The 72,089-nt window shown below is 41.3% G+C and overlaps 2 long non-coding RNA genes across 2 annotated transcripts; both read right to left on the reverse strand.

Moving 5' to 3' along the window:
* Positions 1-22,451: 22,451 nt before the first annotated feature.
* On the reverse strand, positions 22,452-26,640 carry LOC116790595. Its single transcript, XR_004358420.1, has 2 exons — positions 25,666-26,640; positions 22,452-24,193 (listed from the first exon to the last, which is right to left on the reverse strand). It is a non-coding gene; the product is annotated as an uncharacterized LOC116790595 (long non-coding RNA).
* A 796-nt stretch (positions 26,641-27,436) lies between these two features.
* On the reverse strand, positions 27,437-53,016 carry LOC116790600. Its single transcript, XR_004358421.1, has 3 exons — positions 52,669-53,016; positions 33,943-34,039; positions 27,437-27,544 (listed from the first exon to the last, which is right to left on the reverse strand). It is a non-coding gene; the product is annotated as an uncharacterized LOC116790600 (long non-coding RNA).
* Between the last annotated feature and the right edge of the window lie 19,073 nt (positions 53,017-72,089).

Consider the following 72,089-nt stretch of genomic DNA (forward strand, 5'->3'; position numbering starts at 1 on the left):
GACTGGGAGGGGTTGAAATCTGTAAACATTCAAGACAAGTCTCTCAAATGCATCTCATCGGGACAGACATACCAAGTGACAGGTTTCAGTATTATTGCCTTATACATACCCTGAGTTGCCCTGCAACAAGAGTAAGAATTGAACTTCATAGAGCCTATTCATCCTGTGATCTGACCTCCATATTTTCTTGAAAACCTGCTGGACTTGGCCAAATCCTCAGGTTTCTTGGAAATCTTCAGACTTTTTCAAGGGTGATTTGGGGTCATCACTTGAATCAGTTTGCAGTTACGTACCTAGAAATTGAATCTAGTCATAGATAATAATATATCCTTCAATTAGGAGTCAGAACACCTCAATAAAAACAAAACAGATGGAAGCCATATAAAATTAGATAAAAAGAAAATCTTATAAAGTCAGAATTCCTGTATCATAGATCATTTTAACATTAGGAGATAATTAAATTTCATTTTGAAATAATGAAGAGAAACCTTACAATACCTTGTCAGGAAACACACAAAACATCTCTACCATAAAGCTATCTTATTGGAACCCAACTCCATAGCTGGAGAAGAAAGGAGAACTCAATCCCATTCACTAGTTTATGTCAGAGAATTCCAACTTTGCATGTCACTGTATTTCCCCATCAAATCCATTCTTTTTGTACTTATGTGACATCACAGGGATTTTCCTGAGATCACAGAAAAATCAAGCATCATAAATACCAAAATGAAATGGCTACACTCGAGTTTATGAGAACCTAGACCCTTGCACCATTGAAAAACAGAGTATTACTATGTGTTGCTTTGTACCAAGGAAGTACATTGATTCAGTGCAGCCAAGATGACTTTAGAACATATTTATAAAGATTTTTCTTTGTTTTTTTTTAATTTTGGATTAACAAATACACTGACAGAGGGATTGTTACAGAGAGTTTTTGGAGAACACCAGCTTCAACGTGATGAGAATTATCACAGGCTGAAATGGAAGAGAAAGGTACTCAGTATCATGCTACTCCTAGTAATAGCAGTGGGTAGGTTGGGTTTCTCTTAGGACTCTCCCTAATCTGTGAGACAATGCAATTGATAGGTGACCTATATGTCCTGCCAAGGCTGACAGAGGCTAACACTGTGTCTTATTGGGACAGACTAGAGTTTCCAGTGCAAATTATAACTCCAGGTTTTGGAAAGACTAGCTTGAGATCTACTAAGAGGCTGTACTGAGGTGAGAAAGAGTCGAAGCCTCTTCTGATTCTGTAAATACAACAAAGGGCCATAAAACAGTATCACCAAGAAGGGATCTTTAACTGTCACAGAATGTCTCTCTCTTATCATTGTCCTTTTCTTTGACACTGGTCTCAGTTCGCAGTGAAAGTGATTTTCCTTTTAATGTCAATGTTCTAAGAAAATTTGTGATAACAATCCTAAATTCTCCTTCTAGGACTCATTCATAGATTCTTAGTAATATGCAGTATTCCTTATTTCTGTTCAACAAGGTGAGGCAGTGGTAGCAGGAGAGAAAATGGAATGAAAAAGAAAAAGAAAAATATATTTGTGGAAAATTCCTCAAATTGGAAGAAAGTTTGTCCATAAGCACACATATCTTCAATATATATATATATATTGTATAGGTTAGGCACCAAAATCCAGTCTTGTTATAAAATCCAACAGTGAAAGGCAGATGTGTCCTTAGCAAAGTTCAAGTTCTGCTGTTATTTTGCCAATTAAAAAACCAGTTGATAAATGACACAGTCAGTGATATTTTGGATATATAAGGGAAAAGAAAGAAAGAAATTAATTGTTACAAATTCTTGTCCACATTCACTGGAAATCTCTTGGAAGATAAGTAAATTACAAACACTATCAAGAGATCTGATAAAGCATTAAGCCTGACAGCTGTTACTGAAAATAGTTGGCTGTGGAGCAGGCATCAATACACCACTTTGTGGTTTTAACTTCTTATAAAAGTTTTATCGTGTAAAATATCAATGAGGAGGAGGCTTCCTGTTGTTATTTAAAGTGAAACCCTGGAAGGATTTTAAATGGAGTCAAACAGAATACACGTACTACAAAATTCTGGAGTTACACTGTGTCATTGTTGGTATATTTTAGGATTGCTTTTGACAGTTGTGATCAACACTCTCAAGACTAACAACATTTTTAAATACTCTACTTCTGCTTAAGACTTGCATCTGTGGGTTTGACAACACTGCAAAATCATTGCATTATTGGACAGAAAGGAAAGCCACTTCCATGGCCTGCAGATGCTTCAGCATGGTCAGTGTTCCTTTAAGTGACCACTTGTGTCTTGGTGTATCTTCACAAGCTTCATGCCACAGGAGATAGGTACCATGCACAACCCAGAACTTTACTGACACAAGAACTTAGTGGACTCCAGTGGATGATGGCTAATTGCAGTAGAAGTCTAAAGCACTTGGAGAGTAAATTGTCGCACACTGTCTGAAAGGATCTGTTGGCGGTCATAGTGGGCGGGTTGATCCCAACAGCCAAACATCACTATGTGGATGGAAAGATTGTTATGCCAGACCCTGGACCCCTAGAAGCATTCTGTGGATTAAGGAATTCCGAAGGGCAATTGGCTCAAAAACAAAACTGCAAAACCCACAGTATCACAATTTCACAGCTGAGCAAATCACAGTAACACTGATACTTCCTTCTCATAGTGTAGCTGGCAGGTTAGCTGCAAAATATATGATTGTTCATGTGGCTATATTAAGTCTGGAAGAGATGTCAAGAAATAATTCTTGTTTACCTGGTGCAATAATGAAAATAAAACTTTCCACAGAGAAAATAGTCCTTTCAGAATAGCTCACAACTAGAAATGACATTTGAAATCACTTTTGAATGCCCTTACTATCTATCATGACGAATCTTCACAATTGAAGCAACATCTCATGTATCATGTTGAGGGGAAAAAAGGTGGATATTGAGTATGGACATAAATTATACTGAGTCCACTGGTAAAAGATGTTTTGAGTTTATGGGATGACTTTAAATCTGCTAGTCATTCTATAATTTCAAAAGTTTTCAAGAATTTTAATATGGCCCCCAAAAAGTACAGTGTAAGAAGAATTTGAACTTTTTGAAGACTATGTGAGGTATGCTTTAGAGATAGATAAAAATAAAACTAGAAAATAAAACTTGAGAGGTCATGTAGCCCAAACCTTATGTCCCAAGGCAGCACCAGCTTTTTCTTAAGTCTTACTATAGAGACATTTTCTCATGAACGGACTCTTCCCATGTGCAATTATCTTCTTGCTAGAAATCTTTCCCTACTGTTACACTAACTTTCTCTTGCTGCAAGATCATGTATCACACACCCTGTTCACTGCAGACATCAGATTATTATTATTGTTATTGTTATTGTTATTGTTATCATCATCATCTTCACTGGAGTACTTAGTGTACTGGAAGAGTGTTATCACCAGCCCCTACAATTTACTTATTCCCTTAGGTTAAACAAACCCAGCCCTTTCATTTGTTCCCATAGATCATGAGTTATTATTATTATTCCTATTATTACAAAGAAGGCCTTGGTGAGCTTTTGGGACATGTCTCTCTCAAAGAAACCAAAATACAGCAGTGTCCTCATTCTGCAAACCAGAGCTTAGGACCCCAATCACATGCAGCCTGGCCCATAGAAGGTCATGCTGTCATAGGGGCTTTCTAGAGAGAGAAACCTAAAAGTGTTGAATACAAGCAAGGAAGCTAGAAGCAGAAAGCTGAAACAACTGATTTTGTGTTTTGGATAACAAGACTTCATTCTGTGCCCTATCTGCATAGCAAGAGTACATGGTAGAATTAGAAAATTCTACCTTGTGGTAGAAATAACCAACAGTGTGTAACAGCTGTTTAGATTGAGAGAAGGTAACAATAATAAATTATTTAACTAATATTTGTAACTAAAAAATTATATGCTTTTTATTCCTATGCTATTCTAGCCAAGGACATTTCTCCCAATCCTGGTTGCTCACTGCCAGGCTCTGTTCTCATGATGCTAAGTGATGTGAAAGATTTACCTTTCCTCAATATTAAACAAAATCATGAGGTAGCATTTCTTTAGTGTAATGTGTGGTGGCATCTCCCTCTGGTAATATGATTTATTACACCCACTCTACATTTCGCAGAATGATACATGTGGGCAAGTATCTTTAACGAAAAGTGATGGCTGGGAAAACGTTTCTCCAGAATAAAGAGCATAAGAAACAGCTGCTGACTACTCTACGTCCACAGTGATGCATGAGTTTCTCTAACACCCAGTGAGGAATAGAGTTATGTTTTCCTTATGTAAACTGAAATGAGATTTAGTGTTTTTCAAGATCCAGTGATACTTAATAACCATTTCTCACATACGAAATGAGAAATCTGAAGACAGAGTTCCTTGATATCAGATCATCAGTGGTGCTTCCATTTGTTTAAATATGTTTAGGCAAAAAGAGATCAACAAGCATTGTCATAACTCAAACTAGTTGGTGATGCCAAGTTTTGTTGCTGGTCCCTGCAATGCCTTGCTTAAAGGCTTTGAAGATGCCCTTTTTTATCTCAATACATGAGGACAGTTTTCTGTATAGGAGTGGAGATGTTATCTTTAATTTTTTTTCATATTTCTGATTTTTAAAAGAATTTTTCCTGCAAAATCTGTACTGAACTTCAGTGCAAAATTACCAGCTGATGGAGGGACGGGATCTGGAAAGTCCATCTCAATCCTTCACTTCATGTGCAGATGCCATGGGCCCAGCCCACCAACTGCATACTGATATATATGCATCCCTGCTAAACTTCCCACTAATACATGAAACCAGCTTCCCTCAGTGTAAAGTGAAATGTAGCCTGGTGTCCTGTGAGGGTGTAAGAGATGAATATCACAGCCTTTAAACCTACAGACCCCAATTACAACTATTGAATAAAGCAGTGAGACTCAAAGACCCAGCATCAAAACTCCCATAGACCAATAAGAAGTTTGTCCCTCTTTATAGAGATACATTTTTTTGATTGTATGCTGTTTTTCTGTTCCAAGTCTAGGAAATTCCTTCATTAGAGTCTCTTCTATTCAACTTAGTATATGGGCTCAATAAACATGCATTTAACTAAACAGAATGAAGAATGAGAGAAAAACACCTTTTTTACCCCAATAGAATATTCCTCCCATTTACAATATATTTCCCCATTTGTTTTTCTTGAGGACCATGTTGATCCATCTATTGCAGGCAATCATTTGAGCTCTGAAGTCCTATTGCTGACATGAGCAAGGTCTGCCGGATATTTGGACATCAGTTTCTACATGCTCTTGTTTTTCTCTAAAATGAGTGAAGTTGAATTTCTTCAATATAAATTTTAAACCTGAAATTCTTTATGGCATGTATTAAGCAAGGATGAGTTTCCTGCCTCTGTTCAAAACAGGAATGATGTAGTTAGAGAAATTTATTCTCAGAAGTCTTGTGCCAAGTGAAATGAATCTTGTTGGTGTAGTGCACATGGTGAAGCACCTTGTTTCTAGGTACAATATGTAAAAAAGTTTCTCCTTGCTAGGAGTAAGGAATTTTTTAACTCTTGCAAGATGAGATGGAAAACCCCTTGGCATACACTGAGAATCGGATATAGAATGTTTTTTTGATCTGAACAAATATCTGTATCTGAATTCCTCTAAATTAAGTGATCCAATTTGGTGCATTATTACTGAAATTATATGATACAACTAAGTGCAAGCTTCCTTCATTGACAGCATTGTATTAGGTAATGTTTACACTGTAATAAGACATAATTGTCTTGAGCCTCATCCACATTTTTATTAGAAGGAACAACAGTTGTATATTTTCTTTTTAAAAATCTTACGGATATTCTTCTTAGAATGCAAAGCCAAACATTAGGTAAGTAATAGATTGGGACTTTTTCCTGTACAAACATAAACATGAGGCAAATCTCTGCTGGATAATACTTGATTTTCTTTCTCTAGAATGGTTCCTAACCTCAATATCATTTATCATTGCATCATTGCACTGAACACATGGAGACAACATTAAGGTTATTTAAAACAGATTATATGTTTAGTATTTATGCATGCTTGTTACAGCAACTTTTGTTTATGTAGGGCTGTTAGCTGCACATTCCATTACATTTACTTTGCAGTGCCACAAAGTAGATTTTTCCTTTCCCCCAGTGTTTTTCTGGTCTCCAATCAGAATTCCCACAATGAAGGTAATGTAGCAGGTTTATCCTGATCATTAAGTGAATATATAGAGGGTGATTTCTGTTGTATGGAGACTTTATTCATCTTATGGGAAAGGTAATGCATATAATACTAATACATGAATGCAATGCAGTATCTAAAGATATATACCCCCAGGAGGCAATTTATGTGAAGGGCCGTTTTTCTGGTGTTCATTCATTTGTGTGAAGATGGTATTCCCAGACTGAAAATGAAGCAAATGAAGAGACCTCCCTGGTGCAAAGTGATGGATGATGATTTTGTTGCTACTGTCAAGAGATGCATTAGACTAGGTTTCTTATTCTGAAAATGCTAGATGAAAAGGGATTAATTTCATGACCATTTGGGAGACCGAATTTCCATTCTTAATTATAAAATAATGCCCTATTATAATTTTCTCTGAGGTACTGTGATGATTGAAGCTAAGTTACTTGACTCAGGGACACAAAGAGGTTCCTGAAGGCCCAAAGGTAAAACTTGAGGCACATGATTTACATAGCAGGACGTAACACACTATGAAATTCCAAGCTCCTTTCACAACAGGAACCAAAGTCAGACTGTATCCCTGGCCACTTCCCTGCCTGTCCTGGTAAGAATGGATTTTTGAAAAAGAGCTGCATGTTGGGAATTAAAAAGTGAGTGCCATGATCCAAAAATATAATTCACCAGAGAAACTATGGAATGAAACTTCTCATGTTTTTCTTTGATGTGTGACCCTGTATTTTTGCACAACTGACATGTTTTTATATGGAATATTTTGTATACAGCATCACTACTGTTTCTCTACTCAAGACAACCAGTATGTGTTGTTAATCTGTTAACCCTTTGCTCAGAAAAGAGCAGGTCAAAATTCTCTGAAATCAGGCAAGGCATCAATTATGGGATTTAACTGACTAATTACAGTATCATTTTAGAGACATGAAGCCATCTTCTATGTCCTCCTGTTGCAGCCCTAGCAGGTTGCAGACCCATGAGCCTGGTGCTATCCCTGCCAGGACTCTGAGGATTTAAAATGGAATAAGACATGCCCATCTGAACACTGAGTCCAGCTCTCATAGAGATAGTGAGGAGTTTGAGCCAGGGGGTGTGTTTAAGGAGGGAAAGTTCAGCTCTTCGGCATTGTCATTCCATGTCACTGCATTGGCATCATCAAAAACACACACAGCCTGTGTGATATTCCCTGGTGAGAAGCACTGGTGAGATCTAAGGCTGTGCCTCATAAACATGTCCTGACAGCTATTTTGTGGTTTTGAGGTTTGGGGTTTTTTCATTGGCATTAGTTTGAGTAACAAGAGTGTCTGAGTGGTAAGTGACAGTTATGTTGATTTTAGAAGGAGTAAATTATAATGACTACTCGTGCTGAGTTTCTGTCTAATGTATGGTGATGTGATGCAAGGATTACCCAGCAGTTAATAAAGGGATGCACAGCTCTGAATTTTCATGAAACTAATGGATATGGCTACACTTCCCTGAGAGTCCATGATGGATGAGGTCAGGTTTCACTAATGTTCTCTGATGCATGATGCTACATTTGTTTAATATAAACTAATCCATGTCAAGCAGTATCCTTGACTCTGTTTGATATATGAGATTGTGTTTTTCTTTTTTGGACATAATGGGAATACACAGACATCCTTTTTAGTTGTGCAGTCACAAATGATGCTGTATTTCTCTGTGCTCAGAGAAACTCATTCTCATGCCTCTCTATGTAATAAGGAGTTGTAGGGGTTTTGTACTACAATAAAACCCAGATACATAAATTAATATCTGTCAGCAAACAAAGGTGTTGCTCCATCATTTATATCAGTAACATCAACTCACAGGTAACATCTTCTATCAAGTATGATAGGCTTATGCTAGGCCTAAGTAATAGAAGGGGAAATCATTTTATTAACCATTTTGGTGCACATTAACAGTTTTTTTGGATATTCAAAAAAGTCATATTTCTTCTTAAGTTAGGAGGAGGCTGTACCACTACATAGCAGGTATTCTCTGTAATCGTCAGTCTTATTTAGCACCTTTGTAATTTAGGAAGTTTTACATTATTAAACAAATACTGATTCCATTTATATCAGATAAAAAGCATTGAACATTATTGATTTTAGACAAATAGCAATCTAATGGCGATAAGCTGCATTATTTTTTCCTGTCTCAGACTTAAATGGTTTCTTCAAAATTCAGTTTTCTTTGTTCAACTTCTATCAGGGAATTGAGGACTCAAACATCATTTGGTATCAGAGAAATGCAGTTCTATGTGTTTCTTTTCACATAAAGGAACAACTGGCACATTTTACACACACAAGGGCATTTTAACTTGGTTTCAGCTGCTGTGACCTACACTCTCTGGGTCTGCTAACAGTTCCAGAATAATGGAACTTTTGCCAGAAAACTGAGGAAAAGTGATTAAATGTTCAGTAATCTGAAACTGTTTCTGTGTCTGGGCAATATGCTGGATCTTACTGCTGTTAGAGTTTATTATGGATTTAGCCTAGAGTAAACGTTTTTGGATAAATTTTTGTGGTTAAAACTCTGGTTGACCTCTCTGTTCCTCAAGGCCTCAGTCTCTCCACCATTTGATGGTCTGACTCAGCCTTGTGACTAGGTAGCTGTGGAAACCCTGCTCCCATGAGACTTCAATTCAGACACCTCTCTGCAATGGATACTTGAGGACAGTCTTTACACACATCTTTACATTTCTGCTGCTAGATCTCTTTCCACTGAGTGTTCCAGGCTGACCAAAATTTAAAATAATAGTAGACAGTCTTTCATGTCAGTCAAAAAATCCTCTGAGCTCAAAAATGGTGCACAGAGTAGATCCCTATATCCATTTTGTAGCTGTCTCAGCCTTATAAGACATTATATTTCTTTGGATTCTGGCAACTTCTGTTCCTTGGGGACTCAAGTGAGGGAGATGCCCATTCTGTGCAATACAGTGGATACCAAAGTTATCTAAGCTTGTGTCATATAAGCTAGTTCTGGAAGCGCAAGCAATTTAGTTCTGTAGATATCACATCCCTAAATAATACTGCTGTGGGCTGGTTAACATCAAATGAGATGGAAAACACAGTTAAAACAGCTCTGCTGCTTCTAGGCCTGTGTCAGTACCTCTTTCCAGTGCTGCATCATGTCATGCTCATGTGGCAACAGGTACAAAGTTGTCCCAGGTGCCTTTGCACAGAATTCATGCCGGATATGTTTCTCTTTCATGCCTTTGCATGAGACATCACTGACGATACTCATCACTGTAAAGTCGCTCAATTATATCTTTTGGAATGACATATAATTTCAGTTGGTTGTTCTTACCAGTTCTTTGGAAAATCCAAACCTCATAGAACATACACTGCGAAAAATAACTGTGTCTCTCACTTTATCTCGGAGAGGCACAAATCGAGGTTAACATTGTAGTGTAAATATGGGACATTAGACAAACCCAGCCTCTTTGGATCTGGAAAAGAATTCACATGATTTTAAGCAAAGCAGTCAACCAGTTGCAGTTCTTTTCAGCCAGGAAATCACTGACATGATACCACTGGCATTACTTTAAGCTTTGCATCACTATAGTTATTAATTCATTTCATAACAACCTCAAGCTCACACAATTTTGCTACATACCGAAGTTCTTTTATCAGCACTGTTCTGCTTCAGAAGAATGTGGAGCAACTTCTGTGTATGTTGCTACACCTCATGTCCCTTTTTATCAGGCATTTTGGCATTTGCCATTTTTCGATATGGAAGGAACCCAAGTTCCAGCATTGTTCTCAGGAGAGACAGGTGTGATGTATCACCTTACATTAGGAAAATCCAGTTTCCTGCAGTAGCTTTAAATCAAGTAATCCAGGTATAAAGTGATTCATGAAACAGAGCTTTCCTAGAACAAACAGGTCCATGAAGGAGAGTTTTACTGATTAAGTCTGATGGATGATGTTCTGGCTTTTATGTCTACAGTGTTATGTGAAAACCAGTGTTGTGAAAGAAAAAGGTGCAGCAGGATGGGCTTCTTAACAGACAGCGATAAATGTGATTTCTTCCATATTATATGAATTGTAGAGGAAAATTTTATTGCTGTGAAAGAATTCAGGTGGGTTTTTTTCTCATACAAAGTGCTATGTCAAGCTAGATTTCTTCAATTTGAAAAGCACATAAGAGGTCAGAATAAAGAAACTACCAGTATCTGCTGCTGTTTTATCCCAGAACATATGATGGTGTGTGCTGTTGACGCACTTAGCAGGACATAATTCCAACTTCTCGGCGCAGCAGAGCAGCGCAGGAAGGGCCGCGCCGCCCACCCTGCCGCATCCCGGCAGCGGCTGCTTCATTCTCCCGGCTGTGCTGACCTCTGCTGGTACTTCCCCGAGGCGCGACGTTTTCCCATTGTCGCTCATTTTCAAGCCTGTTGCATCACATTAATGGAGTGTTGCTTTTCTTTCACGAATACGCTCAGTTTTTTCTAAAGCACTTGGTCCACCATGCAAAGAAGCGATGAACTCAATTCCTGTTGACGGCGTGCTCTGAACGGCAGAAGCACAGCCTGAAGTGCTTTTCATCATTGCTCTGCTCCTCAGTTGTGGACCAAAAGCAAACTTCCTGCTCTCCTTTTCCCAAAAAGCCATCATTCCACGTGACACCTCGAAGCAGGGAAGCAGGGCTTGGGTTCTCTTGTGAGCCAGGTCCTCCGTCCTGACACTCACCTCCATTCCTATTCAAAGTAAGCTATTTTACTAATTTTAAATTTTAATTACTAATTTAAGCTATTTTTAATTTTGAAAGATATGTTTGCGGTACAATGACTTGATCATCTCTGTAGGCTGCTGTGCTGTCACATTCTCTAGACTTTTTCAGTTATTCCATTAAAATAGTATAACTTTGGATAAGGGCATGTAATGATAGGACAAGGGGGAATTAATGGATTTAAACTGAAAGATGGTAGGTGTGGGTGGTGAGGCCCTGGAACAGGTTGCCACAGAAGCTGTGGGTGCTCCATCCCTGGAAGTATTCAAGGGCACGTTGGATGGGGTTTTGAGCAACCTTGTCTAGTGGAAGGTTTCCCTGCCTGTGGCCCGGAGGTTGGAACTGGATGATCTTTAAGGTCCCTTCCAACCCAAACCATTCTATGATTCTATGGTTCTGTGATAACCCTTCCTGTTCCTAATAGAGCAGCTTCAGTTGACCAGGCTTACTGTTTAAACTGACCTTCTCATTCATGCAATAGTTCAAATGTTCACATGTTCAAAATAACAAGATTTATCCCAGGTTCCTGTCTGGCAAAATAATACAAAGCTCTGCACAGACACATTCAGTATGTTAGGCATTTTCCAGGTTCTATTTTCAGTATGATTCATGCTATGTTTTATTCCAAATAAACAAAGAACTGCCTTTCAATGTCTGAAAAACATCTCCTGATGCTTCATTTCAAATTCTGGATGTGTAAGGCTCAGGTGAAGCCTGAGCAAGGACTGCAGCTTAAACACCAGAAAAACTTTGACACATCTACATGAACCCAGTTTATGAGTGCCTGTTGTCTCACACGTCTCTTCTGAGTAAGGCACACTGACTATCTTATGGGGTATGACTCAGTGTTTTGGATACAGCTCCTGTAGGTGCCTCCTGTGAAACCAAACTCCGTTCCTTCCTTTACTTGGGAAACTGGAATCATTGTCTTCCTCCAGAATTCGGTAAGGAGCTGGATGCCAGGTCTCTGAACCTCTTCTGCCAAGGTTGTCCAGAGGTGCAATGAAGAATTGAAGATTCACTGTGCGAAACAAAGCAGTCTCTTGTAATCCAGTGGTTATCCATTAGGCAATGCTAACACTTTTTAATGAATTTACTGCTTCAGGATTTGACCTCTAATTAACATCATTGTCCATTGCTGTTGCCTTTGAGTGTTCTGTTTTATTTTTGGATATTCTCTTTGGGCCCCTTGCTTCACAAGGAAACATGGAACATTATTAGGATGTGTTAGTTTCTCAAAAAAAAAAAAAAAAAGAAAATATCTTTATTTTTTTCATTTTGGTCATTAATGATAGGATAAAATTAAAATTGCAATCCAAACACTAACAATCATCAAAAAGCATTTGTATAACAACCTGTTCCTAATTTATAACCTTGTCTTTGGACTGTAAAATTGCTCTTTCATTTCAGTTTCTCTGAAAGAATAGTCTTACTCCTCATCCCTTTGTTTAAGTGGTCGTCCCTTCATTCATTTGTCATTTGAGTAAGGACAAGGCTGAATCAATTAATTAAAGGCTCACAGAGGAACACTGAGCAAGGTAATAGCTGGTTAAATGTTGCTTTCAATGTAGAATTGAGCCTTACAGATTCAAAAGTTGGTGTTTTCTTTTTACAAAAACAACATTGAGCCTGAAGACCAATTCTCTTTTGGCATTACCCTTACTCTGGATCGAACTGAAGAGCTGCAATAAAAGTCATGTCTGGAACCTTACTTTCGAGGCTTGCCTGTAAAAAATGATACTATGACAGGCTTCTGTTTTTTGTACTTGCAAATTAGTGGAAGGGTAAGAAAAAAGAAAACTTCTAAAGGGTTAATTAATGGCTATATAACAAATCTTTGTTACAGCTATGTACTAATGCTTTATTACAACAGCTTAGTGTGTACTGTAGCAAGATCCAGGCCTGGAAAATGGTAGCAAGCCAGCTCCTTCCCAGATTTCCAGTTAGAGACTTTACTAGATCTTAAGAAATTTTATCTACAAAGAATAATTTAAAGTAAGGAGGACATTGCTGTCAGAGAGTGCTGAACAACTGAGGACAATATTGACACTTGGGAGGATGGGGAATAGAAATGGGGTAGACCCTCCTTGAGTGTAGAGCTAGAGGAAAGAAATTTCAGACGAGAGATGAGATGGAAAACTTCTTCAAAAAATGGAACACAGCTTTGATCACTGTGCTCAATGGAATGCTTGAGGACTAGAATGTATACAGAAAAAGAGCAGAAAGCAACTGAGATGAATATCTTGAGCAGTTCTTTCCCAGAAGAGCTTCCAAAGGGATGAATCCTCCATATCTTCCTAAAGATTTAATTGGACTTAAATCTCTCCTATATTATGCACTTGATCTCAAGCAACAGCAGGTTACATTTAAAAGTAAAACATTCTCAATTTCTTTATAGTCTGAATGCAGAAAATTACTTCAGCTGCCACGGAAATGCAAAGTTATGTTCTTGAAATTTTGTTTTGAAGCTTGTGTTATTCTCCTTCAGTGTCATAGCTGGGCTTCGCGAAAGAAGATTTGGGAAACGTCTCTACCCACGTTTGTCACAAGTGCACTGGTGGCTAAAAAGGCCAATACGAGACAGGCATGTCCGATTGCAAAAGGGACAGCAGAAAGACTCCTTAGGTGGTAAATTCTGCAAAGCACAATTCTTTCTGCGTTGCCTTTTCTCCTCAAGGGTGATCCTGCATGCTTTCTCAAAAGCATCCTCAGTGTTATAGATGGTGTGTCTCCAGACCTCCCAATTGGAGGCCAGAGTAGACCAGTTATGGTGATCAATATGGCCAAGGCTGAGATGTTGTTTCAGGGAGTCCTTGTATCTCCTCTTTGGGGCTCCTCTCTTGCGGCAGCCGGTGGCAAGTTCACCATAAAGCAAGATCTTAGGGAGGCTGTGGTCCTTCATCCTTGAGACATGCCCTGCCCATCGCAGCTGCGTTCTCAGTAACATGGCCTCTATACTTGTGACTGCTGCTTGTTCTAGAACAGATGTATTGGTCACATAATCTGACCAGTGGATGTTTAGGATTGTTCAGAGACAGCGTTGATGGAAGCGTTCTAGGAGTCGCAGGTGGTGGGGGTAGATGATCCATGATTCAGATTATTCTCCTTAAAATTATAATTGTGGCTACTCAATTTAATGGTGTGACTTCAATTTTCTTTCGTATAGTCATCAGGAGCTAAATAGTGTATGTACCTGAATCCATTGGCCCTAATCACAGAGGACTGAGCGTACAGACTGATCACAGTCTAAAGCTGTGTGTAAATATTATTTCTGTATTTTTGGATGGGCCAAGCTTATATTTAGCTAGTAATGTTCATCAACAAGTCATGATACACAGTAAAAGCAAGAATGATCTTTATGCTCATTTACTTTCTGGAATTAAAGAGGAAATTATTTTTCATGGCTCAGTAAAGGTAGTAATAATTACTGACAGGTTTATAACAATTCACAGAGAAGGTGTTTGCTGGTGGTTGATTGTCAAATGCAGGACCACAAGCAAATGAACTGAATCAGAACTGTTGTTGCTAAGAAATTTGAAAACAGAGAAAATGGCAAGGTGACTATTGTGAAAGGAACAAAAAAGTGCTATAAAATCAAATTAGTTTGGAAAGCATCTTGAGGAGTGACTATTCTGACTCAAGACAGGATCAAACACTCAACTGTTCCTGTCAGATGTCGATCTTACCTGTTTCTATAAGACTTTCAGTGATGCATACTCCATGATGAGGAAACTTACTCCTTGGCTTCAGCAAAATAAAGGTTTCCCTAAAATCTAACTTAAACCTTCCTAGCTATATTCAGGCACTCTACTTCTCCTTTACCTTCCTTTGAGATGAAGAACAGATTTTTACTTTCTTTTTTTTCAGCAATATTTTATATTTTCGAAACTTCTGTGATGTCCTGTTTCTTCTCTTTTCCACCCCTCATCATCTTCACTTCTCTAGGCTATCAGTCTCACCTCACATTGTCTTCCACGTCTCACAGACTTCTGACCATTCTTGTTGCTCTTCTCTAAGCTTTCACCAGTTAGCCCAGATTTCCCTTAGAGTGTGATACTTGAATCTGGACACAGTGCTCCATCTGAGGTCTTAGTACAAAAAAAAAAAATCATAGATCCTACATCTTGCAGATTTCTCTCTAGTTTGCAGTGTATATTTGCCTTTCGTTTGATAACACGCCAATGTTGAATTACAGTCAGCTCACAAAACCCCACACCCTTTTCTGGAGAACTGATTCTTTACCAATTAAGGTTAAGGTACCTAATCTTACTCTATACATGTCTTTTAAATTACTTCAGTCTAAATGCAGTATTTTGCATGTTTTTATTTTCTATTGATTTATTCTGTTTTCACCTCGTTTTTTCCAAACAACTATGATAAATTTGCCAGTGGTTTTCTTCCTCAAGTGCTTCTCATCATAATATTATCTGAAAACTTAAACCCCAGCATATTATTCCTTAGGGATCATCCAAACTATGAAGGAAAACATTGAATAATACCAGACTCTTGCAGAATTGAAGTTTATATAGCCTTGGATTTTTCCAGGGAATCTATTTAGCTGAATTGTAAATACTGAGTTTTCTAGGCAGTGCCGTATCTGCTCTATACAACTTACACGTAAATCTTGTTTTCTTAAAACTATATGAGAATCAATGTCAAAATTTTTGCTAATATCACTGTATATGACACCACTCTCACTTATTTATAAGACCTAGTGTCTTACAGTGAAGTAAATTAGACGGGTTTGATATGATTAGCTAATTACTAATGTGGGTTGTTGTGGACTGTTCTTTTTTCTTCTTCTTATGTTCCAAGCACTAATAAATATTCTATTTGTTTCAGTATTTGCAAGGAACTCAAAATTACACAAGTGGATATCTTTTTCTCATTTTTTAAAGCTGTGCGTTGTGATGTTACAACATCTTAGTCATCTTCACAAACTCTCAATAAGTTGTAGTTGAAAGTTTCCAAGTCAGCTCTACAGATACTCCCTTGTATGCAGCTCATAGGCCTCTAGTTTGAAAAACACCAGTTCTCTACCCACTCTGCCCTAGTATTGCTTAGTTATCTGTATACAGCAACATGGTAGAAAATTCTGTGCTACGTATTTTCAAAATTTCATCATACAATATCAGTCATACAAAAGTTTCCTGCATTATTGGTAAAAATATGGATTATTTTCTAGTTAAAAAAAAAAACAATAAAAGACTTGGTTTGAAAAAGACTACTTTTATCTGTGTCCATTGATTTCAGTCTGTTTCGAGAGATGTATATAACTTCAAAACTGTAAAGAGAATAACTACTTGTCTGCCTGTCTGTTTTCATTACATTAACAGAACTGTATTAAGAATATTTCAAAATTTTATGTGTGAGCTTCAATCTAATGTTCCAAACTTCTATAACCTCAATTACAGCACTTATTTTCAACCAGATTTCCTCAGCTGTAAGAGGTGCAGAATTACTAGACCTAATTTTCTTAACTCTGAAAACAAGGATATGTAGATTCCTGTTGCCCAAGATGACTGCCTCCACATTCTGCAGATGTGTGCTGGGTTGACCTTGGCTGGATGCCATATGCCCACCAAAGTCACTCTATCACTCCCCTCCTCAGACAAACAGGGGAGAGAAACTACAAAAAAACCCTTACAGGTTGAGATAAGGGAGAAATCACTCACTTATTACCATCATGGAAAAAAACCCCTTCTTAAATATGTTATCCTAGACGTGCTATCACTGTCACTGTTGGGATGGACTCGGCCAGTAGCAGGTCTGTCTTGGAGCCATCTGGCACTGGCTCTGTCGAACACAGGGGGAAACTTTTGGCTACTTCTCACAGAAGCTGCCCCAGTAGACCCCCACTACTACCTGTCTTGCCAGGTAGGTCTGAGGGTATCGGGGCTTTGGCTGCCTTGGGCAGCTCTGAGCTGCTGAGTCGGGCTGGGACCGCTGGGCAGGGCTGCGATGGGCTCTGGTGCCTGTGGCATTGCAGGGGAAGAGTCACAGTAGGGGTGCTTATCAGGGGTTCCAGCAAGCAGTGCTGTCCCAGCATGGCCTGAGCCAGCAGTGAGTGTACGCACGGGGTGGGGCTGGGCTGGATGAGGGCTGGGACAGAAACATGGAGCCCTGGTGGGTTCTCACCCTGCACAGAGGGCCCAGCCATCTGCCAGCAGCCCATCCCCTCTCCTACATGCCTCCACCTCCCTGAAGCTCCTATTCCTGCTCCCCTGACACCAGCTCCCTCCCTTCCAGCCCCACGTGACCCATTTTGTCCCTCCTCCTGTATGCCACGGCTGCCCAAATGTTCTTGATTCTGGCAGAAAGCATCATCAAGCACCCATGGATGGCTGATGATGAGCTGGATGAGGCCACATGCAAGTGCATGCGGGAGCATGAGGAGATGGTGAGCCAGGAGATGACTGGTCTGCTGAAGGAGCTGAAGCAGAATGGCATGGCCCTGGGATGCCTGCCCTTCACTGCCATGCTGCAGTGGCAGTGCTGGACCATGGCTGTAACACTTATTCTGCTCTTTGGGCTGTAGTTGTAGCTCCAATTTTTGACAAATCGCTTCCATAAGCTTCTCATGGAAGTCACCCCTGTAGCATCCCCCCTTAACTCCCCACCCCATCAGCCTTGTTAAGAAACCCCAATACAAATGAAAGGGTTATAGCACATTTTCAAGTTTCTACTATAGACTATGCATACTAGGTAGAGATTTCCCAGATACTCTTCTTAAAGACAATGAAGATATGGGTTATACTTTGAAGGCCTGAATGCTATATGGAAATACATGCCTTTATCCATGTGTCAGCATTTTTTAACACTGGACCATTACAACTGGACCAATCTGATCATGTATGTATTGATGCTTATGACCAAAAGCTTCAATTGTAAGACAAGTTTCAAGGAAAAATTGACAAATTCTTTGGTTATAAATGCATTTCTTCCCTAAAAAAGCAGACAGTTGAGATATGCTAGTGATCAAGTCCTTGTGTGGAAATCAAAATTATTCACATTTGACTAACCCTTAAATGCTAAGGGCTAAATACAGGTTTCTCATTCCCTTTGAGATCATACTGCCCTCAAAAACTTTAAGAATTTAGACCTTTGCCTGATTACCTCTCATCTGAGACAGTACAAGGAAATAGTATTACCTTTAAAGTCTATGAACAATTTGGGATACACTGAAATTAATAACAGAAGCCTTTGATGAGGGCAGGGTTATAATCAATGCCTAAGAGTGAAGCTAAAACAATATGAGAGAAGAGAAAGATCATTGGTTTAATTTCTCTGTCTGATGTTTTAATAACATCATGGCATTAAGTTCACCAGAGCTGAGATCTGACACTGAATCACAACACTGGTCACTTGGGTTATTTACACCGAGCCAACAGGAACAAGTCACCCCTTTATGAAGCAGTACTTATTGCTTCCAGTCTCTTTTTCACATCACCTAAATCTTCACACTCTGGTTTTCCTTTCAGACTTTTGATGTTTTAATTGTATGTCTTGAAGCATTCATAAAGCAAACCTGAAAATAGAAAATTTAAAAGAAAATAAGAAAAAGGCTTTACAATTTCAGCCAAGCAGAAGAAATATGTGTAATGATGAGGGGAGAAATACTGAAAGTTGCTCAAATAGTTGCTGCCACACATTCAGCTTCAGACCACGTCTTTATTGTGAAAGGCCAGTGCTGTGAAGGACTGAGACCAGGTTTGGAGTGTCTCCTGCCTCACTGCTGTGGGCTCAGAGCTAGTCTGCTCCAAGGCCACCAGCATCCGTGTGGTGCGTGATGTGCTTTCAGCCACATACAGCCCTGAGGTGTATCTGTAACTTTGGGTAGGAGGGAGTCAGTTCAAAGTGCTAAACTGTTCTTTTAGGATGTTCCCATGTCCTGGGGAGACACACATGAATGTCCTGAGGGCAGTTCTTCTGAAAGTGTCCAGCTGCCACCTCAACTGGGAGCTCAGAGGGCAGGTAAGAAATCCCACCCATCTCAATATGGCTTGTCATCTCCCTGCATCCCAGAATGAATGAAGAGGGAAGGCTGGCTTAGACCCAGCCTTGTCCCTGTAGGTTCAAGCTGGAGTTGTCCCCAGAGAATGGAGAGCTCAGATCTTCTCTGAGAAGCACTGATAAACAGACCATGGATGCACCTTCCTTCTGCAAGGGCAGAGGAGTCCAGCACAAACAGTGCGCTCCCTTCCCCACGCCACATAGGATGAGATGCTGTTGAGTCAATAAAAAGCAGACCATTTTGCTCAATGGCCATCTCAAATTTGCAAAGCAGTTGGCTGTGCTGCAACATGCCAAAGAGTTTGTCACTGAGCTCTGCATACACGAGAGCTGGCTTCATTCCTTCCCCCTGGGAATCTTAACTCAGGCGACCTTAAATGCCTTAAATACCAGCTCAGAGCTCAGGCACCATCTGGAAACAATGATCTGGTAGAAGCCAAGGTGCTGATGCACGGAATTAACACAGGTCCCAGGTGCTGACATGTTACTTCCTGCCCTCCCCTAGCCTTGTTGTGTCCCACACGTGGATTTCAGTAGCAGGGACACTGCAGTCTCAGGGGCTAGAGGCTGCTGTGCTGGCGTGTTCACTGCGGCTGGAGCTGGGTGACAAGTGGTCAAGATTTGAAAAGGATGTTGTTTTCCTTATCTACAATAAATCAATAAGTTTCTCCAGAATTTTTTTATTTGTAGGTCCTTTTCAGCATATCCTTTACTCTCAGCAGTTTTCTTATCTTTGTTCTTCTTAGACTATAGTTTTCCTCCTCTTGTCCCTCTTCTGTTTCATTCAAATCTAAGATTTTTTCATTATTTTTGCTTTTCATTTGTTTATTGTATTCTATTCCATTTCATTTTTCCCTAACCTTTTCTCTGGTTTCATCTTAGTTCTCCCCTCCTCCTTTCCATCGCCATATTTACGTTTCTCTTTCAATGCCCACTTTCTATAGCCCTCTTCACATAATCCCTCGACACACTCTCCAACCCCCATATCAATCCTTTTTCTTTTTCTACTTATAACCTTTCGTCCTTTTACTGTTTTTTCCCTTCCAATGCACATTTTCTCCCCCTTCTCACATCCAGATGTTTTTCCCTCTCTATTTCCAGCTGTGCGAATAAATGACTTTTTTGTTAGTTTCAAGGAAGTTAGGTCAATCCTGAACAAAAGTACTTATATTTTCAGGAAACCAAAACGATGTAAATTATCATTTTGGTTTAACATTTTAAAAAGAATAAACTGAAAAATTGATTGTTTTGATCTTTGAGGTATTTATAGTAAATAATAGTTGAAGTAAATTTGTAAATTTGTAAATTCACTCACTTTGTTGAAGTGACTGAAAAAAAAGTCAAAGTATTTAGGCTTTGGGGGTGGAGGTGAGGGCATGGCAAGTAGCTTGTCATTTCTTTTTTGACAGGACTAAAGGGAGGATTACTATCCAAAACAACTCAGGTTGCTCTCACTACACATTCAAAGTGGTTTTGTTTTGATCAAAACTAATGTTTTAGGAGCAAAACAAATTTGGCTGATAAATTTATTCTGGCCCTAATTTCCATTTCCTTCTTTTTCCCTGTCCAGAATGGATGGTGAGCTGCAGAGAGCATGGAGGCACAGTGCAGTTTTTAGCTGGTATTTGGATGTTATTAAAAAAAAAAAAAAAAAAGAATTGATCTCTTCCCAAGCAGGGAGCATCAGCTGTACTTCCTTGTGTTTCCCAGTCCTTAGCTTCCTGGGACAGCAATTAAAATAGATCCCAGGTGGCTTAAAAATCTTGAATCACATCAAAAGCACAGAAGCTTCTTTCTATCAACAGCAGTTTCTTAAAAGGGGTGAAAACATGTTTCTTGCAAATGTTCTCCTGCACTTCAGTAGATAGCATTAGTCCCAGATGAAGGCTGCAAAGTGAAAAACATCAGCTGAGAACAGCAATTATGATTTCTAGTGATTTGGAAGGGAGTCACATCTGGGTACCTGGGAGAAGAATCCAGCCCAGACATGGCCCCAAATGCCATGTTTTTTCTGTGCATTGTGCCTAGATCACAATCAGCAAAAAGATTTTGTGGGAGAGGAGGGGAAGAAGAGGAAGCTGCCAATGAGAGGATATTCTTTGCTCATAAATCCCAATGCATTGAAACACAGATTAGACCCCTGCTTTCTTTTTAACCATCCCCTGCCTAGAGTCACTGAATCCTGAAATTTGCTGAACTGTTCAGCTCATGTCTGCCCTGAAGTAATGAATTGGCAGGCCTATTTCTAACAGTGATTAATGAAGCTTTTCAGAGGCAACCCATTATTTGATCCAAAGTTAAAACAGTGGTTCATCATTAATCACTACAGGACATAGGCTCACAGATTCATAATTCTCAGCTAGCCCATTTCATTAAGGGCCCCTCTCTTTCTTTTGTTAACCCAGGGCTCCCCTGTCTCCCCACCCCTCATGGACGCCTTCCCAGCACTCCATTTCCAGGTCTGCTCAAAGAAAAATTCACATGTTTTTCAGGCTCTGCAGCCTCTCAAAACTACAAAATCTTCTTTTAGATTTCAAAAATTCCCCTTCCCACAGAAAAATGTATCTGATTATCAAATATGAGCCAACATTGGCACCCAGTGGCTGAACAGATTAATCACAGATACATATTCCCCTGAGCCCACCTTTTCTATTCTTCAAAGACAGATTTTCCTCTGGGGTGTATGTGATACTCTTACACAGCCTTCCAGCTCTAGGCTTTGTAGGCATGGCTGTGAACTAGTTATGCTAAGAGAAGGAAAATGCAGGTTGTGGTTGGTCCTCCCCTCTGCCAGAGTCCATCAAAATCACTCCACAGAAGTCACAAGATGGGACTAACATCATCAAAGTGCACGCGGTGAGGAGCTTGGCTCCCAGAAGGCTACAGCACACACACGGCATCATTTGGCACCCAGCAGACATACTGGGTCTGCTCCTGAGTTTGTGAGTCCTGCTCCCCTGCAGGGCTGCAAGACATTCAAATTGGTATGAGTGGTCTTAGGAAAAGTCATATTGAGCCTTTTATCTCTAAACCATCTTCCTGAACTTGCCAATGACTTGACCTGGGGGATTGTGGTGGGTTGACCTTGGCTGGATGCCAGGTACCCACTAAGCCACCCTATCACCCCCCTCCTCAGCTGGGCAGGGCAAGGCAGGCAAAAAATAGGATAGAGAAAAACTCTTGGGTCAAGATAAATAGAGTTTAATAAAGCAAAAGCAAAGGCTATGCACAGAAGCAAAGGAAAACAAAATATTTATTCTCTACTTCCAATCAGCAGGTGATGCACAGATAGTTCCTGAGAAATAAGGTTTCAGTATATGTAGTAGTTGCTCTGGAAGACAAATATCTTATACATCCCGAAGTTCTGATGAGGTCAGGAATCAGGTCATCTCTGCTTCCTGTCTGAATTCTCTCATTCCTTCAGGATCAGCTTCTTGAACAAACTTTTCCTCTTCTTTCTCCACTTCTAACAGATTATGTGGACCCACTGTCAACTGTTTCTTTTCCACTACAGGGACAGTGACTGTAGTTGTTGTTTGGATCTCTGTCTCAACCACAGTCCTCTGAGAGTACTGAACTGTGGCTCAATGGGCACAGATCAGGCACCAGTACAGTGATGGAAACTGGTTTTCATTGGGGTGAGGAAGGCACTCTTCTGTCAGGTGGCATGTCAATTTATCAGGATTGCTTGCCTGTTCAGGTGTAAAGTCCCAGGCTATGGGAGGTGACAACCATCCTAGAAACCTGTCCAAATCCTTTCACGTGCCCTGCCGCCCAGAGATCTCTTGCCTCAGGACACATTTCAGTATCACCTGACCCAAAAATTGTCTTCTCTTATACCAGGATGACACCAGATTCCACAAACCACATACTATGCTACATTGATAATTAGTGGTATTAAAGTGTTCATAAGGATGAACAAGAACCTCAGGTACTCTACCCCTTCTTCTTAGTTTTTATATCTGGAATATCTCTTTGGCCAGTTTGGGTCATCTGGCCTGGCTGTATCCCATCTCAAGATCTTGTCCACTCCCAGCCTACTGATGAGGGTAGAATATTGAAGAGGTAGCCCTGGTGCTGTGTGAGCACTGCTCAGCAGTAGCCAAAACACTGGTGTGTTATCAACACCTTTTTAGCTACCGGTAGGAAGAGCGGTACTGTGAGGGCTGCTACAGAGAATATTAACTTCTGCTCAGTCAGACCTAATACAGAGAAGCAATGACAGAAAAGCTGGATGGTGGCTGGCATGTAAAGGGACAATCCCAAGCTACTACTGTTGCAGATGGTGCCAAGGAAGCACTGACTCTGCCTAATGGACATTCATTGGCAGTACTTTGCCACAGCCCCCAAAACATACCAAGAGTACCTGATCCTTGGCTCTAGTCACATTGAAAGCAGCAGGAACACCAGAAAAAGGGGATCCAATACCTTCAAAGGTGTTTCAAAATCAGAAGATAAAGGGCGGAAAAGAACTTTCCAATAACTTTGCAAAAGCATTTAGTTCTGACAAAGCTGAAATATTTAATTAACAAAGAAAAAACTAGTTCACTGATTTAATGTAAAAAACATTAAGGCATGATATTAAAATGCTTTAATACATACAGGGTATACATGTGATATTCAGCAATTCAATAGAATAATATGGTAAGTTAATTTATATATGAGTGTAACATGAAATTAAAATATATACATTTCAAATAGAAAAGGCTATCCTTTAGAAATAGACAACTTGGCTTGATCCCATCAGAGGAACAGATGTGAAATATTCCATTAGTCCTTTTACCCAAAACCAACCTCTCCAGTTACCAATTTGAAAATGTTTCATCAGCTTTAATCATAATATCTCTAATCAGATGTAAAAATTAAGGCACAGAGGAGTAAATGGCTTTTTGTTTAAGACTACACAGAAAGCTATTTGAAGAATCATGAACTGTTTTCCCTACAAGACAGTGCTCCTTCCAGCACTTATTATGACCATGTCCATACAGTTGTAGTGTTAATTAATGAGAAGCTATATTCAGGTTTTCAAACAGTGCTTTACTGTACCTTAACCCATTTGAGAATCCGTCTTTTCATTCCTTCCCTCTTACATTTACCTCCAACCCATTAAGCAATGTTATAGACATGGAAGAGAGCAAGATGCTTGTGGCTTTCACTGGAAATGCAGATGCTGCATGGGCTTGAAAGCAGTTCCTAAACACAGATGTTCATTGGCTTACAAAATTGGCACCTGGACACCAAAAGGAAAAAATGTATTTCATTAATAAGATTCTAAGATACTAATAAAAACATTTTAAACACAGATACATCATTCTGAAGAACTTATCACAAATAAAATTAAAGATCTCTATGATGAAAAGTCACATTAATTTTCCTTTCAGTCTGAGAAACTTGCTTCTCAGCAAAAACTTTTTGTACTGCAACCAAGGCTGTAAGTTACAAGGTAGAACAGCATGAACTAGAAAGATACTTCTTAAACCTGCTCCCTGATCACACTGAGTAAGGATGCTGAGGTTATTATCAGTTTTAAAAAGAAAATAACTAGCATAAGATAAAATAATATCCGTTCAGCCTTCCCATGGCCTAGCAGATTTCCTGGAGCTCTGTTAAGAGTTTGACCTCAGAGAACAGTGGCCCAGTGTCCCACCAGACCAGAAGTGCTCCCACAGGGTGAGGTCCAAGTTGGCGATTGGGGCTGGCCCTGCAGGAATCCCAGGAATGTGCTGGTTATGACCGCTCAGTGGGGTGCTGCTTTCTGTGCATAACCTTCTGCCTCCCTGAGACATCATCCCTTCCAGGACAGCAATGTGTGATGTCGAGCAGTTGGGTGCAAACGATTACTTGCAGTCAGACATCTGCAGGCAGAGCTTAGGCAGGAGGCTCTGTGTGTATAAGTCTGTCTATGGGCATTCACTTAAGGAAACATTACAGCTCTACAGAAGTGCTCCAAAAAACCAAAACTTAGCCTTTGAAACAACAAAAGGGGCTGCTATGAGCACAGGCTCCTTTCACCTCATCCCCTCCTGGGTAGGCTGCTTTTTAGCATGCAGCTACACGGTCCTCCACACCTCTTCAGCCCTTGCTTGCTTGCTCAGCCTTTGGGAATCCCATGTTACCAGCAGCCATGGTGGTGTTAATGTGATATTGGCAGTCATTCACCAGGAAATTGCACAGCACTCCAAAACATGGAAAGTTCCCAAACTCTGCCTTTTTTACTGCTGGTGATTTGGCACAGAGTCTGCTCAGCCACTGCAGGCTGACATGTTAGCCACACCTCAAGGACACATCTCTGTGGCTCAGCATTGCCTGGACATGTGTTTGGAAGAGGTTCCTTCCTTTATGCTTCACAAGCTTACAGAAGAGAGGGGGAAGATTTCCTCCCTCTTCCCCTGCCTCCCCTCCCCATCCTGGCCCTGATTCCTCTGTTTTCACAAGCTTTGCTCATAAACGAATTGGGAATACTTGGTGGGAATATATTCTCTGTAAATAGTTTCTTCTTCTGCCTGCCTCCTCTGTGCAGCCAGGAATGTGGGATTTATGGAGCCAGAAAAAGCCTGTTCAAAAGAATCCCATCTCTTTAGCACTAGGAATTAAGATATTCAGCTGGGCTGAGTAGATCTCAGTCCTGTCCCCTTGACATTTATGCAATCTACACTAGATAATGAAGTAAAATCAGACATGGTCTGAAGACCACCTACTCACCTGCCACCCATTCTCCCCATCCAGCCATTACTGACGTATGGGCCTGAGCTTTTTTCCTGTTCCCAGCTGGCCCTGCCCTGCAGAGTCTGGCAGCAGGAGTGGGAGCAATGCCACATCCTGGTGTTGCAGCCCAGGTGGGGTTTTGCTTCCCGGCAGAGCCGTCCCCAAGCATCAGCACATGACCTGGCTTCACCTAATTTGTGGCCCTGCTACAAGACTGCGTAGACACACAAAGAAGTTGCAACAACTTGAGAAGTTACCCCGAGTCCACTGTCAAGTGTGCAACCATCACATTACTGGTCCTGTGGCAGAGACTACATGATGCTGATGGACTTGTCCTGCTTTGCCAGAGAGAGAGCCCTTCGGAAGGCATCAGGGAGGCAGGCTGCAAAGAGCAAATTAAGCCTCTTTGTTTTAATCAGCTCTGACAGAGTCCAAGGGAGCAGCTTTCCGTGGTTTCCTGCAGGTTTCTTTCCTTTAGGTGGCGGTATGTGTTTGCAGCTCCCCGCAGCACTGCCTGCACTCCCAGCCCTGTGCCCAGCATCCTCACCCGGTGCTCAACCAGCACTGGGTTAATTTTCCAGAAAATCCTGCACACGCAATTAAAATGTTAATGTTGTGAGGGAAATGCCTCTGTTGAAGTAAACTCATTCGAGAGTCGGTTGTGCTCAGTGGAAGGGGAACAGTCTATTGATTTTGAACAAGGTCATATCTCATCAGACTTGCCACCTGGATTATTTTTGTTTGCGCTGATCAGCAACCGAGTCCTTGGTTTCCCAGTGAGTTCGAAATCACCTTAATGAAGTAGAAATTTTGGGGGGGAGGGGGAGGGTATGGTTTCCTTCCCAAGAATTTTCTTTATTACAGAAATGTGTTCCTCACCTGTTTATCTCTGACCACCTGCTCACCTCTGTGTTTGTTAACCTTATTTCACTAAAGCAGCAATAACTGATGCAAAAACTCTCAGTTCTGGCAGCTGCCAAATGAATTCATACCTTACACTGGGATTTGTACTGCAGCCAGCCAGCAGTGCCTTCTCTCAGTAGGATGGGATTGCCTCAAAGTGAAATTATCTTAGAAACCAACAAATTCAGCAGTGACATTTGCACGGGCATAGGGTAGTTCTGTATTGTACTTTCTTTATAGAAGAAAGGACTATATAGAAAGAAAGTTGTCCACTCTTTTTACAGCAATTTCTGCTGATGGAGGCTGCCTTAGAATAACTAAACCATTAAGACAAGGTATGCTCAGTGAGAGCATTCTAGTATTTCATTATGAGCAAGAGACACCTGGGAACAGAGAAGCAGAAGCACCTAAAGTCTCATTTCATTTGCAGATTCCTTTTGGTCTCTGCCCAGAGCTTGTAGTCTCTCCTCCCCAAGCCAAAGGTCTTACAGTGCTCTCTTTTCATGAATGTGGTCACACTGGAAAAGGTAGATGTGCTTTTTCATTGTACCTAAAATAGGTTATGCTATTCCTAGTGATATGGGCTATGACTCTCTAACCCAAATGCTAGGGTATTTGCATGCTTAATTCACAAGCCTAATTGCCATAATTGCACATGCTCATTAGGCAATTTTGTGTGCAAATGCTGAGTTAGGCACATAACTAGGCATAGTCTTTGCAGTGTGATTTGGTTCAACACTCGTGGAAAATTTGTGAACAAATTAGACATGCAATTCAATGCACATTTTCTACGCTAAGAAGTTGGGCAGGGCCTGGCACCAGGCAGACTGCAGTCTAAATGGATGAGCAGAAGGTACTCCCCTGGTGAATCCTGGTGTAAGATTGAGTCCTTCATCCAGAGAAAAAGTCAGATCTGAGATGTCCTTCACATTATCCAAAGATCCACACCTTCCTTTCAGGTTGAGCTGGAATACTGGGAAGCAAAACAAATTTAACATTCATCTAAGAAAAAAAACTAAACCAAAACAAAAAAACAAAACCATCAACAACAACCATGAAGCTCTAATTTTATGATCTGATTGCTGAGGACGAGTAGATACAGAGCCTCCCTGTCAGAAGGGAGACAAAGCCAGCCTGTTTCTTCCTATATTCCCATAGAAGACACAACAGTGAGTAACTAAAGCAGCTCAGTGTTAGCAATAAAGGATACTAGCACAGCTTTAAACCAGCACAGCTGATTTGAGTTAGAGCCCGCTTGTGCAAGCATGACTACAAGAAAGCCCAACTTTCATGGTCTAATGTTTGTAATTTCTCTCTCTCACTAAAGATATATGTTCTTTTAAGAAAAACTACAGAGGAAAATCCCCCAAAAGTAAGAATTCCAGGCACTGAAAGATTGAGTTATGGTTTGTTTAATCCTTCGATTTTATCCTTCCCGAGCCAGTCTGCAAACTCTCTTGCTCTGAATTTATGACAAGCAGGACTAAAGGGACTGTCTATAGATTAACATTGACATTTCCTTTGTGCATTAATCCTTTGAATCTCATTTACCATACATTGCTGCTGAATGACATAAAAATGATCATTTTTTTATTACTGAGTAGGTTATGATGAGGTGCATTTCACCACCATTCAGAAAAATATCAAACGAGAGTCAGAGCTGGCTTTTTACCTTTGCCTGTACAGTGGCAATGTGAGGGATTGCCTTCTGGAGGACAACGAGGTGCAGGTCCCTTCTGCAAATTCCCATGAGCCAAAAGCACAGGATGCCAAAAGGTCAGGGAAACTACTTGGGCTGTAACACCACTGCAGCAATGAGCCCTTCACATGGAGACATTCACAACTGGGACATCCTCAACTTTGCCAGGGCTGCACAGAGGCTGTCCTCCTTGGCCAGGACAGAGGCTGAAGTCCTGTCATCTAACATGGCTTGTTACCAAAATTTTTTTTGAAGAAAGCACATTTGCAAGCTGTAGGTACATACCAACACACTTTCCCACCCACCATAAAACTTCCTTGCCACCAACAGCATAGCCTGACTCGTGCAGTTTCAGAGGAAAGAAAAGTTGTGATGGTTCTGTGTCTTGTAAACTGCAGATTTGCATTAAATTTCCTTAGGTTTAAAAATATGAAGAAGCTTAAGTTGACATAGTATAAGAATACATACATCACAGATACAGATATAGAATCACAGAATGGTTTGTGTTGGAAGATCATCTAGTTCCATCCCCCCTGCAATGGGCAGGGACACCTTCTGCTATACCGGGTCACTCAAAGCCCCATCCAGCCTGGCCTTCCAGGGGTGGGGCACCCACAGCTTCTCTGGGCAACCTGTTCCAGTGCCTCACCACCATCACAGTAAATATCTTCCTAATATCCAACCTAAACCTACCTTCTTTCAGTTTAAAGCCATTGCCCCTCATCCTGTCACTTGTAAAAAGTCCCTCTTCAGCTCTCTTGTAAGGAGAGGAGAAGAAAATTGTAACTGCCTGGGTGAGGCAGGAAGGAAGGAGGGAGACAAGAAAAGAAGGGTGAGAGAAGGGAGAAAATATTTCTGTATAATATTGCATATGCCTATGGTGCTAGCAAACATTGAGATTTATTAATATAAAATCCACAATTAAAAAAAAAAAGAGCCTAAACCACAAAACATATATAACTTGATATTGTACAGTAAATGAATGTGAACAGGAGGAAAAAAACACCCAAATGAGAATTCAGGAGCTAAATACCCCATCGTGCTTTATAGTGCATACAGCAGAGTAAACCTAGGAAATATTCCTTAGGCTATAAAATTACACAAAGGACTAGAGTGTCCCATTTTTCTTTTTAATTTAAAGAAAATAGCCAGAGCCATTGAAGAGAGAGAATTGACCTCTTTGGGTCTCTCACTTTCTCAGAGACATTTCTGGTCAATCAAGCCTGCACATCATTCCTGGAAGAATGACCACAACTTCCATGTTTCTGGCCTCTACCCTGGAAGCCATTGCTTATATTTCCATTACCCCACTTTATGTTGGACCTGTCCACAGCCTTCATCAATATTGAAAGGTCAGAAGTCTGCCAAACTTAGATATTGGCATATAATTTCCAATAAATTCGACACAAAAATTTCAAATTCTATATTCCTCAATGATGGGACATGTCACCTCCCCTTTTGGCTTCTTTTCAAGGGGTTACATGCACTTTGATCTGTGCAGCTTTACAGTCCATCCATTTTAAAAACAATTAAAATAATATAGCATTGATTTTATCATTTTTTTTAAACACCATATCTTGCAGGAGTGTAGAATGTGAACGTCCCATATAACATAGTCCCTTCCCATATAACATAGCATGTAATACTCTTCTGGGGTGGAGACCACAGCCACAGAGCATCCCTGCTTTGTAAGCATGCCCTGCTTTCCTGACACTGGGAATAGGAACAGACAACAGGCTCCTGCTTGGGCACAAAGAAACACTGCAAAACCAAAAGCTGCGCCCAAGCTGCTCAGAGATTCGGCTATGCCCAAGATGAGTGGGGAGGCATTTCCTTGTGCTGGCTGTGCCTCAGGTTATAAATCATTTCCATTTCCCTTTGCTAAGGGTTTTTTTTTCTCTTTCTCATCGGGAAGATAAGCTCCCCTGCAAGGGTGGCACAGCTCAATAAGAAAAAAGCCTCCCTCCAAATCCTCTGGGATCTGGGCATGCTGAGGGCTGCACTTAGCCTCGGCTCTCAGAACAACGAGGGTGCTTCAGAGCCAAGGCTGTGCCTAGCTAGGGGGGAGGCAATTATCCACCAGGAAATATGAGGGGGGAGACACCACACACACAGTGACAATGCAGGGCCTGATCTCCAGAAGTGCTGAACACTTGTGAGGCAGTGAACACCTCCGGCACTCTATGCTGGGAGTTAAGAGCATTCAGCACTTTAGGAGAGTTGCTAAGCATCCCCAGGAATCCGAAGATGGGGGTTTCTGTGTATGGGTTTTTACCTGCGGTCGGAACCTCAGTTACTGTGAGATCCCTTTACACCTAATTAAGATATATCAGGAAGAAATACACAAAGATGCATAATTTACCCGCTCTTCGACTGATTTAAGTGTATCCCCGTAGGGAACTACACCCATTTAACTAAAATCAAGTTAGAAATCAATTTAGTTACATTAGTGCATTTTTGGTATGGAATAGCCCTTAATTTGAATGGGAATAAAGACCCACTATGGACCGATTGATTCTGTTAGGTGAAGGAAAAGCTTTTATTCTCAATATAGCTACAAAGAAAATCAGTTTCAGAATGCTACAGAATATTATATATGGGAAACATGAGGATCTGTGCATATAGGCTTGGTTTCTTTCACACAGCTCAGAACATCTTCATTCCTTGTGTGATTTCAGGCATTCCTACACAGAGTTAGTCCAGAAAACCCTGAAAAGGGGGGCAGTTTACCTTCCAAGAACCATGGGAGCTTACTTTCAGTGGCAGAGTATGTGGAGGGTCAGAAAGGTCTTTCCAATTTAATGTGTTAGCTCAGGAGACATGGGAGAAAGGAAAAGCCTGCCCTCCAGGAGCATGCAGGGGGGAAATGACGTACACTGGCAGGGAAAGAAGTCAGGATAAGAAATCCCATCTCAGCTTGCTGTGTGGCCTCCCAAGCAGGGACAGGGACTGATCATGGTATTGCATAGAGGTGGGAGGGAGAAGATCTCCTGTTTGCACCCAGTGGGACCTGGCAGGGAGCTGGTGCCACGGGTGGAACAGCTTGAGCTGCACATGTTCCCATAAGGAGGACTGAAATGTCCCTTCAGTTGGCTCACTTTCCTCTGAGGCACAGATCATTCTGTGGGGGCTGGTGGGTGCACTGGGGGAGCCTGGAGACACCAACTGTTCCTGAGGGCCCGTTTGCAGCCACCTCTGGCTAACACAACTGTGGCTCCCATCTGCTGTCCAAAGCAGACCCCACAGTGGTTGTGCTCCATGGGATTCCCGTTTGACCTCATTACCTTCCCACATCTCTGTGTGTGAGGGAGAGATTAAGTGAGGGAGAGGGAACAGAAATTAGGGGTTTTCCAGCAATGATGGGCTGCTCATCCCAGCTACTCAATTTTAACTACTGTAATTTCTTAGACCTCCCAGGACCACTTGCTAATTTTGCCCCCACTATCCAGCTCTTGACCTTCAAACACAGTCCCAGGAACAATGTTATAAAAGATATATGAAGTAAGACTCTAGGTGGCACTTCAGGCTGCATAACTGTGACCTTGTCTGTCAAGACATGAAGCATTTAAATCATAGGTTTAATCAGGTAATCCTTTAGGCAATCAGGATGATCAGCAAAAGTGTGTTAGCACTGTGTAGTCTCTGCAGCAACTTCCAGGATATCTTTCCAGTATAGCCAGACCTATAGTTCAGTTCCACTTCACAGGCAGAAATCAAGAGAAATCTCACTCAAGAAAATTAAAATACTCACTGGAATAAATCAGAAACAGGCCCATGGATCTCTTGCAGGACCAAAAGTTTGTCACCTAAGCAGAAGTAAGAAGCCTAAATATATGTGTAAGACTCAAATACTAGAGATGAGTGCATAGCAGAACCACAGGAAATTCAGCAAAATACTGCACCGCTCCTATACCTGCTGAAGGGATACACAGGCTTTATATTTTATTTTTATTGAAAGTATTGCACTGTCTGTTTTCTGTATGTTTCATCAGTACAGAGCTAGCAATTTTTACTTTTCTCCCCAATGACTAGTCAGTGAGTACCTTGGACATGTGCTTGCTTGACAATGTACTAAGAATGAAGCAACAGAGCAGCAGTGAAGCATGCTCCAGCATGCTTTTTGGAATCAGGGCCCAAATACCAATGCGTTTCTCAGTGGACGTCTGAAGGTGCTGTTCCACACCACAATTATCTAATGGCAAAGCTGCCAAAGGAGGATTCTGCCTTTTCTCACCCACAGTTACTTGTTACTCTCCCACCTCCTTCCCATTTATCACTCCTAAATGTGCTGATACCCTCTAAACTAAATCAGTGAAATGTCTGGTATTAGCAAAACCAGAAAAAAACCCTGCTGGTCTGTTTTAGACCACGACACCAGAAAGAGCTACCTTAACGTAACTGTGACAGGGGACAGGACACTGCAGTAGGGAAAGAAGCAGAAAGGGAATGCATTGGGAAGGACAAGGATTTTTTCCAACTGTTTTCTTCCTATAGAAACGTTAACAGTGACTAGTACCCAGCTGTCTATACTAACTGGACCAAAAAAACCCCTTGTCTGCTTCTTCCTAACTTCTCTTCACTGGATCTGTGTTAGACTAGTTCACAATTTGGCAATGTGAAATCCCACAGACTGTCTGAAAAAGGGCACACAAGACATGCAGATCTCCCCGTGCATGAGGTCTTCTCTGCTGCATCACAACTTCACAGTCTCAAATGCAACACAACCTTTGCCTCTCCACCCTTCCCATGCCTCATGCAAAGCCCCTGGGAGCATTCATGTCCCTGGAGGGGAAAGCTTTTTGCCTCTGGGCTTCACTAGCAAGCAGCAAAGCTGGAGCAGCTGCTCCAGAAGGATTATAACACCTTCTCCCACTGGGTCAAGCCTTCCCCACTGGCTGCTGAACAGGCAGCATCCAGTTGGCAGCTGCAGGGGACTGAAGAGACTTGTGGAGGGAGAAAAGCAAAAACATTAAAGAAGGAGAATGTCAGCCAACTTGTTGAGGATTTATTAAATGGGATCAAGTTTTGGCAAATGTTTTTTCTTTCACAGTGAAACTAGTAGACCCAATACAGAGTGGTTCCCACAACAAACTTTTCTATATAGTCTTCTAGGGAGAAGCAGCCTACAGAAAGCTTAGGGAGAAAGCAGCCTAGGGAGAAAGCTGACAATGCCATAAACGGTTAGATATTCCCAGCAACACAGAGGTATGAATATGCAGAGTGGAGGCAGAACAAAGGGATGCCATATTCATTTTTTCTCCAGTTCTCTCCCTCTCCACCTGAGCCTAGCTTGTCACAGCTGCAGGAGCATTCAATAGTCATGGAATTGGGCAAAGTGAGTTCACCTTTCAGCAAAAGGAACATCAATCAGTTCTGCTCTCCCCACCCTAGCCTCTCTGTTTCAACAGCATCAGAACATTTCACCATTATTTTATTGCTCATTACTCTCTGTTTATTGCCCTCACAGTTTACCCACATTATACCCCCAGGGATGAAGTGAAGTCTTACTTCACCCTTTGAGCAAAGCTATGGACAAACTTCATGGCAATCTCAATAGGTATTTTGGTCCTTAACTCCCAGTTAGGGTCAGGAAGGCTGGGGCTGAGTAACACTGATGCATGCACCATGTGACCTCTTTGTGGTCCTACAGATTGTGTGCACAGACCAGATACCTTCTCACAGTGGAGTCCCAGCACCTTGGGGTCCCTTGGCCAGGTTCCTTTCAGAGAGGAGGCACCTGAGGGGATGCACTGGTGTCACTCTGCCCACCTGGGAAGCAAAGCAGACAGAGCAAACAACACTGATGCAGGCTGAAGGAAGAGGGGCAACAGGTTCACAGGAGGGGCCCTGAGGTCACCCTTAGCATCCTAACTACTGCACTGAGGCCACCAAGGGAGTACCACACCAGTGCCCAGCTGATGAGACAGCCTGGCACTGCACAGTATGCCCAACACCAAGAATGGGGAGGTGTCATTCTGGGGAAAAGGGGGAAAAATACAGACTCAACATGGCAGGTGTGAGACACTCTGTGTAGGACTGAATCCTGCTTCACAGTGCTGGACTGGTGCAATACCCACCTGTGAGCTCCTGCTCCTATCTTTGGTATCCACAGAAGCTCCTCCTTTATATCACTTATTGCTACCATCTCTTTGAGCCTGAATGATAAACTCAAATGACATTTTCTTTATGTTTGTTTTTATATATATGGAAGAAGATGTAACCTAAAAAAATAGGGTCTTCTGTCCTCTGGGCCAGCTCTGGACAGTCATGTCATAATGAGGAACACAATAAATGTCAGTTTGTCTTAGAAGTCACTCGTCAGGGATTTAGGTTCACCATCTGCAAACAGTATTATCTCCAGTGCCATAATCAGCCTGCAGGAGGAATGGGTTCCTAGGACCTTTGGCATTTTGAGTGAAGTAAAGTTATACAATTAAACTTCAGTTAGGAAATATCCATAACTTACCAACAGGGGAGAGCAGCTAAGAGCATTACCGGCTGTCAGCACCTGGGAAACTAAATTGAATGGCCAGAGCACTGAGATATGAAAACTGGAGGAAAAATCATGTGCCTACTTTCTTTACGGCTGCAATGTCATAGGTCATATGTTGTGCTAACCTGTAAGAAATAATAGGAACTTGGAGATAAAATATAGCTCCAAATGTGAACTGGGGCATGGTATAGAAGAAGTTAGGCAAGGACAAACAATTACTAGTACTCTGAAGTATAAAATCACTGCTCTCTCTATTCCTAGCAGCTTTATAAACTAAACCAGCTGTTTTAAATAACACTGTTAGATTTCTAAAGACATCTATTTCCTTGGCTGTAAATAGAAATACAATTTCTTTAAAGTAAAACTACTCTCCCATGTAAATTTGGGTGTTTAAAAAAAGAATTGAATTAGCAACATATGTAACAACAGCCTTTCGGGGATGTGTGATGCTTATACACAGATTCCTGAAAAAATTGTGTCACTCTTACAAATTTATGACTCCCTTCCTGTATATCAAATTATTTGGGCAATGCAATGCAAAACAGAAAACAAAGAAGCAACAACTAAAATTGTTTAGATGCACTTTATGTGTGACAAATCAGGGCCCCACACATAGGAAAGGAGATCCCTTAGTCCAGGTTCATTAAATGGGGACAAGCAGTAGCACTAGGCATGGGCTCAACCTGTATTGGAGGAGGAAGAGGATGAATGCATTGAAGCATCTCCTGACTGAGAGACTAAGGAACCATAATCACCTCCCACCCCTCCATGCCATGGAGCTACTTGTGTTCCCCAACAGCAGCAGATGTAGGACACCCACTATCACACGCATAGTGGGGATATATCATCACTGTGTGGCATCAACAGCCTGATTTGGAGGGTCAGTGCAGGACACTGAGGTTTGGCACCATCCAGAAAGAGGGGCTGGGAAAAATACAGAGGCAGGTTTAGGGAAGGATGGTGGTAGGGGAGAAGAGGCTGGTAGGAGCCTAGTGTGGTGTGAATTAAGAGTCTAGCTAAAAGCAGGAAATGTTCACACTTTTCAGAAAGCTTTATGAGCAGTGCTAATGAAATAGCAACACCCAAACCACTTTTGTTCCTATACACTTTTCTAAGGCATCCATTTGAACAGCAGTTCCTGTCTCAGGGTCTTCCTGCAGAGCAATGGGCGGAGCACGCTTGTGGCCCAAGAAGTGACACTCTTACAGTGTCACTTGCCAGCAGCAAGTACCAGCCTGCTTAATGAGGCCCTCCATCACTCCCTGCCCTGCTGACTGCACACTGTGGGTGGCACCGGCATGGATGTCTTTCACCAAAACGCTTGCTTCACATCAGGGAGGTGCACCCATTTGTAACTCCGCTTGCCTGGCTGTGTAGGTGCCTCCAGCCACATGCTATGTTCAAGAGGAGGAAATGCCAATGGCTGCAATGGAGCCTTCAAGGGAATGCTGACTCACCTCCATCCAGAGGTCACAAGAAGCACCCAGAAGTCTCCCTCAGTCATTTGCAGCAGATGGGGAAATGTAAGCAGCAGGCATAATACCTCCCCAGCCTGCCATAGCTTCTAAATGCCATGGCCTTGCGCAACATTGCTAAAACAAATACAACAATTAAAAACCTCTGCGTAATGAGTGTGGTTCTGCAAACAGACAAATGGGTGGCAGAGCGGTGGCAATGCCAAGCGTTGCCTGCTAATCCATTTTCTCCAAGCTGTGTAATGGTTACATCCATAAAGAAGTAGTAGAGGAAAGGGAGGGAAGCACAGGAAATCCATTACTGCCATAAAGGGAAGGAAACAGAACAGGAGCCTGTACCCAAATCTGGGTCCTGAATTCCTGACCTCCTGCCAGGGTAAGATATTAAAAACCAATACCAGGGGTGGAGCAGTGGTAACCACGTCAATGACTCATTCCCTTGTGAAAAGCAGAGCCACCCAGACAACTGGCACGGCGCCTCATGTGTGCCTGGCCTCGGAGAGCTCACCCTGTCACGTAAGCAGCTGGCACACTTCCTGAGATGAACAAAAAATGCAGACAATTTAGCCTGGCTACCTGAGCCTTACCCCTATTACAGTCTCATAGAAATGGAAACGGAGTCATCCTGATGAGACTTTTGATCCCCAAAAAACATGTAGTACTATGTGAAATATCTAGGAAAGGAAAGTCTGGATGGGAAGAAATTAGGAATTTCTCTTTGAGTTGGCTAAAATCACAGCTGACCTTATTATCTGGTGCTCAAGCAGAAGGAGATAGGGCAACATTCAAGCTTTCTCCTTCCCCCCGCCTATCCTGCTGTCACCCATACCCAATTCTGGTCATGTGCTGAGTTCTCACAGTTTCCACACAATCCCACCCTTGTGCTCACAACTCGGGGATGAGGAAGCTGTTTATCACAGCATTTGGTTTGTCACATTCATTTCAGATGATGATAATACCCAGTTGCAAGTAGGACATTTTACATCATCAAATATTGCAGCCATTCTTCTCCAGACAGGGAAATGAAGGCTTAGGGGGTAAAAAGACTTTCCTTTGGCCACCTAGCGAGTCACCAATGTCCCAAATTCCAGTGCAGAATTAAGCATCACTCCCTAGGCATGCTTTTAGATTTAGCTTGCCAGTATATCCCTCTGAAGTCCATATATGAGAATTGTGCCTAACACCTGCACCTAAAACTATATTTTTGTTGCAGGAGAAGGTGGGGGGTGAGGGCAGCTCATGCCTTGGTACTGTAGTTGATCACTCAAAAACTTGTGTACTTTCAGCATTTGGCTAATCAAATTTCAGCAGAGTGCACATAATAATGTATCCAATCTGTCTGTTTGTAAAAGTTGACAAATTTTTGGCATCAGCAATAGAGAAGCCCATGCACCACCATCTTCCCCACACTGGAAATTTTACAGTCTGATTGGTGCAGCTTGCCTTCCTGAGCCTCACATTTTTCAAGGAAAAAGTTTTACTACATCTCAGAACACCAGTGGGGTAAGGTCTTCAGTGTGATAGGCTATATCCTTCCTACACATCTTTTCTTTCTCCTCTGTTCCTCCATCCACTACTGCTAGCCATAGGCAATGCCATAGAGATGCATCTTGACATTGAATGTTATAGGGGCTGATATTAGAGACAGAGTACCCTCAGAGTTCAAGGCTGGCTTGCTATGTGATTTGTTTTCTTCTTGAACCTTCTTAAAGCCACAGGTAGGAATTTTAATAGCTTTCACAACTGTGATGGGAGAAGACCCAATGTGACTGAAGGCCTTGTACGACTGTGCTTCACTCCCAGGTAAAATTAAAAAACCTTCCTGAAAGTAGATGGGGATTTTGTATTTGAAACAACACAGCTGCCAAGATGAGCCGTTGTTTAATTTTGGTGGCACGCAGCAGTTTTGTGTGTCCTCCGTATAACCCATGTCAGAAAGGGGCAGTTTAAGAGGGCTTCTGTAGAAAGTCCCTTCCGACTTTGCTCCAGGCTCATGGGAATAAAGCCCATCCATACCCCATCTCCCAAGTCCCACAAGTGCTCACGAGCCCCGAGTGGCACATTTAGCCTGCACTTCACAGCTCCTGCGCTTGAACTGAATGTTGACGTGCCTTAAGTGTCCCAGGTCAGATGCTGCAGTATGCTGCAATATTATTGCCGTGGATAGGACAATTATTAGTATTTAACTATGACTTTATTTTCTTGGTTCTTCATAGCAAACAAACAAGAGTGTGATCTATGGCAGTTTCCATTTCAGCGTCTCTGCAGCTCTACCGCAGAATGCCATCATCCACACCTCTGATCCCTGTGAGTCCTGTTAGCGCATCTTGTTGGCAGCAGAAGTATTCTTCCACTGCAGGTTTGATCCAAAACAGCATATTCCACCATCTGCAGCTACCTGCTGGTGTCCAAGATGTAGTGAGGTGGTTGCTTTCTTTGTCCAATAGCATTCGCCAATATTTATCTTTGGCATCAAGTGCTGAGGCTATTTTTGCTTCTGCCAAGTCGGGTTAACATGTCTTTTGTTACAGGCACTTGGTAATGAGCAGTTTGTTGTACTTTGATGAGGTCGCTCAGGCTTATGTGAGTGAAGCATTTGCTCCTGTAGAGGTTGGCCCCCAGGTCAGCACCCGGCTGGGGGTGCAGAATCTGCAGCGCTGGCACCTTCTCTCTACATGCACTTTAGAGTTGCTGCTTCTCCTTTGCCCTTGGTGCAGTGGTTACACAGGTGCCGTCCTGGCTGAATCACTGTCTCTATTTCAAGGTGAAATATGCCTGGAAGACATCCCAGTCCTTTGGAAATACCTCAATAACCTTTCAGCAGTGCTAGCTGCAGAAGCAGCACAGAGCAGTGCCTGCTCTGACTCTCCATGGGCCAGATTTTCTGCTTTGCCTATGTCTCACCACAGCTATTCCTCCTCACCTCATCTGCAGGTTATTTGTTATTAATTATTTTTCTTCTACTGAGTATCTTACTCTGGAGATTATTCCTTCTCTTTTTACTTGTTTTCTTGCAAAAATACCAGTGCTTCTTTTTTTTCCCTTCCTTCCACCTCCAAAATACAAGCCGGAGAAGCACTCCATCTACTCTGTGGCTGTGAATTGATGTGCGCTTGCCTCCTACTTAGCCACATCTCTCCCAATACCAGGATGAGGTCTTCAGGCACCTTCACATAAGTTATTGCTTCTTTCAGGCATACCACAAATTCCTTTTTTTAATATATGATCTGTTAACAAAAGAATCAGCCAGTTTGTTTGGGGGCAGTATTCTGATCTATGCATGCCTTAGATTCAATTACACTTATTGAGGAGATTTTTAACTTATGTTTTATTTAGTGAAGAGGAAAGGTTACGGCCTCCTGTGATTTTTTTTCTAGATATTATATGAGTCCTCCTGATGTGCCTGAAAGTCACTGCAGTATGTCCACAACTGTCACTAGAGTGGTTATTATTGGGTTTGTTTCATTCCCTTTTCACCTCATTTTCCTACTAAGATCCAAAAAAAATCCAGTTGATAAATTCATGTCTTTTCATATCTATCTTCCCAAATATCGGAATCTTGGTAATGTTCTTTCTTCCTCCTTCCTACTCCTTTTCCTTGTAAATAAGCATGATCACAGCCTTCACTTCTGATTACATGGGTAGAGAAAGCAGATCACCTCTGAAATCATGCTCTCCATGAAAAGGAGATGAAAAGGCCTAACGAGCAAAAATGACCTGGAAAAAAAGAAAATGGAAGAACCGAGGATTGCCGCCAGCAGCTCTACTGAGGACCCAGCCTGCTTGCCAGCAGTTGAAAAGCTGCTCGCAATTGTAGGTGACTAAACCTGGGACACTGTTTCAATGTCTGCCAAAATCAACAGTAGGCCAGAAGATGCCACATAACGACCATTGGACTTGTCTTCCAGTACTTCTAACTGGCCAGTTCCCAATCCTGTGCCTCAGTTTCCTGTTTCTGGAATGGGAAGAGCTGCTATATTTTGTTGCAAAAAAAGGAACACCCTTTATGTATGCCAGGAAATTAGTAAACACAGCAGTGGGAAGGGATCACTACAACAGATCGTAATGATGAAATAGCTCAAATAAATGTTTCTTCCTCCAAATGTCTTATGCACAGCCAAGGCTGGAGGTCGGTGGAAACAAAGGAAAAAATTCCCTTCCCATAGAAAGTACAAAGCACTCAAACCATTTGCATCTTATCAATAAGTGCAAACAAATGATAGAGAAACAGGTCCAGTTCCTGTACAGTAACATTTTTCATTACAGGAGAGTATAAAGGCTCTTGAACAGGAACAGTTTACAGGGATGACCTAGACACTGAACCCCAGAGCCTGGCCTGGACTCCATCCTGGAGGCGGGCAACTGCTTCCCTTGCTGGTCACCACGTCCTTTATTGGACATATACAAGTATATGTAGATCCCTATTTATCAAGCTACTTAAGAACAGCTTTATTTAGGCCTACTTTGATGAATTAATGCATATGATATTAAAAACTGTAACTATACAGAAAAGAACATAAACTGAAACATATTTAGCAGTCTAAGCAGATTTAACTGTACAACATGAACCTTTGGCTTTGCAGAGAGATGTTTGTTTCTGTCTCCAGAGGTTTAAAAACTAACCTTCTTTACTGCATTCAGAATTGTTTCTTTCACTCCCATGCCTGTACATGAGGATCAGCAGGACCACAGGGCACCCTGCTGCATTCACAATTTACACAAGACCACATCTGACCTTGACCTTAAGACACTCATGACCAGATGTAGCTCCAAATGTGGCTGTGTTGGCTTCACTACACACTGGTATGGATCTTTGGCCAGATCCAAGGAGAACAAATCACAGACCAAAGCCTTTCTCAAAGATACTGTACAAACACTGGAAAGGAAGAGAACCTTGAGCTTAAAGAATAGGTAGGAGACAGAAACCAAGAATACTGAAGAGGATTCAGTAACATTAATGTTACTTAGATATTTCCACATACCATTCTATAAATTAAAGCTTTTAACCAGCCTGGAATCCAAAGAGGCACCTAAGGAAGATGAATCAAAGAATAGGCAAGGGGTAGTAAAGAAGAATGTGTATTTTATCTTCCAGAGTGGAGATTCTTCCTTTTATCACAGAACAAAATCAAATTGGTTTAATCACAGAATATAAACACTAGGCTGAAAAGCAGATCTAGCCTGCCTAGAAAGAGGGTGATCATCTAAGTACACCCAGTTACTGTGCTTGTAATAAAGTAGCTTTATTTAAGATGATAAAAGACAGACAGTGCCCCAAAGACATGGTTCCTCTGAAACTCAACCAATGCTCAGGTTCAAGCTTACAGGTGCAATGAGCCTCTTGCTTCTATATAGTGAATGAAGTTCGGGCAACAATTAGCCATCACAGGCTCACTGCTATTGCATTTTCTTGGCATTTTGAAACATTCAATATTTGGATTAATTTCTTTGTATTAAGTCTATAAGACCATAATATTTCTTTCTTTCATTCACTATGTGTTTCACTTCAGCTGTTATATTTAGTCATTAACCTTTTCAGTAAACTTCTAAAATCAGTTCCTTACAGTACTTTGGATTGGTTTTCTGGAGCTGGTTCCTTGAATTGTGGTAGATCCCAGCTCAAATCAGGGGTCAGCACAGGCAACCAGGACTGCCTCCAAAAAAAATAAATTTGCAGCATTTTGTGAGCAGGACAGAGCAGAAGAAGACCAAAGATGAAACGTAGACATTTACAATGACATACAGATTCATGAGAGACAAGATTCTAGGAATACCTATCATAATATTTCTTCTTATGAAGAAATTAAAATCTTCTTAATATATTTTTCTCTCCCACTCTCAGGAATGGTTACTATCACAGATACTTTCTTTAGAAGGTTTATATTTGACAGCACATTTCCAGGACAAAGCCTTTGGCCCCAGTTGCCCAGGCATCTGCACATGTGCATTGGTAACAAGCAACTCAGCAGGATTCCTCACATGCAGAAAGTTATATTTAGCTTTTTTTTTTTTAATGCAGTTTTTCTCAGGTTTAAGTTATTTTCGGCCAGATGGACTTACAACTCTGATGTTTGGATGATTGGAAACTATTTCCTCCCAACAAAAGAAATGCTACTGATGGACATTCTGCCTCCATCATCTTGTGAGAGTATTATCTATCATAGAATCATAAAATCATAGAATCAAGTGGGTTGAAAAAGACCTTCAAGATCATCAAGTCCAACCCTTGATCCAACATCGCCGTGATTACTAGACCATGGCACTAAGTCCCACATACAGTCTCTATGATTCCTCAGACACATATCATTTACATAATTGAGGTTGACTTAATAGAAAAGATCATAATCTCTCATTAAGTGCCATAGACCATGTATAAAGAAAACATACTTACAGAAAGACAGAAAATAGTGTGTTGCTGCCATTGCCATCTGAGAAAATTATTACCTTTACCCCTTGTCCCATTTTGGATTTAGTTTCTAATCCTTTTAACAGGCTTTCCCAAATCCTGAGTACTTTAAACTATTATTTAATATATTCTTCGCTAGAAAGATTTTCTGCCTGTGTCTGTGTCTTTCTATGTATATCATAATATGTATGCACATACACATAATATTATTATTCCCTTAGTAGCAATTAAGCTGTATAATCCACCTCAAAGATATTTACAACAATTTAAACTACCCTGAATCAAAGAGTTTAGAGGATTAGAGATGAGATTTGAACAGTTACTGAGAGGATAAATTTTACAGTTCCTGTGCACTGCAACACTGTTTGACTTTAAGGCCAGAGAACGGAGGGTTTGGGAGTGATTGAAGCACAGAAGGAAAAGAATCAAAAGTTGAATATGAATCAAAAGACCAGAATAGTTTGTTGAGATCTTTTAACTTCCATGTTTAGAGGAGAGTAGACAGCTGGCTCTTTGAGCAAATTCCTTGCAATCTCCCTCCCTTGGTAATTTGAGGACAGTCAGTGAGCGTGTGTGTACTCCCGTACTGTCTCCAGTCCCCTGCGTGTCCGTGGTGTGAGCAGGCAGAGAAGGTCTGGCTAAAGCTGAAAGCTCTGCTTTGGTAACACAGGGTGTGGTCTGGGACAGTGGGCATAAACCAGCACTGAAAATTCAAGCCACCCTGGATTTATCAAAGGAAAAGAGTATCCAAAGATAAAAAATTGGCTATGCTGAAGAAGGATTGAAATCACAGACCACTGTTGTTTGATTTTTCTGGTGTCTGCATAGCAAACCAGCACACCAGAATTGCTTCATGTTTATGGGTGCACCCAGATGTGTATTTATATCAACACATTTATGCTTTTCACTCTCACACTCCCCAGCTGAAATAGTGTTTGGCTGAAAGTGTCTTTGAAAAAAAACTCACACAATGTGTTCATCTCTTGTGCAATCCCTGGGGCCCTTTCCTTCAGTCTACGTTGACAATAGAGCAAAAGTAAACTCTCTCTGAAACTGACCCTCTTCTGCATGTAACATCTGGGATATTTCCTATTTTCCTCTATCTCTGCCAGTGAGAAGCTACCACTAAAAGCAAAAAACAGAGAAAAATTAGTGTTGCCACCTGGTGAACTAACAGTGTACTTCCTACATAATTCCCAAAAAAATTCCTCTTATTAGTCCCAGAAGGTTTTTTTTCCCCCAAAGTTATGTATTCATTAGTAGTATCTTACATACAAAAATGCATCAAACTTCCTGACACACCCCAGGTGTCAGCTCATATTATGCACTGCAAAAGTGAGCAGCAGAGTCAGAGCAGGAAGTGGACCTAACCGAAGGAGGAGACTTTCCAAGCCTCCAGTCTCCCAGGTGTGACTTTGCCCAGCAGCCCAAGGGCAGCCTTGCCAGCAGCCCGTGGAGCAGCCCCAAGAAGCTGCGGTCCTGCTCCCTTCCCCATGCAAGGCTCTGGCAAGCTTGAAAGCAGCAAAAACATACCCTCTGACAGTCAATTTTGCTTTGGTGATGAGAGCATGAGGCAACTCCTTTCTGAATGTACATTTCCTTCCTTTCCTAAGAAACTTCTAAGATATCCGTGTTTGCTGCTTACTAGAAAGAAGGGAGAAATAGCAAAATGTGTATGGTAGACCTGGATGGAGATGCCAAGCACAAGGAAGCCCTGTAGCATGAGTGTCATGTCATATATTTCTATCAGCTTCACTTTCTGGAGATCCACACTTGGTCATGGATGGGACAAGCTCTCTGTGGTTTCCAAATGCAGAGAGGAAATGCTCATTACAATTTCTCTTTGTGAGTCTGGTTACTTTGCTTAATAAAGAGATTTAAGGGGAATGACCTCTTTCCAAAGCTTGTAAAAGTTCTAACTGTGTTTGTGGTGGTTTTTTCTCTTAAAAAACATAAATTATTTCAAACTACCTTTAAGTGCCTGTAGCAGTGCCATGGGACAGTGAACTGCCATGTTCACATGCCAGAAGGAGAAACAATCTTTTGGATACAGCAGTGGGTTTCACGACTAAAGTGCTCAGAAGCTTATTGCATTTACTGGGAAGTGGGGACAGAAATTACAAAAATTGTGATAAATAGCTTGTCATAGCCCATCTACAGACTTCACCTGATGACATGGTTTAGTGGGCAGATCCTAATACCACCCTCGGGAGGAAGAAGGAAACCAGCACTGGGACAGGAAGGGGTTAGGCAAGATTTAAATGAGTGTACAGGAAGCAATAAAGGTTGTGGAGATTTAGCTCGAGTCTGGTGAGTGTTTGACTGAATCCTTGGTTAGGGAACAAACTTGACAACATTATCTGTTTTTGCTGTAGGAACAACTGTTCACTTGTCTAAATCCTGCCCTCAGCACCGATATATATCAGCCTTCAATTCACTCTCACTTCCATTCGAATCACAGTATGAATCAAGCACATCCCCCCTGCTCCTATGCAGATGGTGCACAGAGAAGACTATGCAATTCGTTTTAAGGATTTTTAATTATTTTTTTTTATATTTTAATTAGGTCTGATGTGTTCTTCCGTTTCCTGCCTACGGTAAGTTTAACATAGGTGGTGTCTTCCAGGGAAGGGCAGGCGATCTGGGTGAAACCTCAAAGCTGCCTGAACACGTCGTGCTCATCGCTGCCAAGCTGAGCCCGTGTTTTGCAAGCCCAAGTTTGGCAGGCAGAAATGCCAACAGGACCAGCCCCGGGAAGGCCTCTAGGAGCTCAGCCCTGGCCGCCAGCAGGGGAGCCCGGCCAGCCGCCTCTCAGCACCCGAGCCAGCGTCAGGTGCCAGAGCGGATCAGATCAGAGGTCCAGCTTGCCTGAAATCCTGCCTCTCCTGTTTGCCAGGAACACATGCAGAAGAACTCCCCCTGCAAAGGACAAATGCCCATCCAAAAACATGTTCCGCAGTCCCGTTTCACTGCAAGAGGGAAGTACTCATTGTCACAAGGCCTGAAGCAGAGATCTGAGTTATTAAAATTGTATTACATTAAAATATGAGTTAATAGATTAACTTTTACCCTGGATAGTTTAACTGCAGATGTAGGCAGTATCGATTGCAATGTCTAACATTTGTTAATCCTGCTGAGCTTTTTACCTCAGTATTTTCTCAAGGCCGTGGCAGAGACACTGTGTTAAAAATGCATTTGCTGTTTTAGATTTAAACCTGTTGCTTTTATTTCCAAATCTCTCTCTGATATTTATTACAAAAGAGGGTACACAGCAGTGACTACATGACCCCTTGGTACCATCTGTTATATTATATACTGCAGTGACAACTCTTACTTGCCACCTTCCACTACTGAATTGTCCATATCTTCATCTCATACCTTTTCATCAAAGGTTTTGTTACTCTTCTCTGGACGTAAAAATATGTCAGCCATATAATCTTTTATGAGGTGAAGCTACCCCTACCTAAAAACAGCATTCTAGCTGAGAATATGCCATTGATCTTTCCATAAAAAGGCATTGTAATTCTCGCAGCACTATCCTTTATGCCTCCCTTAATAGGAGGATAACCTGATTCTGGGAACCTATTCCCAGGGAGCAGCTAGATGGAAAGAGGTTCAGGTTCTCTGAGTTTTGACCAGAACTTTTTATGATGCAGCAGAGCCCAAAGCTACATCTCTCAGCGAGGTCACCTTTGCTATGCACACACCTAAGATTCAGACCCACTATCTGTACCCTGCTTGATGCGAATTTCAGTTGCCATGCATGGCCTTTGCTTGCCTGTCCAAAATAAAACACATTGTTGGCTGGCCATTGTCCCCTGTGCTGTGTAGGTGGCCACAGTGCAGGAACAAGCAATAGCAGCAGTTCCAGGGGGCCAGGGGCAAAGGTGGAGGTTATGACCTCTTGTGTATCATTAGGCAATTAGCCGGGCCCTCTCTAACCTCTCAGAACAGAGGGCCCTGGGCAAACTGTCCTCCCTTTGCCAACCATGCTTGACTGTCCTCTATCTGTAGCCACGCTGAAAATTTTGACACCCTCTTGGATATCCTTCTGTTCTGCATACGTACAACATTATTACATGCTTTTCTATCTTGCATCTTGCTAACTTGCAAGATTATGAGGCACTAGAAGACTGAATGCCAACAATATCATAGATCAGGAGGGAAGAGGCACTCTCAGAGACACCATAGAGACAGGCTGGGTATTCACAGGTTTTGTCCAAGGTACTGTCGCATCTCAGGATCCTGCTATCTGTATCTAAAATGAAATGGTTTTACCCAAAAGGGCTTAGAAAACAGTAGCCAGAGCCATGTGTGAAATAAAAAGATACAGAAGGGAAAGATTTAAAGGATTTAGACATAATTGAACCTAGCCAACTCAGCTAAGCAGACCCCATTGAGATAATTCCTGACTCCCTTGAAAATCTACTCAGATTTGGTCATAATAAACCAGGCAAATCTCAAATGTCTTTTCCTATTTTTTCTTCTCTTCATGTTTGCAAACTCAGTGGAAGAAGCTATGTGGCCAGATATGCCTGGTACATTTCTGACTGTACATTAAAAAGTTAGATGGTCTGATTACGCTATTTCTGAGACAGTGGGGCTTTCTTTTAGTATAATTGACACCAATGTCCTTTGCAAGAGACAGTGAAAACAAAGGAAAGGGAGGATAAAAGAAAAGATGAAGGAAGGAAAGAGGAGGCAGTCTGACAGAAGAGGAGAAATCAGAACACCAGATGTATGCTCCATGTATAGCATTTTATTAGATTACCCAATAAGCAATGGTGCAATTTTGTGTATAAGACAGTACAGGCCTTTCCCTCTCAAGGCTATGGCAAGAGAGAGAAAAAATGGTCTTGTTGTTAAGGTAGTGACACAGAATTCAGGAGATCTGGCTCCCATTCCTGGCTGTGACACAAACCTTGTGTAAATCACTTAATCTCTCTGTGCCTCTGTTTCCCATCTGCGAAACAGAGATAACACATCCTTTTTCTCACCCCAGTCTGTCTTGTCTATTTAGATTATCTGCTTTCCTGGGCAGGGAAAGCTTCTTACTGCATAGGTTTGGGTTTTCAGTTTGTTTGTCCTCAGTGCCTTTTGCTGGATCTTTTAAGACCGGAGGGAACCACAGAGATCATCTGGACATGACCCCTTATACAAGACAAGTCCTGGGAGCTCCCAGAATTAATTCCTGTTTCAGCAGCTGAGATTGACAAAAGAATAGACTTAAGGAGAAACACATATATATATATATATATACACATATATATTTCTCCTACTATTTGTAATGTAAAAAAAAATGTAGTTTTTGATAAACAACTATACGTGACTTTCACTGATAAAAGCTGGTGTTTTATTTCTTCCTTAATTTTATCACTAATTGAACAACATTTGCTGAACTCAAGAGCTTTCTCTGATCAATATGTATGTACTTATGGTGGAACTTCTTTTTCCTGACTTTTACTATGGATGTAATCTAACCTACCTGCCCAGTGATGGAAGCACCTGAACAGAGGAATTCATCCCAAAGATCTTGGATAGCTGTCTTAGGATAGGAAAAATTGTCTTCTGAAGGGGTCTGTATTGACTGTGCATGGACCTTGGATAAACTTATTATCCCTATTTGAACCCTTAGGATAAGTTTGGAGCAATCACATGATATCCCCTACTCTTCTTCTTGACATAGCTTTTCTTTGCAGAATTTATACTTGAGGTTCATTTCACTTCATGATGAGAGCACAGTTGTGATTATAACTTGACTTCAGCGTGATTGTTGCCCGTTAATGTGTATTCAACCCCTTCTTTCTCCATCATCACCATACACCAATAATTGGTGAGATCCAGGGAGATAAGTAGATTTGATACATTTTCAAGAGAGGAAAGAGTACTACTTTGAGTTTTTCTAACCTGGACAAGCTCTAACCACTGAGTAATTGAATAAAAGACCTTTTACTGTGGTCATGTGTTAAAGAAAGGCTGCATTTGCTTTTGCATTTTGTGCACAGACTGATCCTTGAAGTGTGCCACAAGCACATTCCTTGGATCAAGCTCTGTACGGGAAACAGGCAGACAAATGTATAGTTATGACATTGATACTGAACTGCTCAACCCTGTCAGGATTGAGGTGTCTTCTGGGAGTGCACAAAAGCAGAACCTCAGTTGCCTTGGAAACTTCTCCAGCTGAAAACCAAGGAGATTAAGGCAGTTCTGGGCAGTCACCGAGCTGAGCTTTCAGGATTGCCATTTTAGATTCAGATTCCTAAACTCCTCCTAACTTCTCTCTTAAACCACTGTTTGCAGAGCTAGCCTCTATTTGAATAATCAAAATGTCAAGCTGCACAAACATCTCACAGGCCGCTAAATCTATTGCATCAAAACTGTAAATCACTCCATTTGAAAACTGCTTTTAAATTATAGCAAGTTAGTTTCATCAGAACCATCCTGATTGTCTTTAATTATATCACCTTCTTTTAATTCCTTATTACTCAAGCAACCCTATCAGCCATTCCATTATTTTGCCTGGGATCGAAGGCAAGCTGACAGGCCTATAATTACTTGGGTCACTGCATTTACCTTTTTTAAATATTGGTACAACATTAGCTTTCTTGTAGTCCTCTGGAACATCCCCAATGCTCTATGGCTTGTTAAAAATCAAAATTAATGGCTTGTAGTGCTCCTTGACTATCGATCTTAAAATCTTGGATGTAAATTATCCAGATCCACTAATTTTAATGTATCTAACTTTAATATCTGCTGTTTAACACATTCCCTTAGTTACTGCTAGAATGAAAAGCATTCCATCATCATTCTGTCCTGAATCATCTGGCTTTTCCCCAAATACTGAATAGAAGTATTGATCGAACATTTCTGCCCTTTCTTCGTTATTATCGAGAATTCTACCAGTTAATAAATGGATTAATACCATATCTAGGAGAGGTTTTATACCTGAAATCCTGTGAAATACTATAAATTTTCTTTTGTTCTGTTTAGGGATTTCTATGCATATCATCTTCTTCCCTGCTGAATTTTCTACCACTTTTGCTTTCAACTTCTGGTGCTTGCTATATGCTCGCTTTCTCATTTTCCTGTTTACACATTTATTCCCCCGGTTTAGGGACTCATAGCAGTTCTCTGTTATATGAAACTGCCCCTTTGGAAGGCAACATATATGTTTTTGTGTCCATTAAACTGAAAGTAGGATTAAGGACCTGTCTTTACCTTTCTTCATGTAAAGCCTTTGGAAACTTGGCTTCATACACAAGTCCAAGTACACATTTCCCTGTATTCTTGGAATTAACCTTGTCTCACTCATCCACATTGCTGAGACATAGCACTAACTATTTTCATGAAATAAGGCTGATTCTTTGCATAATCAGCTTACTGAATGACTGTGAGTACTGTATACTTCCACTGAAAGAAACCAGCATTTTGTCCTGCTAGTATCTATAGTTATGACAAAAGGTGTCATTTCTTTCTCATCATTAAAGCTACAAAAGCTGATGTAGAATGTATGAGAGTACACCCCACTAGCAAGGAGGGTGACAGTTGAAGATGACAAGATTTTAACTGCAAAAAAGATGCAAAAGTGAAATTGAAATAGTACGAATTCAGAGTTCAGAGTAAGAGAGAAAGCTCCACCCTTGGCCTATCCAGATATATGAAGAAAGTACAGGGATTTCCAAAGTATGACTAATCTCACCGTCTTCCACACTGCAAAAGCAAAACCAGAGCAAGCTTATTGTGGAGATGAAAATGGTCACTGTGTAAGTAGCTGCAACTAATAAACCTGAAACAAGGCAGCATCATTTATAATAAAATAAAATATCAAAACTAATTTACACTTCTAGAATAACACTATGAATACTAATTAAGCTGCAGAAACTCTCCAGAGGCTCACAACTATACAAACAAAACCTCAACCCCACTGAACTTAAAGGGACTATTCATCCATACCCTTATACAAAGAGCAAAACAAACTTCTACTAACAATACTTTGTCGTTTAAAATGCCAAAAATATACAGGGAAGAACAAGTCTGACATTCCAGAGAGGCATTAGGGCATGCCCACTTTTTTTAAGATGCAAAACTAGGGCCTTATCAGAAAACTCTTCAAGACAGAGAGATTTCTTCCTTAACCACTTTAAAAGATGCCAGCATGTTAAATTTACAGTCATTTCTGAAAATGAATTAAGAATATGTTAAAGCACAGATTAAGCAAATAAAGACTAGGAATCACAGCTTCCTAATGTGTAAGAAACTTCTTTTACAAGCAAGCGCTGGAAGAAAAAGGTTGGTAGCTTCCCTGATTTTACATCTGAGGGACCTACAAGTGCTGACAGTCGTACATCTGTTTTGCTTGCCTTCTCATGGACAGGAATCAACTCCAGTCCAGGAGCTCTGCAGGCACAAGTCCAAGGTAATAATCTCAAAGTGGCACAGCTGTGGTTCTTGATCAGTTCAAGTGTGTTTTGCACTCATGATCAGCAGCAAGACCCTACAGCCAAGGGGACTTCCGAGTAATCCAAGTTCCCAGATGTGGCAATAACCAAATCATCAAAGGTTGATAAAGTGAATATTGCTTGGTTGCCTTGGTAACCAGACAAATGCCCAGACCTGTTCCCTTTAGTAACAGAGTAGGGAGATATGTCATCACTACTTTCCTCCTATGAAGCGTTCCCAGAGCTCCTGCTCCATGAAGTATGTGGAATGTGTCTTGCAGGTTTTGGAGAGATTAACATTTCAGCGTGTGACTTGTGTAATCAGAACTTTGGTTACAAACTCATAATATAAGAGGCAGGATATAGTTGTTTGGGTTTAGCACCATAATAATGCAGCTGCTCCAGTGCTGGCCCACAAGTGGCCACCTCAGAGTGTGGGTGAAGGAGACGTGATTACCTGCATCCATCAGGGTAGACGAAGCTGAATGACTCAAAAGCAGATGTCAAATTAGAGCCACATACATCTGTCTCACAGACATATCCTTTAACCACCAGCCACTTCCCAGAAAATGTGCCTGGATAAAATACTTAAACTGTATTCTTAGAATTCGGGGGGGGGGGGGGGGAACGGAGGGGAAGAAAAAAAAGATGACTCAGTGTTCAGCTGAAGGACCCTACCAAGACTCAAAAAAACCCCAGGTTTAAACAACTCTGATCCAGTCTGACCAGCAGCATCAGAATAAAGGCAGACCAATAATCCCATCTCCAGGTTCAAATATTACCTCGCATAAGTGCACTGTCTTGCATTTATTTATCATTCATCTGAAAATTACTTCTGTTAAACTACCCAAATCAGAGAAACATGACACATGCATAGAAAGAAAGGGTCCAAAAATTCAGTCCTACAGCTGCTGCAAGCACTTAAACATTTCAACAGTGTTTATAAATGTATGCCAAACTGGAATTACTTCACTCATAATATTATGATTAGTATAGCAAAGAACTCCAATTTCAAAAATAATTGTGTAGCATTACTCATAAAGGAATATTATGCAAAGAATATTTGCCCCAATGTTTTGGTCCAAAGATTTCTCAGTAATGACAGTAGAAATCCAAATACAGACATTAGTCTAATTTCTCTGATGTTATCTAACTGAGAGACACTGTAACATTCCTCTGTCACAAATCATCATCAAGACACTTTTCAGAAATTATAGTAATGTGGTTGGCTCTTTCCTTTTTAAATGAAATTCATCACTGACTAGAAGTGTAAGAGGTACAAAACCAGAAGCAATTCTTTAAAATTCCTATTGACATCTAAAATAAGAACATCTTCATAAGACTTCCAGCAATACCTTAACATAGCAATTAAAAAGAAAGGTTAAAACCAATCAACCAACCAAAGAAAACAAAACAACAAAACCCTAGATTAAGTGAAAAGCAAAGGCAAAACATTCTCCTGAAGAAAAAAAAATATATATCAATAATTTCAACAGAGAAAAACAAAAACAGATTTAGGAGGACTGAGAAGAGGAACTTTACTTATATTGCTTGGGGGATATAAGGATGACAAGCAGAATACATACCTCAAGATCTCTGATACCAAAGAGTTTGCTGCCCACTGCTCCAAAAAAAGGCAATCTCCAGCTCACTACCCTGGGTATGCTCTGCAGGCTGATATTTCTGATGTTTCAGGAAATATCTTCCAAGTATAAAGTAGTAGGTGACAGGAAGTACAAATTATTTGAACTTTCATTTGAAAATCACAAAATGCAGGCCCAGAAGTTCTGTTGAATTTCTAAATATTTTCTAATCTCACTAATTCCTCATCAGTCTCAAAGACAAAAGATTACCAACACTCGAGCTGAACAAGAATGAACTAAGTGCTATGCAACAGGGATTAAGCATACTCTCAACTTGAGGTTGATTTATGACTGGTCATCTTTGGTTTAATGCCCTAGAAGTCTCTCCTACATAATATATGTTATCAAGATTGAGTAAATTACAAAAGAAGCATCATGCACAATTCTAATTCTCTTCTCACAACAGGATGTTTATTTCCTGTTTCAAGATAGTAAAAAGGATTTTCAGTTATCATATTACAGCAATTTACAAAAAATGCCTGTAGGCAGGAAGTTCATGAAGAGTGAAACTGGCTCATAACTAGGTTAGCACATGTGAATGGACTATGAAATGTAAATTTATCTGGTTAAAAAAAAAAAAGAAAAGAAAAAAAGGGACATCAGCAGATACACCCAGGTATTAAATGAGCCAAAGGTCACAGTGGCAAGATTAGTGCCTAGAACAAGAGGTCCCTGGTTGGGGCTGGAACATCCAGGCACCCATTGTGAAACTATTTACAATAAAGCTAAGCCAGTCTTTTAAATAAATAACTCTTTGTGTCCTAAGGAGTAAGAGAGAAACGACCTCATCTTTTAGTCTCTGACTTTTCATCAGCCCCTTTGGGCAGAACTGGATCTTCACTTCGACCTCCTGCAGATGCCCACGGACGTGCCTGACACTGTCTGAGAGCAGGGTTTGGCCTCTGGTGGATTTCAAGCAAAGTTATGTGCTTGCAGATAAAATTCAGACTTGCACAGAGACTGGAAACTTACAGAACACATAAGCCCGAGGGAGAAGGGAATGATCTGAAAACATTGTGTACGCTCTTCAGAAGATGCAACCTGACTACTTGGTCTTTGAAGGCAGGGTGGCATTCGGGGAAATGTTCTTGTGCTTAAATATCCTGTTCCCTTTGGAAGGTCCAATGTGGAGGAGTCGTGGGTGCTCAAAGCATGCCATGACCGCTCTGTACATAGCAACTGACCCCAGAGAGAGGTGCAACAATCCTAAACTCCAGTGTGTGGAAACCCAGAGCCCAGAGTCAACATCACCATCTCTGTAGTCTCTTCTCCCCCCACATTCATCTCAGGGTGTCTCTGGAGGGAAGGCCTGGGCCTTGCTGACAGTCAGTTTCAGGGGCTACTGCAGTACCAGGTAGAGTGTTTCTCAGGACTTCAGTAATGTGTGTGGATGGTGTAAGCAGCCATCTGCAGTCCTGCCTCCTCTCTTACCAGGTTCTGCCCTGGGCAAAGCAACACTTCCTCACTGACAGCACAGATAAAGAAAATTATCACCAGGAAAAGAAATTCCTCAATCTTCAAACCCATATGCAAAAGAACCATTAATCAGTTGTGTGAAGGAAGGATGGATGGTCTGGTAAACTGTAGGCATACATGTAAGTTGAAGGTGCAGTGCAATATCACAGATACTGTTAATTAGAAGAGCAGCAATTGTCTGGACTCTGAGGTCCTTTTTCATTTAACTTCATGAAACCCACTTGGCATGCAGCTCACTGATCAGGGTACTTGCCATTCTCTTAATTACACCAGGCCCTCAACATTTCCACAGATGTTCTCCAGGAACATGTTTGGAAAACTACAGGTGAGTGTTTAGCACGTATGGACAAATCCTTAAATATAATTCACTAGAACTAGGGAGGCATCCATCTTTCAATAGAATGAAATTAAACACAGAGCCAAATGTCACTAAAACAATCTCATCCTCTTCAGAAGTTGATCCTAAGCTGTTAACAACTGAGAGAACTGCATCATTTGGCAAAGAGGCACCTCAGACCCAGCTGGGTATCAGACTGAAAGATTGCAACATATTAGGTACAAGTCAGAGAATCAGAGATAAATTCCTCTCACTGCAAGTGGTGTAAACCTGGAGTAATACCACTGATGTCAACTGAGTAGCACAGATTGCCACCACTGTGCTTTAAAGAACTTGGTATTTGATCTCATTCTTTTTCATGAATTCACCTTAGAAGCCCATCAGGCATAGTCAGTTCTTTTGTCTTTGCTATGCTGCTACTGCTGTAATTAATCTTTTTCCAACCACCCTATTGGCAATTTCCCTAATGCACACATCCTCCCTCTCTCTCCCTCACTCCCTCTCTATGTCTCTCTCCTCCAATTCCTCTCTGCTGTGCACTCCCTCCCCAGCCTTTTGGGAGCTCATCATCTTTTCAGTTAGCCTGGGAGCCAGACTGTCTTTAAACTCTTCTTATCTAGACACAAAAGTCTTTTACTCAGATATAGCTGTGCCCTGAATATGGGTTTGGTGATTGAAATGGTAATATAAATTAAACCTAGGCTTCACATTAACATTAGTACTAATATAGCCACTTGACAGTGTGGGTGTAAGTAAAATCTTGTTAACACACTTCAACTTCTGACCAGAGGAGAACATGTTGTTATTTTAAATAATCTGTAATTTTTTTCTATCTAAAAAAGTCTTACAGAAAATAACTGATTTTGAGCCACATGAATCATCTGATACTACGAATCGTTCCTTAACACATTTTTAACTATCAAATTGAAGCTTATTTCAAAGCAAAATATTTTCGAGCAAATAAAATCAAGGTGAGGGGGGGTTTTTTCTAGAAAATACTGAGATGAAAATTCTGACCAGTATAACAAAATCAGCATCTGAAATGTAATTGTAGTCAACACCAACAGGCAGATTCAATTGGAAAAACATCTTCCAAATATTCCCCTCAACAGGTAGGGGCAAAACAGTCCTTCAGTTCTGGGTTGCTTTTATCATGTGCTGTAGGTGAAGCAAGGCCTGGATGCTTTTGCCTGGACTGGTGGGTCAGTGAACTCCTGTGAGGGAAGTGAGAGTGGCCAGGCAACCCCTGCTCACCCCTGTCTTGTGCTCTCACAGGTACTGGAGTCTAGGGGACTTTCCTGCCGCTTCTCCTTGCCCATCACACCTTTTGCTTCTACTAACATTTGCCTTCCCTTTATAACAATGGCTGGGATGTCTGTGTTTGCACAACCCACCCAGTTAGACAATCTACCGATTATGTGATTCTTCACAAAAATAAAAAATCAGGAAGTTTAAACTAAAAATTTTAATAAATTCTCATAATAATAATAGCAAATAGACAGATTGATATGTGTACTAGAGCACTTCCCCAAATTGCTTTTTTTCCCTTACAAAGCAACCCTCTTGCTGCCTGACACAGCTTCTGTGATGACAGGTGCACTCTCTGATTGCTTCTATCAGGCCTGTGAACTATCTAACTCCCCCTTTTCCTGGAGGAAGCCCCCCATCCCTTCTTGATCCATGTGTCGTGCCATGCACTGTATGTCCCAATAGTACAAATAACATTAGAGACACCAGGGTGGAAGTGCACAGGTGGCACATCTGATCCACACAGGTGCACACTCCCTGGACGCTGAGGTGAGTGCAACCACTTTTTCCCATGTGGTCTTTCATCCATGTCCATCTTTAGAAGCCAACACAAAATATGGTCACTGGGATACTTGAACAACAGGAAGACAGACACTCCATTGTTATTCATGCTACTGTGAGATAACACTGTTCTTCATGACCAGACAGTTTAACGCAAGATCTTATACTCTACTTTCTGGAACGAATTGATACATCCCATATGGATATTGATGGTTGTCCAAAGACTGGATAATGGCCAAGTAGTATTTTCTTAACTTTCAATTCTCACACACAGTGGCAGACAACGAACATATTCCTGCCACTGATGCTCCCAGCACAATCTGGGTCTTTTATTTCTTCAGTGGTAAACATGATTTCGATGGGAAAAGCAGCAATAATAGACCTTGTGCTCTCCTCTTACCACACCACTGACATCTGGTTTGACAATGATAGTACAGCCAGCAACAGATTTGGAGTAGTGTGGCATACATTGCAGATGATGATGGAAATCTGCCTCAGGACTTCCGGAGGGTGTCAGGTCTGAAGTGTCCTAGCACTCAATTCTTTACACAGTTTCTTGGAGGTCCTGTCCCTCCCAGATCCATAGGGGACACATGCAAGCAAGCTTAAATGTCCAGACCCAGGTAAATCCTATGGTAAAGGGTCATTGATGCTTTTCCTGCCTTCTATTTGTCTCTTCCCTGCTTTCCATGTTTCACTCATTTATTGGTTGTGCCCCTCTTTTCAAATTAATTTATGCAAAGTGTTAACTTGTTGCACTGAATGGATTTTTTTTCTGAGCCTTTTAGGGAGATGCAGAGACTGCCTTCATTCAGATTGTTCAACAATCTTATCCACAACCTCTTTCTAACAGGTGTTCAACACATCACAACAGGATATATTTATCCTGAAGCTTCCTTGCTGCTTCAAACAAAACCTCATATTCCCTCTGCCTTCCCTTTCTCCTTCCTTTGATCCATCCCTTTTTAAGCTTTGTTTGTGCTATTAATAATCGAGAGTTCGGCGCTGTCAGCACATTCAACACAGCAGAGAACAAAGGGCAGAAAACAGCCCCACCCAAAATGAGTTTACAGGCTAATGAAGGCAAAGAAAACCCTCCACTTGACAGGCTACACAGGGTGGCAGGCTGAATGGTAACTCTTGCACTGGGAGGGGAGGGGCCGTCCTTCAGAAAACACATTTTTAAGTGGATGAGAGCCTGCTTATTAGTATTTCACAAAAGAAAAGAGTTTAAGGGAAAAGTTCCTGAAAGTGAAAATGAAAGCCTGATGAAGCAATTTTTGGGCAAAGGGATGCCAGACAGATGGAGATAGGGAGATGGGTGAGGAGAGATATGCGGCTTAAATAGCCAATCAGTAAGAGGGCAAAGGCACCCAGACACCCTGCAAAGACACTCTAATAAAGAACCGGGGACAGATGGAGCCAGAGCTGTGCAGAGCCTTTGAAGGAGCAGATAAGCAGGTTGAATTTAATGGGGGAATGTGAGAGGTTGTAATTGAAGAGCTCAGGACACTGAGGATCATTAAGAATTTGCAAGGAGAATTGAGCACTGCATGAGGTGCTTGGAAAATCTCCGTATTTTAAGGTTTTAAGGACAAGTTAGATAAACATCTGTTGGGAATGTTGTAGATGTAGCTGATCCTGCCCTGGGGCAAGCGATGGGCCCGATGACCTCTTGAGCTCCCTTCCCTTTTCTATGTGGGTGTGGTAGGCCAGGAAGATAATTTGCCAGATGGTAAACACATTTTTGCCCAGATTGAAGCTGAATAAGGAGTAGTGATTTGAGAGAGGAGGGTATCCCAGGCTGCACAACTATGCAAGGTATCACATGAAAGCTGGAGAGAAGGAGAAAGAATTAGGTTACCGCACAGTCTTTTCTGCTGAGCGTCAGCCAAGTGTATCAACGGGAGAGGAATGAAAGAAAGAGGAGATGAAAAATAGGTCAAAGATTGCAAGTGTAAATTCAGTTCTGTTCAATATGATGAAATTGTTCCTATGAAAACTATTGTATCATTGAATGCCACTGTGTATTCGCTCACAAGGCCATAAGTATGTCTTTCCCAGACTAGCTATAATAGCGATCTTCGTGTCTCTACTCTAAACAGACAATACCAAGGGGGTCAGCAGAAGCAAGGAGAAGCACTCTACTCCAGCTAGTCTGCAGGTGAAGTAGAAAGGAAAGAAGAGTCAGTGGCAAAACAAAGGAATCAGGTATTGGAACACTCACAGAGAAGACACTGAGATGGCAGCAAGAGACGGTTTAAAGTATGGAACAAAAAGATATGCCTTTGTAATAGGAAGACCCTCTATTGGCAAGACCAACTGTACTAAAGTGAGCTGAATGAAATTTTTGGTTTAAAAGACAACCCAATGTTGCAGAGAAAATATTTTCTAAGGAAGTTCAAAGACTGCATCCAGAGTGAGGAGGGAATTGAGGTGGTGAAAAGACATGAAGGCTTTATGGTTTTATTAACCTTACCTAGATTCACATGGTTCCTGTATTATTTAGAAAAGATGAGTCAAGTGTCAGACTCTAGCAAATGGTGTGTGGGTGTGCATATGCAGAGGGTTTTTTTACCTGCTGCTATCATGTGTCCTTGAAGAAATAAAATATAAACCAGATGAAAACTGATATTCCATCAGTGGGATACAATGACACATAACAACTACTGAGAAAAACTGGGCAGAGAAAGTTCCAGAGCTTGACTATTAGAATGAGGATTCCCTTCTGGTGTCAGGTATGAGGTTTGCTTCTGAAATGCAGGGCAGATGCTCAAAACCAGTAACAGAGTTTAGCCTGTTTTCAGTCATGGGCCTCCAGAGTCTGGGCACTTTCATAACTATCTGGTGAAAGTCCAATCATGTCACTTTGCCAAGAAGCCCAGGCAACTCATACCGGTAATGGAGAAGGGGGAAAATAAAAAAGAGAATACATTTTGTTTGAGTCGATGAGTTGATGAGTACATCATAGCAATGACAGAGCAATGGAGGAAGACTAGAAACGGAATGGCCCAGAAGTGGATCAAGGACAAGGAAATGGCCATGTGAGCTATCAGCAAGGACAGGGGAATGGGTTGCCAAGGGATTACCAAGGGATGAAAACAAGAACAGGCTCAAGACAGAGCCAAAATAACAAAGAGTCACTGAATGACTGGTCATAAACGGAAGGCTGAGAAGGTGGGAAGCACACTCAAAGATAGCTGAGGTGAGAATAATCAATGAGAAATTGATTATTTGAGTTATCATCGGTGACTCGGTAGTCACAGACAGACTGGGGAAGATGAAAACAGCAAGAAGCCATGGCAGCAGCCAGAACAGGTCACACTGACCTCAAAAAACACCTTGTTAGTTGATAAAGGTGCCTCATTTCAGTCCCATAGCAGAGTAATGGATGGAAGACTCAAGAGAAGTCAACTGCTGGCAATAGGAGGCACTTTCACAAAGTCTGAAGTCAAAGGTAGAAGTTGCTGAGAAAACAAAGTCTAGATTAGATTTTGAGGAGATGAGGAGTAGGTCAGATGACAGAGGGAAAAGAAATTTAAGTGTTGGGAAGGTAAAGTGTCTGTGACCTGGAAGATACAGATGAACTCAACACTTTCAGGTCTTTGTTCATGACTATGTGTGCTATCTTTTAGCATTTCTAAAACTGAAAACATCCTCACTCTACCTTGTGGCAACCTATACAGACTGGTGAACTAATGACAAGACAACTCAGGGCTATCACTACTGAAAAAAGGCTCCTGGCTCAACCAGCCAGCCACAGCAGACCTCTGCTGCTAGTGCACAAGTACCATTTAGGTGCCCAGATTCCACATTCCATCTGCATAACTTCAATCAAATATCCAAAGTCCATCCAGAGTGGGTTTGAAACTGCATGAAAATTATGTCTCTGCTTCTATGTCAGTATCTTTTGTTACACAGGAAGATCACAGCTTTATCACAGTGACTCACCACTCGTACCTCGATGTTATTTCAGCTAGTTTCTCTGCCTCCATTTTGCCCAGCAGTAGGTATAATACGGTGTTAATCTCACTGAAAACCACTAGGAACTCTCATACAGAGCTAAAAATCACAGATCTCACTCTTCCATGCAGCAACAGCAAATTTGCTATCCTTTCTATGTGTGTGTATATATATATATATGTATATATATATGCATTAATCATAAATGATCTATCATCATTAATTCATTAGATATTCATTGTAATTACCCTGCTTGTGATGAATTAATTTGGTATTAATTTAGATGTCACATGTACAGTACTTTTGCAAGGATTGCCATATGATTCAACCTTAATTAATCTATCTCTGAAGCAAAATGCTAACAATCAATTCACATTACTGGGATGCTTAGGCTGTCGGCAGGAGCACGTTTATTATGATTATTATTATTTATGGACACAAGGAAGAAGACATTACAACATTTGCAATCATCTATACTTTCCATACAGTAGAGTATTTTAGTCCCAACATAGCTATATATCTGCATGGCCTTGCTTAAATGATTTTTCTAATCGATTTGTGAATGTCCTTATCTTTAAAGATGTCACCTTGTATTTACAATCATTGGCAGGTCATTATCCATAAAGATATCTCAACCAATTTTTTTCTTCAGCAGTGAATCCTATTACTTATCCACTGCATGCCAAATCTCTTTTCACTCTCTTTTTGGGGGTGGAGGAATTTATAAGAACATATCAAAGGTTTAAAAACAATTCATGAGACATTTGTATTCCAGAATGGGACTTATGTAAATAATGAAGTGACACTCAATTTAGAGAAGGCTTTATTACTAAAGAAGGAAATCTTATTTTAATCACATCTCAATTCAGTTGAACTCCAGTTTTCTCAGTGTTGTAGTAAGAACACCAAGTGCAAACATTGATTACTGTAAGATATACAGAAGCATCAAATAAGAACAAGCAATATTTCTGTTTAAATGCACCTCGTCCTTCACCATAAGAAAGCACAAAAGCTATCAAACTGGAAGCACTTTTAGAATGGGTAAGAACTATGAACTCTATTTAAATTAAATGTAAATAACTAAAACCAAAGTAAAGCTGCAATACATAAGGAATGTACTGCGGAAAACAATGAGATATGGAATTTCTGCTACTTATAGACTTCCATATTATTCTTACAGTGATTTTGGATACATCATTATTCCTTGTAGCCCTCTTGGTACTTCAATTTCCAAATCCTGGGAACAGTATATTTATGCCTGCTGAGCTCTTTTTTCCTAAGTTTTGTTTTCATTTTCCTCTGATGCAATGTTACACTTTGTGTAGAAGCAATGAATAGCTTATTGCAAAATACAGGATTAATATTAATGCACACTCTTAACAGCTTTTATCAGGAATATAGTGTGAGCCTCCTTGAAAGATTTTTTTTGTCCTTTTCTTGCGGTATGACAGTATGATGTATATGATCTATCATGCTCATTTCCTTCACGCATTCTTAGCCCTACTGGAGCAGCCTCAGAGTGATGGTAATCTTATGAAAACTCAAAATGATTTGTTTATTACTGAAGGTTTATTTAAGGCTGTCACCATGACCTATATCCATTAGTAACCTCAAGAATTCTTAAAGGGACACCGGTCCCATTACCTGCTATTTTCAGCTGTACTCCATGATAGCAGAAAGCTAAGGCTGTTGCTTCTAAGAGCTTTTGATAAATTATATTGCTATCCTTCCCTCCCCATCAACCTTCTATGTTCAATAGATCTCTTGCCTGGAAAAATGTTTAATCCCTCCCATATCACTCAAGCAGCACATATAAGGGCATTGAAAGAAGGGAAATGAGGTAGCTACATCCGTGTATTCCAGTGTATTGGCTTTCAGCAATTTGACTCTACAGGAAAATTGTTTTGAATAAAAAAGAGCAGAAGCCTAGATTCACTCAAAGGACACAATGACCTAGCTCATCACCAAAGTCCACTACCTACACGGTCTTTGCATTTACAAGTTTACACCCTAACTCCCTTAGAGACAAGTCACCTAAGGTACCCCCTTTCTTCCAAGAGGGCTTCACAGCCACAAAAAAAGCCCCTGTCGTGCCTCCCTTAGTTGGTCTGCAAGGCCCAAAGCATGGTCACAAAATGGCTTTGTGCAGCAAAGACGGAAGATAAAATGGCACAATTCCTCGCCATCTTTAGGCTTCACATTTAGTACCCTAATTGTCATACAGAAAACTATAAATATTTTCTCATGCTCTTTTGAAGAATTACATTCCATTTTCCCAGATGAAGTCTTAAGTTATGATCCCTCACCACTGCAGTCAGTCCTGTCAAAGATATCACACTTTGCATTTCACTTACATTCAGATGGGAGCCAGGGCTACATCCTGACTAGCTGCTACATGATCCTTCTGGTATACCTTTAGGCTGAATGACTGTTCCAGTTCATGACATCTGAGGTGCAAGTAAGGCAACAGCTTAAGTTTTTGGCAGAAAAGGGAAGGCACTAACGCCAGAGAGGACCCGTGGCCATGAGTTCTGGGTAGTGAGGGGTGGCTGTCCCCTGAATGAGTGCAGTCAGTAGCTATTTAGGATCTTCTCTAAGGATGGGCTTATCTTATATTACAGTTATATTATATGTAACTGTATTTCAACAAAGTGATGTGGCTGCCACTTGCCCTCTGCTGAGTATTCACACCACTCAGAGTTTGGGCTCTTTTTAGCCTGAGATGCATTAAACCCATGTTCCAAGAAAAAAACCCGTCCACCAGACTGTGACAAGACAAAGTCTATCTCAAGCCTGCAGCACAGGAACAGCAGGGTTTTCTCCTTGCATTGAGATAGGTGTTATGTTTCCAGAAAGAAACTCCGGTTATATATTCAAAGGACCAGAGGATGACTCAGAAGGGGACCTCAGGAAGTGTGTCATCTCAGCTATGAGATCAGAATAGGCTGGCCATGGCCTTGTCCAGTCTGGTTTTGTGACCCTCCAAAGGTGGAGATTACAGCCTCTGGGTGACCTGTTTAACTGCTTAACTCTCATCATGGGGGAAAAGGTTTTCCTTATACCCACCTGACTCTCTTTTGCCTCAAGATATATCCATCATCCCTCACCCTCCTGACTTGTGCCTCTTTGAAGACCCTGGCTGTGTCTCCTCAAAGACATCCTCACAGTTACTGGCAGGCTTCTAGGAAAGCCAGGGTTTTGCTCCTTATGTCCTGACTAAGTCCACAGCAGGCAGGGTCCTCTGAAGCAACTCCACATCCTTCAGTTTGTCTCGTGAGGTAAGAGCTCCAAACCCCAACTATCTTAGTAGCCTTAGTAGCTTGCTCTCTTGGATTGGTTTCTTTCTTGTACTGAGAGGCCTGAAACTGGATGTGGTATGCCAGGTGCCACCTAAGGAGCATTGAGCAAAGGGGGATAACCACTCCCAACCCTGTACTGGCCATGCTGCTGCTAATCCAGTCCAGATACTGTCAGCCTTCTTTCCTGCTGGAGCACACTGCAGTCTAAGCCTCACATTTGTCTTGCTGTCTGCCATGGCTCTCGGGTCCTTCTCAGCAGAGCTGCTCCCCAGCTGGAATATCCATAGCTTGTATCACTGCAAGGTGATCCCACAACCCGTATCACTGCAAGGTGATCCAGGTGCAGGATTTGGTGTTTGTCCATATTGAATTTCATAAGGCTCCTGTTGGTCCATTCCTCTAGCCTGTCTACGTCCCTCTGGACGGTGGCCCTTCCCTCAAGCAGATCAGTGGGTCCCTATTCCCACTCCCTCCCCTGCCCTTCTCTTTTGGTGTAATTTGAAAACATGACAAGAACCTCCTCAGGGTCATTGATAAAGATGTTAGTCAGTGTCCCTGAAAGTGCTCCAAAAACGGTGCTTAGGGACACGGTTTAGTGATGGACTTGGCTGTATTGGGCTGATGGTTGGACTCAATGATTTTTGAAGCCTTTTTCAACCTTAATGATTCTATGATTCTATAAGTCCCAGTCCCCTGTTGTTCTTCACTTGTTACCAGCCTCCAGGTAATGTACAATCCATTAGCCTCCACCTTCAGAGCCTGATCATCCAACCCAGTTGAGTGCTACAACCACTCTGTGGTTTATGTTCCCACCAGTGTTGCATACACAGCTGCACAGTGACTCAACTTTGAAAGGAAGAATAAAAAACTGGAAAGTGCTGCCACACCAGGTACATCATGGTGTGGTGTCTATTATGCCCTTGTAATCCTCAGTCCTCATAAAAATGATGAGCAGCCCTTGCGGTAGGAAATTATGTAAAAGATGGGCACCACCAAAGGTAGTCATAGTCTTAGGCACACCTAGCTTTTCATGATTCTCCATAAATGAGTCCTAAATGGAATGCACAGATCCATCTGTCTTAAATCTGTACCAGCCTGAAGCCTCGTGCTTCAGGTGATCATCTCCCCTGAATAAACATTTCTGAGCACATGGGGAAATCAGAAAACTTCCAGTCTAAGATTAGGTAAAATCTACTGGCATTTTCCATAGATTCACATCTACAGCTTCCTGTTCAGCATGCTTGCTGTTTTCTGTATTTCCTATTCTAATTCTTCAGCACTAGACAAGAGAATCTGTCATCTAACCTGGATTATGAATTCCCCAAGATGATAGCCTATAAAAGAGCAAAGGTTTACTGTATGAGTTTACCTTCTGAATGTAGTTCAAAATTACAGGGTTTACCTCCATAATCCAGACTATCTCAATTAGCACATATGCTTTTCCTGCCTGGTTAAATCAACATATTCCCCTCAGTGATCTCATCTCCTGCCACAATGTCTTTTCCATCTGAAATCTCCCAATTTTATTTTACCTTATCCTGGACCTGGCTATGTTGAGCTCTGTCTAAAATCTGCTGAGGAATGAAAGAAGTGCTATTACATTATAGTTAACTTCCTAGGTTGGGAGAAAACAAAACCCATCTTCTCTTGTCTTCTTCTTGTAGAGTGAGAAAAAGATTTGTTGCTCTCTTTGAACCTGATATCACACAATGTAACTCTTTACCTTTGAGTCCTGGTATAAGGATTGAGATCACAGGCTTGAATCATCCCTTTGCTTGGTTTGTGAAGTTGTATGTCTCACACAAGACAGGCGTGAACAGGCTGTGGCATAAAGTCAAATCCCAGAGTCAAGAGGCTGGATCAGTTCAAATCTGTAGGCTATTAAGCTGTACATAAGAAAAATGTCAGGACATCTAAAAATGTGGTGAATAAAACGTCTTCTCAGACCCAGATGAGGACTGAAAGCTACAGATGGGATTCATAGTTCTGTAAACCCACACAGGGTTCAAATTATTTAGAAAGTGTCCTGAATACCTAGGCCTAGTGAAATTGGGCAGGGGCAAAGAAGTTCTCTACTACATTCTCTAGTAACAGAAATTGAAAACCTGTTTTACATAAAACAAGACTAGAATAAATTCAGCAGAAAACCTCATGCGCAAGGAGCCTTAACAACTCTGAACTGAGGACTGAAGGAAACAACCTTAAGTTGAAACAGGGAAGATTAAGATTAGATATTAGAAAATTTTTTTTCACTGTTAGGGTGGTCAGGCATTGGAATAGGTTGCCCAGAGTGGTGGTGGAGTCACCACTCCAGGAGATGTTCAAGAGGCATCTGTATCTGGGGCTGGGTGATGTGGTTTAGGGTTCAGGTGTTACAGTGGTAGTGCTGGATGGATGGTTGGACTTGATGATCTTAAAGGTCTCTTTCAACCTTGACAATTTTATGATTCTATGAATATCACTCATACATGATATTCACACTCAAAACAAGGCTCTGCATCCAAGTTGCAGACCTCACATGTCCAAAGTGTCTCCTAGGAAGATATCCATACCCTAGAATTCACCTTAGCTGGTCAGCTAGTGAAAAAATACAAAGCCAGTAGTTTGAAGGATCAAGGTACCTGATTCTAATTTCCCTAAGAGTTAGAAATGCCCACAATGTGAATTAAGGCCCAAGCTTCAAAGCTTTTGTGTTAGTCTATAAAATGGCGCTATTTGCAAAATCCAAGGTGATAATTAAAACAATATCATTTAGAGAACATTTTTATTCCAATCTTTTGTTTGTATCGAGACAAAACTTAATACAGGCTCATGTAATGACTGTGCTCATAAGGTGCATCAATAGTGTACATAATTGAAACTAGTCCCTACAAATGTTTAAATGTGCCAATGATATAAATAAATAATGAGAAGAGGAGTTACTTTCAAATAAATTATTATTTCAGTCATCTCAAATTCAAGATCCAAGGGTACAAAGACAAAAATGAGGACTCCTCTATGCAGTGTCTTCAAAATCTCCATTCTGTCTGATTATAAGGGTAAGATAGTCCATATGGTGAAAGATGATTTTTAAAGTTTGCAGATTTCACCCTTCAAGTGTTGGGAAACATGTTTTCTTCAGCAGCTAGTCAAGCTGAGGCATCATTTGAAATTCTTACTGGGTAAGGAAACTCAGACTCACTTTTAGCTATAAGAAAGCGGCCCTTCTTTGGACACTACAATTCCAATCACAGCAAATGGCCCACAAGGGCCATCTGTTGCTCTGTTGAAATGCTTGAATAAGAGGGTGAAAGAAAAGGAGATAGCCGATAAATTAGAGCTCTCCTGAAACATCTATGTGCATAAATGTTACATCTAAAATAGCTTAGTGCTGTCAAAGGAGGATAAGCAACTCTTCTGGTATGGCTCAGGGGAGCACGGATGGAAACTTCTAATGGAGTGCCAAGTTTCAAAGACAATTTAAAGTCCAGATAGGTTGTTATGAATGCTACATAGAGCTGTGTGCCTTTTGACTATCTCTCTATAAGCTGTGACTTAGCTCAGCTGCAAATTGCTTCCGTAGATGAAGAAATCACAGTGTGAAATCGTATGCCTGGTGTTATGCAGGAGGTCAGACCAGATGAACATAACAGCCCTTCTGGCCTAAGAATCTATGGAGTCTATCAAATCTTGCAGGAGGTAGTGTGTATGCAGACAAGAAACATAAAAATCACCTACATAGTTATGGTAAAACTTTATGTCAAATGGGAATTAAAATTAAATCATGTGAATTAGTCAGAGGTCATTTTTTATTTGTTGAAGCATATATATATATATAAGTAGCTGGCAGAGGTAAATTAAACTGATCTCTAGATTCAATTCACACATCAGATTTGTCCAAACTATAGAGATTATTCTATCCAAACCTGGTATATTTATATATTTTGGAACAAAACTCAAAATAAACAGCAGCGTTGGTGGGTACTTTCACAGAAGGACCTTCCCAAACCAGAAGCATCTGCCTCTAAACAACTAACTGGCTTTCTCATAACCGAAACGCACACAAGAAAGATTGGCACCTGCTAATGAAAGTATTGCTTCCCGGCTATGTTGGGTAAACATCAGTTTGATTAAATCATTTGGGGTTTAATAAAGAAGAATGGCTGCTGCAGAAACACCACAGAAGTGGCCGGATTCCCCGTCAGGTGCAAGATATATGAATACACACATATATATGCGCGCGTATGTGTGTATGTGCATACGGACTCTCTAGTGTATGTTTCTGGCTTGCCGTGCGCTCGGCGGAGCCCTCGGCGAGGGGGCAGCGCCGGGGCCGCGCCGGGGGAGGCGGGTTCCTGGTGTCGGTGGCAGCGGGATGCCCGGAGCGGGGACAGGTCGGGTTCCCCGCCGTGTGCCCGTGCCTCAAACCCGTCCGTCCGGGCAGAAAGCGGGTCGGCAGCCGGTAGATGGAGCACAAGGCCAGAAACCGGGCTGGGGAACGCTCTGGGGGGAAGGGGGGCTGCAAATCTGCCCGGTATTTCGATTCATAAAACGCATAAATCCTCCGCGATTAATAATAACAGGAAAAAGCAGCGACTGTGCGCTTCCCACGAGGTGAAAATACTCGAAGACCCAGCACCCACGCGATGACCGCCCGTCTTTAGCCTGGAACACATGTTTGGACGGGACTTCCGCAGCAGGGTCGTGGAGATTCGTGCGCTTTCTGCCTGTTCCTGTCTCGGTTTCACTCACCTTCGTGGCCTCAGGAAAAGCGTGTTCTCATCGCCGCCCTGCGCCTTAACAGTACAGCATGCAATGAACGCTGCTTGGTGTTGTAAGACCTACCACGCATTGTCAGTGTAGCAGCTTATAAAGTTTGAGAAGCAGAAGAGTTCCGGGTTTTTTCAAGCGCATTAAAAAAAAAAAAAAAAAAAAAAAAAAAAAAAAAAAAAAAAAAAGCCATTTTCAGGAACCTTAAAAAAAAAAAGTTTTTAGATAAATGGCCCACAGGCAGAGATAAAGCCCTGATTTTCAAGGTCCTATAACTCTCGCAGAAGCTTCATCATCATTGTCACAGCTGACGTACAACATTGATTTTTGTGTTATTATCCAGACCAGCCAGGACATAATGTGTGAACATTTACCATCTATTTTTCCACTGGCTTTTATTTCTAATGTGCCCCAGACTCTGAGCAAATGTGAATCCGAGCCCCTTAGTTCAGTCAAATTTATTATCCTTAAGGGATGGGGACCAAAATCACAATTGTAAGTGCTCCCTCCACTCACACACGCATGCACGCACACACACACTAGATGTGCTGTCTGTGCACCACTCCCCTATTGTTTTCACTGTAACTGATTTTGGCACCAGCTCTTTAGCACTTTGGAAGGGCCTTCATTAGCACTGGGACACTGTCCAAAAGGAATCCAGAAAAATCAACACATGGCTGCTCTTGTTCTCATGATAAATGACAGCTTTGGCTGAAAAACAACAACAGTAAGGAAGCAAAACAAAACCCAAAAAGCAACAAGGGTAGCCATAATGTGAATAGGAGAAGTCAGACATGACTAACTCAGCCTGGATGGGGGAACAGGGTTGGCTGGGAGGGGGCAGGGGATTCCTCCCTCGGTACTGTATTAAAAAAGTGGTTTGGCCTTTACACTGACGTAGAGGGTTCATTCCTGGAGGGGAGAGATGCAGGGCAGTGGGAAAAGGCTAGGACCAGACCACACCACTTTGATGAAATGAAGTAAATGGCACCAGCACAGTGCATTATGGAAAATAAAATGTCTGCCCTCCTCATGAGGATGAAGAGGGATCCACAAAGAGGGATCCATGTCCCTTATAAAAAGCAGAGCCTACAAATGCAGAGAATGTATTAGGCTGCTGTATTAACCCATTTATTCCCCAATGACTTTGTTTACACTCAAATCCTGAAGTGCTTACTCAGGCAAAACTCCCAGTTGACCTAGTCCTGAAGGCTTTAATCAGGAAGTATGCCCAATGACTTCAATGGGAGCTTTGTCTCAATAACTATTCAGGATATGGCCCATAGGGATCTTGAAACTAGAACTAATTGAATTTTTTGCTCGACATGCCTTTTCACTTGAAAAGAACCATTTTTACCCAAAAACAATTCTTCACAAAATGCATCAGTCATTTTTCTTTATTATTGGATACTTTCTATCATATTGTACCAGAATGTTCTCAAACTTCTTACTCTGCAAAGTTAAAAAAAAAAAAATCCAAATCCTTATAGACATCTTTACTCTTTCGCTAAGAAAAAATGACAGGCAAATAGTTTTGACACAATGTTGGTGAAAACTGTGGAAAATTTGCTTACTCAGATTTTGTTGTTGCTATAAATTCATTCCTTGCATTTTGATTTCTTTCATTAAGAATTATGGTATGAGTGAATACACAAGTTTGCATATGCAGTTATCTTAAATCATCAGAAACAATTTTTTAACTTATTTTGGAGCCTCTAAAAAATAAACAAATATCAGCTCTGACCTGCGAAGTTTTTTCCATATGCTTAACCATATAAGGTATGGGGAGTCCTTCAAAAAATTCAACAAATATTTTAGAACAGGCTGACATTCTGAACGGAAGACAGATGTGAGAAGAGGCACCATAAAGAAATTTTTGAGATAAACATCCCCAAATCTGTGAAAAGATATACAAACCCATCACAACTGTGACAAAATTCTCCTGGAACTACCTAAAATGTGGGGTTTGTAGCTTTATTTTGAAGTCTGAGAATAGCCTGCTTTTCCAGAAATGTATTTCAGGATCTGGAGTCTTATCCAAGAGAGTTTTAAAATATATTTTGAGCTTATGGTTTCAAATGAGAACATTTATTGAATTTCATTGGGGAAAAAAACCCCAACATTTATCAAGGTGAAAATCTGCAGTGAATAAACCAAAGCAACATTTTCCAGAGCTCATCCTTGATCTTTGCACACCACGTTTCATCCAAACTTGGCATATATCAGATGGCTGGTCAACAGTGACCCATGAGAATACACACAAGACCCTCATACATCAGCTGCATTACAACTTGTTCATTACTACACAGAGCATCCCACATTGATCATGAATATATATAATTAGAAAACAGGCTGTACACTGATGAGGAGTTTGGAAATTGTCCTGCTTGAAATTCACATGAGAAGTACATTTCTGATAGATGTTTAGGCTGTTGACTTAATATGGTTAAAAGCTAAGTAAGTATTTTATTGGAACTTGCACCTGGATCTCTATCCATTCAAAAATATTTAGAGACAGATCTACAAACTGATCTTGATTTTGCTACAGGGCCAAAGGCCTGGTGAGGTTTGCTGAGAGATTCCCTCTGGTCTCTGAATTTAAATCAAGCTTGCAGGCATTTGTTTGGAAACAACATGAAATAGTACACCTCAGTGTTTTCAGACAAGCTTCAGGTAAAGCTAGATCTTTGCAGAGCTACAATTCAAACAAAAATTCAGGAACACTAGTAGATTAGTGCTGATCCTTTCCTGTATCTCCCTTGTGAAGCTAAATCACTGGGAACAATCAGTTGAGAGACTTCTAAATTCCCCTTCACACCCACCCAATTAAACTTTTATCATATGGGTTGATCCCGTGATATAAAACACAAGTGTGTCTTAATGCAGTTTGAAGTCACAGGCAGCCTTCTGGGAAAAGGGCAGATGCCTGATGTACCTTAAGCTGATGTATTGGATGCTGTTTTTCCTGCTTTATGCCATTAGTACACTTGTTCGCCATCTCCCCTACCACATTGCCATCAGGGAGATCTAAGCTTGGCAGCAGGCTGGGATCCCTGCCTCTAAGCTGAAAGAGGTTGAGCTATTTGCAGAAATAATGCTTTCCAGACGTACTAAACAGCACTCATCTTTCCAGATGGAGGGGCATTAGTGTTGCTTCCAGCCATCTCTTCACCTTCTGGTGTACTTGCCACTCCTCCCGTATGCACCCTGAGCCTTATGCTTCAGATACCTCTCCTGCATGCTGAGAAACTCTTCGAGCTGCCTGCACCTTGCAGCCCTGGAGCCAGCTGGAGGAGGGATATAGCCCATCCCACTTTAGCCTGGGACTCCTGTCTGATGGGAAATGGGGGGCTCTCAAAAGAGCCAAACCTTCAGGGACCCTTTTCTTCTCCCATGGTCTGTATTTCTACTTAAAGTATTCAAAAAGGAGAGGATTTGGCAGGTAGAAGATATGATGAAGACAAGTGCTGATAGCAGCTAAGCTAAAGGGGGAGAGAGAAAGAAAGAGAGAGAGAGAGAGAGGGAGAAAGTCAGCAATGAAGAGGTAACGGCCCCATTGCTAAACTGGAGCTTCTAATGGTCCCCCAAGACCTGCAGACTGTCTGGTCCAACAACTAAGGGCTAAGAGCCAAGCCTTGAGCATGGAGATCTTGGATCTGTGGCACACCAGGCTACATCAACCCTGACGAGGTCATCTGGATCACATGAATGCTTCAAGTCAAACAACCGAA

The sequence above is a fragment of the Chiroxiphia lanceolata genome, chromosome 1, assembly GCF_009829145.1.
Source record: "Chiroxiphia lanceolata isolate bChiLan1 chromosome 1, bChiLan1.pri, whole genome shotgun sequence".
In the NCBI taxonomy this organism is placed as follows: domain Eukaryota; kingdom Metazoa; phylum Chordata; class Aves; order Passeriformes; family Pipridae; genus Chiroxiphia; species Chiroxiphia lanceolata.